The 72089-nt window shown below is 39.6% G+C and overlaps 3 protein-coding genes across 3 annotated transcripts; all 3 read right to left on the bottom strand.

Moving 5' to 3' along the window:
* Positions 1–24521: 24521 nt before the first annotated feature.
* Positions 24522–26588, bottom strand: LOC134858137 (E3 SUMO-protein ligase KIAA1586-like). Its single transcript, XM_063874041.1, has one exon. The coding sequence runs from the start codon at positions 26586–26588 to the stop codon at positions 24522–24524; it is 2067 nt and encodes a 688-aa protein (XP_063730111.1).
* A 4066-nt stretch (positions 26589–30654) lies between these two features.
* On the bottom strand, positions 30655–55973 carry adgrg2a (adhesion G protein-coupled receptor G2a). Its single transcript, XM_063912963.1, has 37 exons — positions 55728–55973; positions 53268–53362; positions 51427–51752; positions 50236–50494; positions 49807–49857; positions 49435–49476; positions 49252–49332; positions 48393–48512; positions 48211–48258; positions 48058–48131; positions 47492–47587; positions 47355–47392; positions 47125–47264; positions 46465–46576; positions 46326–46384; positions 46185–46232; positions 42060–42127; positions 41936–41973; positions 41795–41834; positions 41651–41685; positions 41412–41539; positions 41214–41331; positions 37695–41068; positions 37312–37400; positions 37079–37215; positions 36838–36994; positions 36106–36261; positions 35760–35882; positions 35506–35551; positions 35316–35416; positions 35027–35151; positions 34661–34929; positions 34388–34487; positions 33277–33563; positions 33055–33156; positions 32470–32589; positions 30655–32372 (listed from the first exon to the last, which is right to left on the bottom strand). The coding sequence occupies exons 1-37, from the start codon at positions 55838–55840 to the stop codon at positions 32284–32286; spliced, it is 7404 nt and encodes a 2467-aa protein (XP_063769033.1). The 5' UTR covers positions 55841–55973; the 3' UTR covers positions 30655–32283.
* Positions 55974–60873: 4900 nt separating this feature from the next.
* On the bottom strand, positions 60874–71502 carry ptchd1 (patched domain containing 1). The gene is made up of 4 exons (XM_063873820.1): positions 71089–71502; positions 67520–68234; positions 63200–63963; positions 60874–62468 (listed from the first exon to the last, which is right to left on the bottom strand). Exons 1-4 carry the CDS (start codon positions 71500–71502, stop codon positions 61368–61370), a joined length of 2994 nt encoding a protein of 997 aa, XP_063729890.1. The 3' UTR covers positions 60874–61367.
* Positions 71503–72089: the final 587 nt, after the last annotated feature.

The following is a 72089-nucleotide window of genomic DNA, read 5'->3' as shown; positions in this document are numbered from 1 at the left end:
AAAAGAAATAAGATGTCACAGCAACCTGATCTTACAGAGCAAAGATAATTATATATTTGAGAAAATTGCCATGTTATATTACTCCATACTCTTTGCAGCTTAATCTCATTCTGCCGGTAACAAAAACTAATTAACACAACATACTCCATTCACAAATGAATTTATCAGTGACAGCATAGTTATTGCTCCTTCGTCATTTTAGGAAAATATCAAAATGATATAATAAAAACATGAATTGTGTTTTCTCTTACCCCTTATTTTTTATCATAGCACTTAACATGCACAGTGACTCAGTGACTCTTTACTGTCACTCGGAGCTTCTCCTTTCCATCAGTTCTGTGTGCATATGGTATCAATCACTGTGAAAACATCCTCTGTCACACTCAATCTGATAGGATTAACGTAAAGCTGTGTGCAGGAATGTGGAAAAGTCTATTTTACATAATGAGTTTCTGTGCATGATGTTTCTGAATCGACATGTGGTAGCTTAAAAGAACGGTTTACACAAATGCCTCATACAGCTCTTCATGGACATGTGATCAAAGATGATACCTAGTTCCTGTGGGGGTTTTCGGGGTGCAAACTGCAGTGAGAATGAGCCAGAATTGATAACTACTGGTAACTACTTTCACAGCTGCCAGCTTTGGAACAAAATGATAAAACAGTGTCCTACTTTCACTTATTTTTGGGAAAACTACTTATGAAAAGCACTGTGTGATATTAATATGGTCTATCTCAGCCTTCTTATCCTCCTCTCCATTGCCATGCAGCAACGTTTCCCACAAAATAAAATTATATTCTTTTGTGTCCTTATAATATATTCACAGCACAGGAAAACAGGCAGAGGATCAAGATCAAGCTGCACAGAGAATATCAAACCAAACATATTCCTGGGCTGTCCCAGCTTGTGGCAGGCAAAGAAAACAATCAGCCATATTTAATCAAGGATATACATTTACAGTGATTGGAGCCATTGCTGGTATGTTCTAAAACAAATAACCAGAATACATCACCATGTTGTCGCTTGTGGGGTTTATTGAGGCAGATTTCTATGATAAATCTGGTTTTATATTCATGCAAAGTATTGCAAAAATAAAATATTATTACTTGTTTTGCAATCATTCATTTATGTCCTGTGTGTCAAGATCAGAATGGTCATGATTATGTAATAGTTAATTAACCATTTGCATGTGCATATGTATGTTAAAATGTATGTATATTATAAGATTTGCATTTGATTATAGAGTATTAATTGAACATGCATTACAAGAACAAGACAGCAGCCTGCTTTAAGCGGTCTAATGAAGGTTAGCACAGTGAGCAACAGCCGTGCGCCCTGCACTCCACAGGCTGCCGCCCTACAGCTGGAAGGATTTCATGTAGTGATAAGGGAAAGAGCTCATCATACCAAATATCAGCTGTATGCTGCAGATAAAGTAAGAATCACACACTTTTAATCATTAGTTTAAACTTATTAATTTACTACACTGCTGATTCTGGTTAACATTAGCTTCAAAACGAGCCACAACAAGCATGCGTGCGTCATAGGTTTACACCAGTACTTATACAGATAGCACTACACCCTGGTCAAGACAGAATTAAAAATAACACAAGAATAGACAGACAAACTAGAACTAAAGACAAAAGAAAACAGACAATACCGAGTTCTTTGAATAATAAGATTTTGGTAAACATGGGGGGGAAAAAAACACCAGACCATGACATTTCACGTATTTCATTCCTCACCATGCGGTTGCTAAACTGAAAAAAGATTTATGCTGGGCACTTTACCTCCTTAATTTGGACCCAATCCACATCATTTTCACACATCTGAACTCCTTGCTTTGATTTCTGTTTAATTTAGCTCCAGGAGACCTTTTATTTTTCTTCAAACGTTCTGTTGAAAAAGTTGACACACAAAGTGGCCTAAATATAGACTTGCGGTGTGTTGGAACTTTATATCAACATTTTTTGGGTTCAGTAGGAGGCTCTGTAAATATATTTAATGAAAAATATCACGACTGCACCAATGACAGTCAATGTTGCTGTGGTTTGATAATTGCTAACTAACATAATGTATATTTAGATATAAGTTGCCATCATATGGGTTTCTAACATACTGTACATTATAATGGAGATTATATTTTTCAGGATTATCTGTGGCGGAAGGGGAGAGCTTTGTGTCCATCAGTTTTTTAAATATAAATCTATTGAATAAATGTTAGCATCCCGTTGGGTATAGATAATAAAATAGTGTATAATTATTGAGTTTGAAATTGCAACAAAACTTTCTGTTGCATTTATTTTAAAACTTTTAAGTGGCATTGTACTTAAGCAACTGTAAAATATTTCAGGGCCAAACTTTGAGGCATAAACCCAAATGCCTGACTCAAACACAAGAGGTTTCAAAATAAAGTGTTTACTGGAATTCGCAAAGTAAACAAAGTTTCGGACAAAAATCTAACTAAACTATTTATAAAACACCCGAGGGCGGGGAGCACAGAGAGGGAGTTACTGTTCAACATAAAACAGGAAGGCATGATACAACAAAGAAAGAACAAAAACTAATTAAATACTGAAACTTAAATTAACCATGACAAAATTAGAGTCAGAGTGGCCACTGCTATCTGATTCCATGATATGCTCCTGTTCCTACAATATCATGATAATGTTACTACTTGTGCATAATCAATTTCTGAAGAAAGCTAATTACATTTTCATGAGATTATAGCTCCCTTCCCAAGTGTGTATTGTTTCTTGATACTCTGTTCTCTGTGCTTGCAAATGTGCCTTGTGCCATCACTCATTTCTTATTAATGCCAATTAAGATGGCAATCATATGCCTTTATATGTGTTGTAAAAAACTGTTCTAGGCTCTACTGTAAATAGCGTAGTCTGATGGTTAATACATAGAACAGATTAGAACCAATATTGGAACAATCAAAACAGTTTGACAGAATGATAAGGGGTTTAAAAAGTTTGGGAATCAATTTACTTCCTAAGAAAAAAAGACAAGGTCTTCTTACATGGTGGCTACAGCGGTTCGTCTGTAATTCATGAGGAAATGTCTGGTCAATTCATAGCTGGAGGCTAAGCAGGTGGAGGACAAAATGTAGAACTTTTATATTGTCAGTGGTACAAATAATGAGCTTATTACTGAACTTTTCTGCACTGCCTGCAATAGAACTTTCTGAATTCCTGAAGGTAAATGTGAAGTGTGTTTAAATTAGTTCACCTGCAGAAACTTTCCTCAATTCTGATGGTGATCATTTTAGGAAGATAAGGGAGGGATATCCTTCACACATTGTTAAAGGTCTCCTATTATGCTATATTTGAACAATATATTGTTTGGCCATATCTATACAAAACACATCAGTGAAGTGTTTTGCTCAAATTACCAAACAGATCACTTATTGCAGCATGCCTCATCCCCCTCTATTTCAGAATCTGAACAACAATGGCACAAGCCGTGAAGAATGTTTTTTTAAATTAGGTTAAAGTTTTTTTATATGTCTCTGTTTTGATTTAAAGTGACTCCATCCACAGAAAATGTTTTTTCTGTTAGGGTGTGAAGCCAGGACCCATCAACTCCATGGTCTTCACCAAAGTTTCCTGTGTTACAAAAACATATTGCTTTTTCTTCATTTGCTGTATTCCTTACCTTATTATGCTTTATTAATGTGCTGTGTTGCCTTAACAATTCTTTATAGGAGTGGATTCTACAGAGGCATGGTGGGTCCATTACCAGATCCCTGCATGTTCAGAATAAAGGAGGCGTATGCAAAATTTAGTGTTGAGGACAGGCCACTTGTGACCACGATGAACTTGGGACCTGACAAACCCCTTGTGGAAAGTGCCTTCGGGTTAGTGCAGAAGGGCAGTGTTCTGTCATATCAGCAGCTTTGACATCCCAGCACATCACACACCACCAACACCGCACTTGCCTCTGGAGGGGTACGATGTCTTGCCATCTGATTGCATGTGTGTGTGCTCAGAAGAGGAACTACTACATCTCAGCAGCATGGCTTTAACTATAGAAATGGCTCACAAAATTGAGGAGGCTACACGTGAGCAAAGCTCTTGCTCTGAATGGCATCTGCTCCGCAGACCCAGGGTGACCGCCTCTAGGTTTCGAGAGGTGTGTCATGTCAGGGGCCAGAGCTCTGCAGAGTCACTTGCAGAGCGCATCATGAAGGGAACAAGGCTGATGGCCGACATGAGGAGAGGTGCTGAGATGGAGCCTGTAGTAGCAGCTGAGTACAGTAGGCTACTAAATGTTAATTACTCACCCTGTGGTCTTGTCATTCATCCCACTACACCCTGGCTTGCTGCCTCCCCCGATGGCATTGTTTTTGACCCCAATTTGGCCTTGTCGAATTCAAATGTCCCAATGCGCAAAACTTTGTTGACTACAAATATCTGCAGATGGAATGTGGTTGCCCTAAACTAAAGAAGATAATATATAATTTAACTGATCTTTACTTTGGTCAATGTCAAACAGTTAGCTGAATAGCACAACTAGGTCTAACGTTACCTGGTATAGAATCGGATGTCCGCGTCAGAGCCAGCAAACCGCTGTAAGCCAAACTCTCGCTGGACATGTAACTCCTGTATGGAGGAGTTCCTGAGGGTAAAGGGGGGGCATGTCCATGAATGCACTGGTGGGTGAGGAGGGAGACCTTCTACTCAATTCTGAGTAGGAGAGGGAGCCACTGAAGAGATTTCAGGATGGGGGTGATGTGATCATGTTTGCGCACCCTCATCAGGATCCTGGTAGCGCTGTCTTGGATGTACTGTAATGCTGGATGCTCTTGCCAGAGATCCCGATGAGGAGTGCATTACAGTAGTCCAGCCTGGAGGAGACAAAGGCGTGGATGAGCTTCTCTGCATCTGCCAGGGTGAGTGTTGGACGGAGTTTGGCGATGTTCCTGAGGTGGTAGAATGATGTCTTACAGAAGTGTTTGATGTGGGTGTCAAAGGTGAGTTGAGGGTCCATTTTATCACCCAGGTTGGTGACCGATGTGGACAAGGAGATGTTTCGGCCAGAGCAAGTGATACTGGTGGTGGTGGAAGATTGGAGCTGATTTGGTGTGCTGACTAGGATAGCCTCCGATTTGGAACTGTTCAACTGAAGGAAATTGAGATTCATCCACGCCTCTATCTCCTCAAGGCAGGTGGTCAGTGTGGATGTTGGCAGGAGAGCATAAGAAGTGGGGATTGTCCTGAGGTATAGCTGTGTGTCATCAGCATAACAGTGCAATGATATCCCACGCCTGCTAATGACATTGCCCAGGGGGAGCAGGTAGATGGAGAGGGGACCCAGCACCAAGTCCTGAGGGACACCGCAGGTGACGTTGTGGGTGTGATAAACACACTTCTGCTGATATTTGTTTTACTGCTGGTGATAAATGACGTGATGGATTTTCCTCTGTGTTAGTGATGGAAGTTCTCATAATAGCAGACATGAAGCTGCAGAGATATGATGGATATATTCTTACCCGTACTTTGAGATTAGATGATTTAATTTACTCAGGTTTGAACCAGTATTTACTACTTGAGGTATAACAGTGGAATAATAGGATATCTCTAGGTCATTAAACAGTCTTAAAGGTGCCATACAATTGAAAACTGTATTTACCTTGGCATGACAGCGGTAAAACAGGCGAATTACAACAATCCCTGTGTGTGACGTAATACACGGTAGTCCAGCCCCAACATTTGCATGCACCAGCTGCTGGAAACAGCAACGCTAACACTTACCACTAGGTAACATTGCTCTCCATGCCAATAGCCTCCATGGTTCATCTCTCACAGTTTTGCCGACTTCACTTACTTCTGTGGGCTCTGAGCCAGCCATGGATTGCTCCATGTAAACCAGCCAATCAGAGCAGAGCGCGTCATAATTATTTAAATGAGCCCCAAATAAGGCAATTCAGCTTGTGTCATTCTAGGACCTTATCATAGGGTTGTAAATGGGCCAGTAAAACCACATCTGGACATTTTTTGGATCAATTAAAGTTATATACCTTCTTTGTAGACATCAGAGAACAATTTCAAATACCAGATAGATCTATTCTATGGCCACTTTAAATTCGGTTTCAATTATATTAATAGGTTTAGGGGGAAGAAGGAGAATATGAATAGAATACAATTACTTTATTGACCCCAAATTGGGAGATTTTTACGTCACAGCAGCATAAAAACAAGGCAATATAGTTACAATACAATTAAACAAAAAAATATATATACATTTGTGACATAAAATGTACAGAAAAACAGTTTTAAACCACAGCTAGAAAACTAATATTGTTAAGAATCGATCTATACAAGATTATACTTTGCGCTTTGCAATAACACTTTACAAAAATTCCCCCCTGGCTGGCAGACAACTCACTTCCTCTCTTGTGAACTGGACATAACATGCACGCTTTGACACTTAACATTGTACATTTACATTATACTTATTTATTATTCCATTGTATTGCACTATTTGTACATATTTATAGTTCTCATTTAAATTTAAATGTTGTGTTCTAATTTTTTGTTATGCTTCTTTTGGTATTTCACTGCTGCAATGAAAAAAATTCCCAGTTTGGTAGTATTTATGATTCTGTTTCTGAAGATGCTTTTGTTGATTAGTTAAACAAACATATTTGCATTATTACAGAAAGATTAAGACTTATTTTAAATAGGAAATTATATGATTAAATTACATCAGCTATACATCATTTATTTGTTAACTGACTAATGTAACATTACTGGTGGCCAAAGGAACAGCTTAATCTTTATTCTATTTATTTCATAGCCGGCAGTAATCTCCAATAAATGGTTCAACAAAAAAAGGTTATGACCGAAGCAAATCTGGATCAGCTTGTTTGTACGCCCGATTTTGTTGACAGTAAAATCTGTGAAAACCATTTGGACAAACACACTTAGCTGGGCTGTGTCTGTGGCGTCGGTAGACTCGTCAAATTGAACTCGGAAGGACGTTTCTGTAGCTGCCTTGCTGTTTGCTGTAGGCGCGATGAAAAGCGACTGCTGTGCTTTTAGCCCTCTTTTCAGTTCATCAATTCTTTTTGATCTTAATGCGCTGTTGAGTGGATATGAGTCTTTGAATTTAGCATGGTTGCTAGCATGATGGCGCTCCAGGTTGCCACGTTGTGCCAAGGCTACCGCCTGTTGGCATATGAGGGATATAGTCTTCTCTTTTGCTGATGTGAAAAGAAATTCATGCTCACATTCCGGGTGGAAATAATACGTTTTTGATTTTGTTTTTTGCCGGACCCTCAGCCATATCGATATTAACTGTTAGTTAAGGTTGGCAGAACTTGGCACAGTTTAAAGTTACTACTTTCTTAAGATGTCCATTAGGATATGATTTTTCTTTAACCCCGCCCACAATTGCATGTAGCCTCACCATAGACCTCAGCATATCAAATAACCAATTGGAGTTTGTACAAAGACCTATGCGTGGTTCAAATCAACAAGCCAGAGCTAGGTCTAAAAAGTTTGTTAAAACAACCAACCAACCAGAGCATGAACTAGGGACTAGGGAAATGCTAGGGATCGACAGCGAAGGCTTTGAAGATCGACCAGTCGATTGCGATCGACCTGTTGGTTACCCCTGGCCTACACAGTAGTAGGCTATAACAAGACAACAAAGAAACAGAATCTAGCAGACAATTGTGTGCTATCATGAGCAGGACTAAACAAATGTCTTTTTTTCAGTAATAACTTAATATTTAACATAATACTCAGCAAAATGGCAGTACTAACTTAATATTTAACATCGGGTAAATCGCAACTTTTATCGCAACTTTCACTTCCTCTCGCACTGTAATCGCAACAAAAGCCTAAAAAACACCGCAACTTCATCGCAATTTTTGGGAAAAGCTCACGCAACATCAGGCATTTTAGGCCGCAACAATCTCAAAAAAGGCCCGCGAAATCCTGGAGGGACTGTTTGGCCCATTTTGCATGAGACATAGGAGCTGCCTAATCATTTTGCACCCATGTAGGGTGTTGATCTCCTTAGGCCGCACCCTCCCTCATTACAAATCACCTGATATGCTTAAATCCAACATGCATTCAAGTTTAAACAGTTTGGAGTGGGAAAATATGCATACAAATTATGATATGGTCAAAATACTCACAAAATACGCACAGTGTATAATTGAGTTGTATGATTATGCCAATGAAGCCACCTCAAGTCTCATAAAGAAGTCAGGTCTGCCGTTTTATAGAAACAGCAGTCGTTGCTGAAATGTATCCTGCAGCCAGAGATCCTTTCAGGGAGAAGAAAATGAAACACATCACATTGAACTCATTCCACTCCCCTGCTGAACTCCCATCCTACATTTCTCTTCACACATGATCAGTTTACAATAATGTGAGTAATGTAATTGCAGGTTTCTTGGGTTTCTACTGCAGTGTTTAATACAGTGCAGTAGTGAAACAGAAATCTACATTCGCCTTTCCTGTGGTATGGATTAGGTAAAGAGCATGGCCTGGTGGTAGAAAATCAGAGCATTTCCGATAACTAAGCTGAAATCGTTTAATCAGTGACCACACAATTATCTTTAACTTCTATGGATTACCTATTTTGTTTTAGATAGAGTATGCTGCCTCTGGCTCAGAGTTGCCCATACAGTAACAGCATTAACAGAAGGATAGTTGCATTTACAACGAGTCTGGAGACCTGTTTGACATGTATTGGGTTGCATTTGTAGTACATGTTGACATCTGAAATACGCTCAGCATGTATAGTAGTGCACTTTTGTAACAAGGACAGTTAACAATAATAATAATAATAATAGTTAATTCCATTTATTTAGCGCCTTTCCCGGTGCTCAAAGCGCTTTACAATGATACATTACACATAATGGACATGTAACATATCAATACTGTGGACAATCAAAATCATCTAAGACTGATAGAGCTTAACCTTAACAGTTTGTAAAGGCATTGTGGCTAAACTACTGAAGTTCATTGTGCATTCAGTCCCCTCTGTCTAATATCACTTTTTTCTAGACCAGCATCTCATCAACTATATCTTTGTTTTCATAGAAGCATTATAAGGGGGGTACACTTATCAAAAAAGTACATTTTTTACAAGGAATTCCTTGTCCAAAAAGTTAGTTCTGGGCATAAGAGGGTACCCTTATCAAAAAAGTTATATGACAAAATATGAAAACTAGACATGTAGTTGTAGGCAAACAGTGGTTACAGAAACGTTGCGTGTTATATCTTTAACCTCTCTCTCTACTAAACACACACACAATTCGCTCATAAGAAATTGGGTGTTTTACGGATAATAATAATCCTGACCCCAACGTGACTAATATGATGTATGTTCTATGGGCAAGTAAGCCAATATAATCGTTGTGTTTTTGAATAGCTTCGTTGTGTGTGTTACAGTCTTCAGTGCAACATGCATGCAACCTTTCACAATCTATTAGCAAACCAAACATTGGCAAAGACCAGTGAGATTTGTCTGTTTTAAAGTGGAACGAAACACTAAACAGGGTGGCACCAACCCCTTTCACACATCTGTGTGAGGAGTTACAACATATTGTGCAATATTATGGTAGACAGTATCTGCACAGCCTCAAGCAGATGATGAAACGATCATCTAAGCATGCGAAGTGCAGCGAAAAATCTCTCAAAAACAGGGTGAAATGATGATCCAAAACACACATTCATTGGTAATGACTTTGCTTTTTCTCAACAGAAAAGAGTTGTTTATTGAACAAGTACATTTACACTGATATCTATTTCTGGAATTGAAATCCTGTCCTGTCATGTGTTTTTGGATAAATATAAGCAGGCATTATTGAATTTAACTGAAAACAATTTCTATTAAATTTAATTTAGCCCCCTTCAAGCTGCGCTTAAATCAGCAGAAATGGCTGTTCTAAAGTTCAGTACCTGTTTAATCACTACACACCAAGCTGTGAAAAGCATCCTTGGTTTCCTTGCCGCTGTTTCTCATATAAAGAATGGAACTGAGGCGATTGGATACTGTTGGTAAGCACATGCAATGTAGTTTCTGAAATTTTGTGATTTAGGCTAAATTCACAACAAATACATGCATGTCTGTAACTGTAGGAAAACTCTGATTTCTCAGCCTACATCCTCACTTTTCTCATCGACTCACATATGCAGCACTTCCTCTGGCTTTTTTTACTCATTCAGGCATTGGACATAAATCATGAGATTCAGAATCCACTTTGTATTCAATTCCTTATGAATAATAGGCTAGTTTGACCAGCCAGTAATCAAATCCCTCATCCCAAGCATTATTAAAAAACGTATACAAGAACAGGAAAATCATGGAGTTTGGTGTTCATTGAAACATGAGCAGAGTATAGCCCAACCCATAAGTATTTGATAAATAACGTTTCTACGGGGTCATAGGGAGGGCTCTTTATGCAGGTAAGTTCACTAACCCTCTCCTCTATAGGTTACACTTTTTTTCTTTAGGGTGGTGGCTCCATAGGCCTAATGGTGTTTAGCTGATGGGGTTAGGGAGAGGAGCACTAGCACCAAAACTCTTTTACTTTACATGTGGGTGGAAACAGAAGCTTAGGTAAAAACAACGACAACCTGTGAAAAGGGACACAGTATATTTCCTACTGTACTATTACTGTTTGGGTTTGTACTGACTTCATTGTCTGCTTTTATTATTTGTTTTTTTCCTACTAATTCAAGTTATGGCACCAGACATTCATAGCATGCTCCCCCCGATATGAACAAAGGGCCAATTCCAAAAACTAATTAAAAGCAAAAAGACACTTTAATGTCCAAATACTCGTTTCTCCACGTTTCTATCCCCGTGCATTTATAGCATAAATATGTACGATACATTAAGCAAGGGATAATGTGCAGTGAGGCGGTCATTATGGGGAAAAGATCACCCAGACAGGCTGATCAGGGAGCCCGAAATTTGATTTCCCCAGCATGAAATCAAGTTTTCTGTAACTGTTAAAGTCTGTTCACAGTTTCTGATCCACTAACAAGTCCTTAAACACTGCAGAGCCCGTACCGTCTTCCTGTTAGTGTGTACTTCCTGTCTGTCTGCTTCTGTTAATTTATCTATATTTTAATATCTTCTCCTCTCTCTTTCTTGATCCTTCTTAACAGTCAATAAATCCTTGACAGCGGTCTGCACTATCGGATTAACGTGTCACATGTTCTGAATTGACCAATCAGAATCGAGTATTCAACTAAGCCATGTACTAACTAACATTATCTCTTGTCTGATATTAAACTTAACATTTGCAGTTGCAGCTTCAGTCCTCTTTCATGATCTACAAGGATGAGTTCAGGCACAAAACAACCTCTTGTAAGCTGTCAATTCTTAATCAAACTTCAAATCAACAACATTAAAATAAGGCAAATTACTCTTATCCACCACTGACACATCCCTAACAGTGTCTACAGCTTTCAAAAAAGCGAGTGAAGTCATTCAAAGTTGTTTTGCAAGGATAAAAATACAGGCTAAATTAATTCTCAGTTGCTTTCTTTAACCTGTGGGGTATTTACACTTCAAACATGTCTACCTTCCAACAGCCGTTATTCCTGGCACGGTTGGGTTCTTTGAGCCCCTTGAAGAAAATAAGTCAGAGCTGTTTAGATCATCCATCCTCCCTCTGGATGAATGTAGTGCCAAATATCATCTTCAAAAAAGAAAAAAAAAAAAGGTAAACAATCTGTAAAAGATATTTGGAAAGGATAATTAGCTAACAGGCATATCACTTAATCAAACCTAACCTTGAGTATCAAATGAGAATCTAACCTGTTCTACAGATACAGTATCTTTAATGCAAAAATATTTCTCAACTGGCATATCTAGGCACAGTGCCTAAAATATCAACCCAGTTTACATAGGTATTAAAGAGCAGTTGATAGCACTACTCTGATGCCTTTATGGCTCTCAGAAGAGCCATCGCAGGATATAATCTGAAACGGCAATGGAGCATAAAATTGTCATTACTCACCTTTGAATGCATTAAGTGAGGAACGTCAATTAATCTGGCAGAGTCTCAATGTAATTCAAATAGGTTTCAACGGGAGCTAATTGTAAGTCTATTTGAGACAATGGTAATGCGTTTCACATGCAATCCTTTCTCTGGAACTCATTTTGCCTCCATGTTTCACCTCCGCACGCACTGCTATTTACCATGAGGTGTTTTCACACACTTTCGTTGAGGACACTAGCCTAGGAATATTAAGTAAGTATGAGAGTGCTTGTAATAAGACGTTTGGATGTTTGTATCCGAACATGAAGCACACTGAAAGCTCTCAGAAATACTTTATTTATCCCAAACTGGGAAAGATTTTCCGTTGCAGCAGCAAAATACGAAAAGAAGCTAATCAAATAGCAAATAATAAGAACTAAAAAATAAGAATATACAATAAAAATGAAAATGAATACAAATGAGAAATATACAAATCTACAAAAAGGCAATGATGTTAATCAGCATAATGTAAATGTACAATGTTAAGTGTGAAGGAGTGCATGTTAAGTCCAGTTAACAGAGAGGTTACTGAGTTGTCTGTCAGCCAGAGGGGAATTATTGTACAGTGTTATTGCAGTGGGCAGGAACATTCTCTTGTACCTGTCCTTGTGACAGCGGAGCTGGAGCAGTCTGTTGGAGAAGGAGCTCCGCTGTATGTCCAACTGCAGGTGGAGAGGGTGGGTGGGGTTATCCATGATGGACAACACTTTGTTGAGAGTCCTCCTCTCCACCACAGCTCAAACTTGTCCAGTTTGATGCCGATGACAGAGCCAGTGGGAGTACACTAAATGATAACGTTTAATCATTAATTCAATGGATTTGGGTGTGTGTCACACTTTGAGATTATTGCTTCATCGTAAGATAAGTGTTGGGTGTTGGTGTCAAAAAGCAGCTGGAAAGTAAGGGTTTTATTTACCGGCAGATAGACCTGCATTGCCACACAGAATCAGGTAATGACTCACTAAATAAAAGCATGCGATTGACCTAGTCATGGTCTCTTACGGTAGGCTCGGTCCTGGAGGGGAGAGTAACATGCCCAAAGAAAGTTTTTTGTTATTTATGTTATTGATTGCAAGCTGTGGTGAAACAATAAAGCTTTAATTTAAGCCAACTATCCTCTACTCCCATCCTTTTAAACTGGGTGAACAGGAACACACTCACAGAACCACACTGCATTTGTTGAGTTAAGGGTCTCAATTGCTAGTTTTAAATCTTCTTCTAAACAGCATTACTTTTATTTTGTAAGACATGGTCCCATTTAAAGTAAAATAGATGACAAAGCAGTGTATGTTTTTTTGGTTAGGGTTAGGGTTTAACCCTTTTCACTTCTTGTTTACTCTTCATAAAAAATCATTTAAACTTGAATGGTCTCCTGTACTTTGCTTCCCTCTCTGGCTACAAAAAAAACATGTTTCATATTGCATGACTTGCAGTACTCTGGTGAAAACCCTGCTGCTTACAGCTCTTTTCCAAGTGACAATAACTGCATGAGAAGACATGACATTTTCTACTTACAAATCACCCCTTGGTTCAGTTTGTCTGCTAAGCAAACTTAAAATATATACATGCATAAAATATCCCCTTTCCTTACACATGAAATATATTTGTATGTCCCAAAGACAAGTTTTTTGTTATGCCTGTGATGAACGGTCATGCTTTGTCTCGAGCCCAAGCAATGTGCTTGAAGGTTGAAGACCATTCTGATCGGAATAAAGGGTGGCCTTGTCCGAACTGGTCAACTGTTTTTCTTTTTTCAACATTAACAAAACTGCATCTTTCTATGGAAACGACTAATGGCAGCAATGTCTAATAGAAAATGTTTGCTGCTTTATCCACCATCTCAATGACATCTGATATCTGTCTGTCTATAGCAAAGCAGTCTACAGCAGGTACAGCAATGGCCATATAAACACACACCAAGACAGACTCATGTCCACTGCATGGTTTTGATCTGTACACCCAGTGAGTTTCAAGAGAGGTAAAAGCTCTCAGGGGAAATAAATGAAAGAATCTTGAGAATGTACTCAGCACTGTTCAATAATGCCTAGTCCAAACACAGCAAATTACAGAAAGACCATCTTGCAAGGATTTCAAATCAAAGAATGGTGTATCTTGCCAACTGTATTGTTTTGCATTTATATCTTGGTTTGCATGTCTCTTGTTCATAATTTGGAGATGTAGGAGGTAAATCCTCTTTTAACTGAATATAATTTAAAGCGAGAACCCTTCATAACATGTTTCTCAGAGCAAAAGACTCTTGACATTTTCATATCACTCACATTGAAGTCATCATCATCAGATTGAAATGTCAAATTGTGAAAAGAAACAATCCCTTTAAAAAGTGTAACCTTTTTGCTGTGGATGCTCAGTGTTCTCTCCGAGTCCCCACTAATCCTTTTCCATTTACTCACAGAGTCCCTGTCCTGAACATTTCCCTGACATTTATGAAACATAAGGTGGGATTTTTGCCACCAACCCAAACATACCTCTACATGTAAATACATTATAATCAACACATTTTCTTACCCATTAAAGGTGAGCATTGGAAAGAAACTTTGATGAATGTTGTTTCCAGACCTGTTTTTAGTTTTTGCAGGTAGAGTGACAATTCAGCATTTAGAGCCCTGTTTCTCACATAACTGTAGTATATAGTACACCACTGATTTTTTTCTGAGGTTCACATCTACAATGTTTTCTCGTCTTTGGTTTTGTTGGAACCCTACCATATTACATTACATTTCATTTTACTCTTTCAATAATTTATTTACCAGGGTACAATCGAAACAGATTTTTCTGCTGTCCACAATTTAGGAGCCAGGATAGCAAAGTGTTTTTGAGGGGTAACTGGGTCCCACTCGTAGTGATGGAGTAGCAAGCCAATTGGCGGATGCCAAGCGAATAGCACACGTGGGAGTGTATGATTTTACCAAGGCCTGGATGAAGGAAGGGGCTGATCTGCTCACATCTCTGTGGGCCAGTACCAGTTACTTGAAACAGATTCCTGCAGCCACTGGCAGTGGGTGAAGGGAGCAAAGGAGAGCTGTGGAGGTTAAAGACCATTCGGGCTGCAGCATTATGAATTAGCTGCAGAGGTCGAATGGCATTTGTAGGTAGACCAGCCCTGAGCGGTTTGCGGTAGTTAATGCTTGCGATGACTAGAGCCTGGACCAGGACCTGTGTTGCCTCCTGGGACAGAAGGGGACGTATCCTCTTGATGTTGTAGAGTCAGATCTGCAGGATCGGGTTGCAGCAGGGAAGTTAGCAGTGAAATTCAGCTGGTCCTCCAGGTTCACGCCCAGGTTGCTGGCAGTCTGAGTCGAGGACACAACAGAGATGCCAATGTTGATGGAAAGATAATGGATCGGAAAGACTTTACCTAGGATGAAGAGCCTCCTCAGAATCAACCGACGATCTCTTCAGGGTGCATGTGGGCATCCGTTGTCAGTAGACCAGGGGTTGATATAGGCAGCATGGCACAAACACAGCCATCTCTCCTCCTTTCCTCTTACCACTCTCTTTGGTTCTGTCTGCCCGCAGTAGATGAAATCCGTCCAGTGTTATATCAGTGTCCGGGATTAGCTTTGTTAGCCAGGTCTCTGTAAATGCCATTAGCTTGTCCATCTTATTGGGGATAGATCTTACATTCCCCATGTTGAAAGAAGGAAGGACAGGTCTGAAATGTCTCCTGCCTCGCAGCTTTGCCTCAGCATGGCTTTGTCTCAATTCAACGGGTGAGGACCCAGCCTATGTAGACCTGGTACGCTGGGCCGAGCAGCCTACGAAATTAGATGGTCTAGTCTCAGTTCCTGTTTACGTTACGTGATTCCTCCGGTACAGCTTACTCAGCTGAGAAGGATCCAGAAACTTAACTTTCCTGTCCTGGGGTTTCTCCTCCCAGATCAGGATCAGGGCATCACTGAGCTTCTGGACAGTATGAGGTGCAACCTGGCGGCGTCGGATGGCCCGAAACATGATGTCCCATCGGTGTTCTATTGGATTTAGGTCAGACACGCGTTGGGGTCAGTGAAAAGTATCAATTCTTTCATCCTCAGGGAACTTAAGGGTCAACCCCCAACTTTTCAGATAATGTCCGGAATACATTTTTTTGAAAAAGGCCCCCCCATTATGACTAGAATACATATATTTTTAAATAAGGGTCCCACCTTATGTTCAGAACTGACTTTTTAGGTAAGGTTCCCTCTTTTGTCGGAAACTCTGGAAATTATAAAACACAAATCTGAATTGGTGTAAAATGTATAAAGTCACTTTATCATTTTAATAATATAATATAATAATGTTCCCAGCACTGCATCATTTTCAAAGCAAGAAATGTGCCCTGTTCAGTACTTTAAATCCTTGACTGTTTTTTATATAAACATAATTTCAGATTCAGTAAGAATTGTCATCTAAAAAAGATGCACCCAGAATCAACCCTGTTAACGTGTTAATATGCTAGACGAAAAAGATGCTTCCTCTTGAATTGCAGGTAAATTGCTCCTCCAGAATCTATCAAGAGTAATGTATTATAAAAGAGGACCTGCAAAACACTGGCAAATGCTGCATAGAAAAGTCCTGATATCTATAGTCTGTAGGAAATATTGGATGAAAGTGCAGAGGAAACAATTAATTATTTGGCTGTTTATGCGAGCAAAAATGCCAATAGCAAGGTCTTTATGATGAGTACATTTTGGTTCATTAAACTCTAATTAACCTGAAATGTGCCTTAGGAGATACTTACAGTAACTTTACATGATTACTGTGAAAGTTTGCCCTTCATTTACTCAGATATGACAAAAACTTTAAGCAAGAGCCATTGACATTTAGAAAAGAGGGTGTTGGGTATTTCCTGACAAAGTGAGGCAGGAAAGAAGAAGAACCCTCATGACAAACTCCCTTCATCCTTTGAACAATTAACAGAGCACATTAAACTATCAATCTGAAAAGAGAAGTATGTTGTCAGTTCGATGAAACACATCTATGCATATGGGTTAGAAAAAAATCAGTCAGAAACTGATAGTAAAGCCTCCGAAATAATTGAACATAAAACTACCATTATTTCAAGTCTGACAAACATTTCCATTTGAGTGGTGACATTATATTTTGAAAATTCAATATTTGAAATAGTAACGCCTCTTCCATACTTTATATTACAGTCACTGTTACTTAGTGTTTATACTGTAAGTAAATGTGGTTTAGGACATGGCTAGCTTATGTGTGTGTGCCCTCCAACGAAAGGGCACCTTCGGTGGAGGATTCCCGGAACGAAGTTGGACAGACCTTTGAACATGGTTTTACATTTTTTAGACAGCACTGATCAGATTATGAAGGAGAACCCATCTCTGTCATATACGTGGGTTTCAAGTTGTAACCTCACACCAAATCAAAGTAGCATGAGACAGACTTTGAACCTCACACAGACCCATTCAGATGACCTTGGGACCAAATTATAAATGCTCCATTGAACATGCAACAGAGATAGCACAGCCGATGTGTTTGGAGTCTAATCAATGGGAGGACTTTACCGCTTTCTCCTTACTTGACAAAGCACGTAATGTTCCAGATTAATTAAAAGCTGGAACAGATAGGGATTGGCAAATCTCAAAAGGCATTCGAAGCTACAAATGAAAGAAGATGTGTAATGTGTTGTGAGGAAATAGAAGGTCAATATGTACTTTTCAGAGCTGACAACTGAAGAAACCAGTATGGAATTTAACATGTATTATATCAGCCTCACTGGCAAAGTGTAGTGCATGGATTAGCTGTCTATGGAGGATATTGTGCTCTGCAAACAACAGAAACGTGTAAATGAAGGACATAGAAGTGCCGTGCATAAGTTTCAAAGTAATCTGATCTTTACCTGTATACTCAAAAGTCAGAGGAAGAAAATCTTCTGCAATCAAAAATGATTTGGGGGGTCATTTTTCCTATATATGCAATATTTCCCTACTGTCTTTTACAGTACATCTTTACGTTTATCAAACCCCTCCTTTTAAGGAACCATAACTATGCACAGTAGGTTAATCTTTGGATTTCTACACACATCGAAGTGTATCACACTTACTCTAAGCATTTAAAGAGTTTTGAGTATGGCATTTAAGATGGCAACATACACTAAGAGTGGCAGGGGATCAATTGAGATAAACAAATCAGTAGATATAGCTTGCTATGTTAGTTAATACATCCTCTGTATTAATATGATTCATTTTGACAAATTAAACTAGTTTTTTAGTTGATGGTAATCTCCTTATTTGGGATGAACAGTTTAAGAGACAGCCATCAAGATGAAACATATCAATATGTTTTAATCAAAATCATAATTGTTGGACTTAGTGCTATTATGCTTAAATATTCATAGTGTAGCATACATAGCTGCTTTAAATATGTCAGGACATAATTAAGACATAATACGTTGTTAATAGACCATATGACAACAAAACAACAAATATGGTGTGCCATGCTGTAATCTAGCAGTGATGAGATGATTACTTCATGCTAATGAACAGCTCCTTGACCTAATTCGGTGTCTCGGGGAAACACTAAAACACATCGGAGTGTCTCTACAGAACTGTTTTTATACAAGATTGGGAGTTCTGATATGTTAACTATTGTGTAAGTCATGAGCCCCTTATCACAAAGCACATGTGTTCCTATCTTACAATCTCTTATCTACAGCATATCTGGACTTGGGAAATAGAATCTGAGAACAAGCATGACTGCCCAAAAGTAAAAACTTTACAGAGTAAAGACTAAAGGCAGGGAAACTTTGAACTCGGCAATCGTCTGACCTTGGTTTTCCAGTAAAGACCAGCCAAAACACGAACGGACATGGATAGTCTCAACTCTGTCTCTTTCACTCTCACTTACTCTCCTTTTCCCAGCCGTGGCTAGTAAAGACATTTCCATGTCTAACCCAGTGGAAAGCCAAAGCTCTTAGCTTTAATGAGATTAAAGTCAGGGGCCTGAGGGACCTTTTGATCACTAGACCCCTGTGTATATTAATTACACTTAAGTTACTTTAGTTACATTAAATGCAATAGGAAGGCTATTTTTACCATTGTCGTGAATATTAAAGTCACCCACAATAATTACTTCATCTGTTTTGAGCACCAAACTTGATAAAAACTCTGAAAATTCTGACAGGATAATAAGGGCCTGGGGCGCGATACACTGTAACACATACAATTGGCTTCAGTGTTTTCCAGATTGGATGCGTAACACTAAGGACAAGGCTATCAAAGGAAGAGAAGAGAGGGGACTGGAAATAAAAACGGACTTTCTGCAGTCACTTAATAATTTAAGATATCACGTTATGGATAACTGACCTCAGTCATGGTTAAAAGGAATCAATTCTGAATGTCTGTCTTATAGGAACATGAATAGTTGAGAAATAGAAAACAAACAACGGTTTGTGTCCAATGCTTCCTAACCCTTAATCAATACAGCTTCAGTTGATTATAAATTCATTACTGTATTTGGCATTGATCAAAAGTGGTAAGGTGAGATTTTTTTTTCCCAATTGGCTATAATTTTGCGTTTTGGGGTTTTCTAAAATTACCATTACTTTAATTATGAATCAGACTGTTAACAAAATGTTTTTTTTTTCTTAATTAGAAACGTTACAAAAGACCCAGCTCCCATTCTATCCATTTTTTGGGCACAGATATGGCTGATTGAACAGAATAAATCAATGCGTCTCCGTGTGATATCCATGAAGGCGCTTGTGGTTGTCAGTGACAACCAAGTAGATTACAATATGGCACAAGAGGCAGTGGAGGGGGAATGAAACACTTGCATCATCCGTAAAAAATATTTCTCCTTTCACATTTTGCTGTTGTCTTTGGAAAATAAAGAACAAATGGATTTGATAAATCTTGTATCTCAAAACTGCAATATCTAAATAACCAATTTACACTTTCACAATATCTCTCTGCTCTCCTCTTATGTATGTTGCTCTGCTCTCTGCATTAAAAGGTAAGACTGCTGCTGCTTACTGATGGTAAGCATGTCAAATTGAAAGGCTATTTTTAAACCAAAAGCTCAGTGCAAGGGAGGGGACCATTTATGAAAGCTTGGCCTGAAGGTAAGGCTTTCAAGGGACAGACAGTGCTATGGTTTCCTAAAGGAGAGATTTAAGCAGCTTCAGAATGTATTTATTTATTTAGCTTTCTTCTGTCAACTTGACCTCAATGTTGGCTTCTAAATCAACACAGAACTGCAAAGCTTTTGTTTATTGCCAAGTCACTTCAGCTGGTCTTCCAAGACACTGGCTAACCCATACATGCTTTCAGCCTTTTTTTTTTTTTTCTTGTTTCTGAATATTTTTTGACACAGATATACTATTTAAAATCTGCAAAAATCAACTATATCCATTTAAAAAAAATTACATTATATGAATTTGTCCTAAAATTTGATGAGATATGCTTATGGTTCAGTTTTTTCTCTTTAGTTTTGTGATAATAATCAATATATCAAATGTTACTATGTGCTTAATTATGTACTGTATTTGCCTAGCCCAAACTATGTTATGAAATATGTTATAAAAGATATTTGGTTACGCCTCTCTTTGAGGACGACTGAAGATCTGATTAAATCAACAATGGCTAAGAGGCATGGACACACCTCTGTGCCACCAACCAATAAGAGAAGACTACACCTCCAGAGGCAGGGACACACCTATGTGCCACCAACAAATAGGAGAAGACTACACCTCCAGAGGCAGGGACACACCTATGCGCCACCAACCAATAAGAGAAGACTACACCCCCAAGCGGGAGGGTAGAAAAGATGTTCGAAAACAGAGAATGGGACTTCTCGCTATAAACTGTAGACAGATAACCACTCGAAAGTGGACTGTGGACCATTTAGTGGGAGAAGATCTCGGCCAAGTATCTTTTGTGGACTTATCACATCATTTTATTAATACATGTTGTTAAACTTGACGAGAAGCCCCTTGGATTCTTTTTCTCACTTCCTCCTTCAAGTTTAGAACCTAACAGTTTCAAACATTTTCTAAACACACAAAAATGATTGTAGAATTATAGTGAAATACCAGTTTATTTTGTTATCAATCAAGCTTTTAAGCAATGGACTAGGAATGGTTTATTCTCCCCATATCCCCAGGTAAATTAGGTTAACTCACTTCTATGATATATGAAAATACATTACCCAAACTCATCCAGAGTGACTGCTGCCTTGAAACCTGAGCACATTATGCATTAAAACAAAGGTTTGGAGACACCCTGCGAAACGGGCTTAGCAGGGAACCTGTCTTTCTTTCTTCATCGCCTTAACATAGGATCTAAAACATATCAATAATTATTAAAGGGATCAAATATTGAAAGTAGCCAACTTACTACCTATTTGCACTCATTGCCTGTACCTGTCAGTGATGGTAAGGATAAGTAAGGATGACAATGTAAGAGATGCTTATGATGACACGGGTAGTCTGTAACATTACCCCATGAAAAAATAAATTAGGAAGCACAGGCTGGAGATGAGTGAGTTGTCAACTTTGTCACGAGTGACAATACTGTCTGCTGCACACATAGCACACAGGAGCTCGCCCAGCCGTTGCCTCTCCCTTTTTTTCACAGCTTTCTTCTTCACCCCTTCTTCCTCAGCCAGGGAGAAGGGATTCAGTGAGAGTCAGTACTTTGTGTTCTGGTCAAATTTGGTCAAATGTTAGGGTGATGTAATGATTAAGCCAGTGCTCCTTGTTAGCTGCTTGGTCAGCCATGGTGCCTGACATAGGCCAGACCACATGGTAGATGAGTTGCGAAGCATCAACCTCTGATGAAAACAAGACGCTGGAAGATAGCAGACTTCTCCCTTTGTGTTTACTAAGTTCTGGCAGATAACCACCGGAGATATTACATGAAAACAAACCAAAAAATATTCTGATATTCTTTATATGGAACAGAATATTAAAAACACCCTATAACTACAACAAAGAGCTTCTATTAACATTTAAAAGTGTGTTAGACCGACTACTTCAAAGTTAACAACCAAAGCCTCAGAGGGAGATCTGCACTGTTATATGACATGTCTTTATTTAGCAAATAAACCATTTGGTACCTTTCATGATTGTTGAAAAAAGAAAATCAGAGCTTCTGAGGCTTGAGTCTCAGAGAGAAGCTGTAATCACACACTTTGAAGCCCCATAGAGAAAGTGAAACTCTAACAGTTTTCTTCAAAAAGTGTGACAAAAAAACTACCAGTAACACAAAACAAGCCACCACAAACAATACTTCCAGTAACAGAGAGGGAAATGGCACTCTTCACTTGTGAGAACACAACCCTTGGAATCGTTGTATGACATTTAAATCAAGCAAAACACACTGAGCAGAGAATATGATGAATGAACTTAGCAGGGACTTTGGCACTTACGCACATCGTACAAGAAATACAACTGGGCACTCATTTGGGTAAACTTTCTGAGTTGCCTTTATCGAGACTAACCTGTACTTTAAATGAGCTGAATCAACCCTCTGCAAATTAAAATAAATGTTTGCAATTTCAATGCAATTCTGCCCGTCTTTATCCAGAGGAACTGTCGTTTGTGTTCATCAAATACACAACAACAATGTTTATTACTTGAAACTGTAACATGTATAGGGTTCCTGATACATCCCAGCCATTCAGAATGCCAATTGAGTCTATGACATGTTCAGAATGTGAAATAAGCATGCAGTTTAACAAACTTGTATGAGAGCATTTTAGTCTTTAAAATTGACTGTTGTGTGAATGTTCAGATTTGTTTCACCTGCTGTACATTCTGTCAGACATACTGCATATGAATACTATAAACTGATATACATTTGGAATCATCATATGGCAGAAAAACATTCTACAAAAATATTGTAATTTCTTTTTATAGAACCAATTAATGGAATGCATGGATGGATCAAAGATTTGTTCTGCATTCATTAAGAACAGAAATTATAGATTTTTCCTAGTTTTAAACACATTGTGTCATAGCTACACCTGCTCTGTCCCTTTGCCTGTTCATCCCCAGCTCAGACTGGAGTTGAAAAGGGTCAAATATACCCATATGACCTCACTGTCCTTGCACTTACTACAGCCAAGCAACACAATAATGTAAACATTGCATAGATTTGAATGGGGAGTTAGTCCCAAACCACTCTCTCAAACTTAAAAATGACTCTCTAAAAACCTCAACAAGTGAAATCAAGAGGAGATTTATGCTCACCTTTAGAAAATACTTTTTAGTTCTGTTAAAAATACTGTACTTTAGCTATGTTGGGATACTTCCTGCATGCTTGGAATGCAGACACTACAATCCTCATCCTACAAAATCAGCTTTTTGTTCCAACCCCCAGAAATGCTGTTCAGCGAAATTTTATGGATTTACAACTTCCTGCAAAACAGAAAAAATCAAGATAAGCAGACCATTTCCTCTTGCAGAACCACTGACCCAAACCAAATCAACCCTCCAAAAGCTCTGAGCAGGTAACAAATAGACTAGCCTCAACTTTAATCCAATCTGATCTTTACTAAAATATAGTTTAGATGAACAACACATATATGACTATGATCAATGTTTCTGTTTCTAAATATAGATGTTTGTTTTAATAAAACTTCCATTAGACTGCTTTAAGCTCGAAAATGTACCAATACATAATTCCACCATATTTAGAACACTAATGTCATGTTTGATACTTGTTGTTGTGCAAGGGGTACATTTGAATATCAGATGAAAGGGAAGTACACAGTGAGGCCTTCAGGAGAGGAATGTGAAAACATATTTGAGTGGATACTTGAAACCTTTAAGAAATGAACAGACTGGTTGGTTTTAGTAATCAACATCTGGTTAATTTAACCCCCACCTTAGTAACTTGTAAGTTTAATGGACCTCGCTTTCCGTCGACACTCTTAAACAGTGTGCGAACTATACCACGGTGTCCGGGGGAGCCGGATTTTTTTTTTTTTTTTTTTTTTGAGGGGGGGGGGAATTCTGATCTGTGACATAGGCCTATTAAATAGAAAATCTGTTGCACACGGGGTGCCAAAGGTCTACATTTACATGAAACAGAAACAGATTTACCGAGCATGTATGGGCTACGCAAACTTCAATCAACTTGATAATAAATAATCCACGGACCACCAATGTAACGTTTGACTGTTTAATTAGCCTAAGTCAATTTAAAATAACTAAAAATACATAGGCTACATTTCACATGTCATGGGCTTTAGCCTATAGCCGAACACACGCGATAGGTGCGGCAGCGCAGCACCAACCATGAAGATATATTAATATTAACAATACAACAATACGCAACGATGCACATAGAGGGAGAGAGCAGACAGATGACAAGACGCTGCATGGTGGAAGAGATGCTGATGGTCCATGGAGCCACTTGAGAGAGAGAGAGAGAGAGAGAGAGAGAGAGAGAGAGAGAGAGAGAGAGAGAGATATTAGACGCTGCATGGTATTTTTGGCATTTTTTTCAACACAGCAAAATTCAGTTAAGCGGGTCTTACCTAACACAAAAGCGACCACAGCGGTCTGGGCTCAGTTGCTTTTGCTCTAGGTCCACTAGCCCATGATGTGGACAGACGATGACCTGACTTCAGCCAAGATGTAATGAAGGGCGTTGGATCGAATCTCTCCAGTGGAGGTCCATTAAGGTCCACGAAAAGTAGTGAGGAGGTGCTGGCTTCACGCAGTCTATTGCGAGTCTTACTGTCCGTGTCATTCATAGCTGAAAAGCCCCTCTCGCACTCCGATGAAGTGGGCAGGTAAGTTCTGCTTGCAATGGACAGTTTCTCCAGCGTTTTGCCTGGTGCAGGTGCAGCATCTTGTAACTTCCAGTCGCGAAGCTCCTGTACTGCTTCACTAGCAGATTCACCGAGTTCTTTCGCAAGGGCCCGTATTTCTTTTTCCCCATACATTATAAGTGCGTTGCGGTCCTGTGGCCAAAAGCGCTTGTTGAGGGGTTTGAGCATATTGACAAGATCTGACTCTGGCATTCGCTTCTTAAGATTGTCGATCACAGACTGATAGAACTGACCCCTTTTAATTTTGCCGCTGCACTCCACTAGCTCCACACCTTTGAACAGTCTTTGTGTTATGCGGTCCTCGGCCTTCTGTGCTGGTTTACCTCCACACTCTTTCAAAGCAGAAAGTACATCGATGCACTGCTGAATCTGACAATTCGCGCTCACTATGTCTCTTTGCTGCAACCTTAGTGACAGGGCCTGAAGCTCACGAAGCATGTCTTTCATGCAAGCCAGATCGGCTACAAATCCAGCGTTTGAGAGTTGTTTATGGAGCCCTAGGAATTTCTTCCTTTCCGTGTCATTACGAGATGGATCCTCACTTGCGATTTTGAAGTGTCTTGCTAAAGCAGGGTAGTTGTTCCAGACGGCCTTAACCGTTCTAAAACTGCTTGACACCCACCTGATGGTAAAAATCTGCCCGATTTTTAAAAGCTGCATATTCAACTCCGCTGCTGCCTCCTCCAGGAGTCTCGCATTCTTTGCGGACTGATTGTACAAACTGTACAACTTTGAAACAAAAATTTCGAAGTGGTTACATCCAGCAACAAGTTTAAGAGAGTCATGGACTGCCAATTCTAGCCGGTGACAAAGACAATGTATAGACTGGATTTTGGGGAAGTCCTGTTTTAGGCGAGCAATGACCCCACTGTTTTTGCCAGTGAGGACAGACGCGCCGTCAGTGGCTATGCTGATGAGATTGTTAGACAAAAACTCGTCATCAAAACCTGCAACACGTAGAGCCTCTCTCAGGCTGTTGTAGATGGACTCGGCGTCTGTGCCCTCGACTAACTCTTTGAGGCCTAAAAACACATTATCCACATCTCCCTTTCCTGTCACGTCACATCTCACATATACAATCATATATGCACGTCCGTGCACAGAGCTCTCATCAATAGTGATGCTTATTTTTGACTGGGCCTTTTTAACATTACATACAAACTTTTTCTGCATTTCGAGTGCAATGTGGCCAATAATCTCAGCACAGGATTTGTCGGATCTGTGTACAGCGCCTACCTTTGCCCCATTGATCTCTTGAAGCTGCATGACAGGTGGGAGTTTTTTAAATGCCATCCTTTCCTTTGCTATCATATACGCAGATCGGAAAGCATTGGACGTTTCCTCCAGCAACTTTCCGTTGATTGCGAGAATCTGGTTCGGCAGTATTGCTTGTTTTCTTGTTTCTGCCAGTTCAACTGCCCTGTTGTGCGCCACACTATCCCGATGCTTGTAGATTTTCTTACGCAAGTTGTTCTTAGTTTTACTGGATACGTCCCTGTTCATCCATTCTTCTGATAAGTGCACTCCACCTTTATCAGTACTGAGGAGAAGGCTTTTAGCATCCCTGCAGAGAGTACAGCCTATGGATCCATCCTTGGAGAATAGCCATGGGAGGCGTGTGATCCACTCACTCCACTGTTGGCTGGTCCAGCCATCCGGCAGCCGCCGGACCACCGCAGCAACTTCACCCCCCCGATCTCGAGCAGCAGGCAGGGAGGAAGAGGAAGCACAAGTGGGGTGGTCATCAGCAACATCATCATCTTCTTCCATATCTCCTTCGACCTCTACTATGGTAATTGTAGTCATCACGTTAGAAGCCTCTTCTCTTGGCTCATCTTCTTGTGTCTCTTCAGCACACAAGTTATCTTTAACTGTCAAGTTAGCACTAGCAACACTGACATTAGCTCCCTCCTCTCTCGGTACTGTTGTAACAGCAGTCACAAAGGATGTGCTTCCACCAGCTACATTCGTTTGGTCTTCTTTATCAAGTTGTTTGGCAGTCTTTTTAAAGAAATTGCCCAGTGTAAGTTGTTGTTTTTTTCTTTTCAACATACTGTCAGCAGTAGCAACAATACCTTGTAAACATGTAGTGCTACAGTAAATAAACGATCACGTGAGTGAATTGGTAGTGGGCGGAGCTGCAAACAGCGGCAAGCAGGCGACACTTTTTTCATGAATCATAAACTCTAAATTGATAGTTTTCACGTGACGTCAGAATGCACGTTGGAGTGCAAGAAAAGCTTTCCACAGCTGTCAGCCACTGGAATTAACGAACCGATTACCTTTCATTCAAAATCACTTAATATCTCTTTGCTTAACATTGTCTGAATAAGGTAGTACAATGCAAGACAGTTGTTGCTCGGTTGATTGTTCAAATCGGCTAAGAGACAAGTCCGGACGATGTTTTTATCGCATAGGCTACCAGCAGATAAAGAAAACTCAGACGATGCTCCTACCCCAGAAAAGCTTCCAAAGTCAAAACAACCCTCAAAGTATGTGTCTTTGCAGTGATCGTTTTATCAAATGGTAAGTTCACCTTATGTAATTAAAATACTTAAACCACCGTCACCGTGTTATGAATCGTGTAGTTTCATAGACTGGCTGAATATCGCAAATTGCGGGTGAGAGTTATCTAGCTCAGAGGATGCTATGCTTTCCCAGGATAACAGTAGGCTAACCTAGTTCAGCCTACACTTTACCAGTTAGCTGCTGAAGCTTGTTTTGAGACAGAGGGCTGATTTGTAAGAAAATAATTATTTGCAAATTCAACTATTCACGTGTATACTTTGAGGGCTGCCAAACTTTGATGGCATCTCCGAAGGCAGGGGTCACGTCTTATTGACTGTAACCACAACCTGGTTTTTTTTCTGCTGCTGATATGCCTAGTCCTGGCTTGTCTCCTCGCCGATTTGAACAACCAACCGAACAACAACTGTCTTGCATTGTATTACTCAGTCAGAACACATTAAGGTAGAGATATTCATTGATTTTGAATGAAAGGTAATCGGTGATCCTAGGTAAATTCCGGTGGTAGAACTAGACAGCTATCGAATGCCTTTCTTGCCCGCCAACTGGGCATTTTGACGTCATACAGCCTGACAACTATGAATAGAATTTTATTTCACTTATTTTACACCTTTGAAAAAAACATTACCCAAAATGGCATTTATTTGGTCATCATATCAATATTTTAGAGAGCTCCCCTAAAATTTCGCAAACCATGTTCCCAGGGGAGCTCATGTCACCACTAGGGGAGCTATAGCTCCCCCTGCTCCCCTCCAGTTCGCACCCTGCTCTTAAACCTGTGATTTGCTAAAGCTAACTGCTAACACAAATTAGTCCTTGAACCGCTAATGCTAAACACAAACAGCAATTGCTAAAGCTTCCAGCACATATACATATTTCAGCTGTAAATCTAACTCAAATGTGTCCCAGAACATGTTTAGCATGTTCTCAAGAGATACTACTGTATTTGGGACCCATAACAGTAAATCAGTCTCAGTTTTGAAGAGGGATCTTCCAATATGCATGAACGTTCAAATTTGGAATAAAAGAATTAAAAGTGCTTTGTAAAATTTCAAAGTTGAGGATTTTTTAATAACCCAAACCCGACAAATACTTCCTGACAGCTGTTTGGAGAGCTCCTTAGTCTTCATGGAGCTTATTTTTTATTTTACCAATGTAGTTGTGGGTGGGTCAATTTCATAAAATTCGGAAAACAACTGATATAATGTAGGTGTTTAAATGAAATAAAATAGGAAAAAAGCCAAGGGGGTTAATACTTCTCTAAGGCAGTGTATCTGAACCAAGCCAAGCCTGTAAAGAATAGCCCCCATCTGTTCCAGCCTAGTTCAAAGGCTGCAAAAAAAGATGGGGAGACAAGACAGGTTTTAAAAGGAAGAAATGGTCAGAGCACACGCTGCTAACAAGCTTCCATTCAGCACCTGTCACAGAAAGGAGAAGCACCCCTAGAATAGAGGAAGGATCACCACAAAACAGTCTATGACCCCTTGTAGACCACACGATATACAAATTCCCGAACTCTAATACAAGCTGTTGTTTTTCTTATAACTTGGCTGTGCAACTAAACAAACCTTTAATACAACCCAACCAATTGAACAAACATTATCTATACAAACTTGAAAGCTTTGTAATAGCTGGAGGACAACAAGCTCACATAAGAATGACCGCAAATTCTCAATTTGCCGAACAATAAAAATCTTGCTGATTCAGTGACTCCTTTCAATCAAATTCTGATGAAATGTTTGCCTCATTGATCTGATGTTTCCCAGAGGACACTTTTATTTCTGCTGAGCCAAGGAGTGCTCACGATAAGCAATTATTTTTAGTTTCAGATAAAATGCTGCTATTCATGTAGGCAGGACTACAGTTTACAGCTTCAAAAAGTGATCGGGATGGCACTGCACTGATTAATTCACCGATAGAACAGTGCAGTCGTTTATATTTTTAGAAAATTGATATCTATAAAAAAGTATTTATGGGTACAGACAAACCTGACAGCGGAGCAGGAATAAAAGCAGCTTTGCCTGAGTTAAGATTCCTTGTGTTTTACTTCTCTGTGGGCCCAAGGTTTGCAAAGGCACTAATGAGAAACACTTTTTAGAAATCTTTATCTTACACCCTGAGAGGGCCACTTTTCATTATCCACTACCACCACTTACTAGACTGCATTTGGTGAGTTTTCAATTACAAAGAAGTGTATTGATATATCCTATATTCAGTAAGTTAGCGGTCAATTTTTTTTACCACGGAGCCCTCCGTCAAATTGTTTTTCAAGAGCAAAGAAAACCAATAATCTCTTAGATTATTTGGGGTAATAAATAGATCCAATATCTGCATTTCTCAGTGTGTCTATAGCTATATGATGTAAAGTGAGATATTTTACAATCTCCGGCCCACAGGTGGTAATATTTCAGAATTAGTATTGTGAGTTCACTAAAAGTACAGTGCCGAAACAGAACTGACAGCACACTTTAAAAAATCCCCTGTTACGATCCACCCTCATCATTTTATGCAAGGATGCCTTCCTCAGATTGCGATGTTGCGTGTAGTGTATTCACCTTAAAAGCTTTGTGAGGTTCAAATCTTCAGACCAGCTGGGAAATCAGAGTGGGGGGTTACGATAAGAGAAGATATATGATAAGAAGTCACAGCTCAACATCAAACAGCTGCTGAGGTGCTAAAGATGTCAGCGAGAAGCTTATCTGTGTGATCTTAAATCCCCAAATATATATGTTTATTTCTTCAGCCCTCCACACACATTTGTCATTATAGTGAGGTTGTAAAATCCTAGGCCACACTTGCAGGGATGCAATTAAAGGTAACCCTTCAAATTTAATTATAATCTTATTAAAATGGTGTGCGAATAGGTTGTAAAATCTGCAAGAAAGTTAGTTAAGTGAGCCAGTATGCACATTTCATCTGCATCTGAAAAACTGTGGATCTGACAGGTTCAAGGTATTCAAAAACTGTTGATTGTTTTCAGGTAGCAGTGACCGATTGATATGTAGAAGTATGATCATAAACTAGAAGTTTCTCTTAAAAAGTGTCATAGTCACATCTGCTCTGTCCCTTTCTTTTAGAGTTGTTATGATGGGATTAACAAAAGCAATGGTTAATACTGACACCTGGTGGAAGATGTTTTTAAGTTATTAATAGGATCATACAAGACAAGATGTAGGTGCCTGCGATACTGACAGGGGACTGAGCATGCAGGGCCTGATGATGCTTCAAGTTTTGATAGATGTTGATCAGGGCTGTTCACTAATGCATTAACAGCTGGAGGTGAAACTCAAAATGAATAGAAAACAAAAGATGAAGCTCGGAAAATGTATTAAATATCTGGCTGTTAAACTCCTGATGTCTCTGTGAAAATTATGATCGGCAACCAATGGGCAATCGGTCCAGCCGTAACGCCAAAGTGGAGCAAAGTGGGGGGCAGGACTGATTAATTCCTGCTGTTTCTTTACAGAGATTCAATTAAAAAGAATTGGAATAATAAATAGATGGCTATATGTCATATCAGTGATTAAAATCCAACAACAAAATGCTTGATAACACATATATTACATAACATTTCATTTGGCTGACGCTTTTATCCAAAACGACTTACAATAGGTGCAAAATACATAGAGAATCAAATCTGAACGGCAGATTTACTCACTTTAAGCATGTCCTACCCTTGTAAGTGCTGGTGACTTTGTTACAGGGCCTAAGTCATTACAATATTTTCTCTTTTTATGTTGCAATTTAATTGCCATGGTTCAATCGAAACACATGCGTTTTCAGTCTGCGACGGAATAAATGCAAAGTTTCTGATGTCCTGATGTCAGCTCATTCCACCATTTAGGAGCCAGAACAGCAAACCAGTGTGTTTTTGAGGGGTTACTGGGTTCATCTTGCAGAGATGGGTTAGCAAGCCGATTGGAAGTGCACGTGCTGGATTGTATGGTTTAACCAAGGCCTAGATGTAGGAAGGGGCTGATCCCTTCAGAGCTCAGTTGGCCAGTACCAGTGTCTTGAAGTGGATTCTGTTTGTGTCCTTCCCTTCACACATGCACACTCACAGGGCCCAATTCTGCTGGTGTTTTCGCTCACTGGTTTGCTCTTTCTCATGATTTTAGTTTTGTGTGTATAGTTTCCTGTTTTATTTTGCATTTCTCCTTGTGTCTTAACATGTCTTCCTTCTATGTTTCCCCTCATGTGTCTGATTGTCTCATTGTGTTTCCCCCTGTATTTCAACCCCACCCCACACCACCGCTCCCTTTTGTGTTTATTAAGGAACAGCTTGGATTTGAACAAAGCTGGCTTTTTGTTATACTCCCATACCTGCCTCCCCTGTTCCTACTGCTTTTGGGTCCGCATTCTTTACTTGCCAAACCCTGGCACCTTTAGAGTTTCGAATAAAACTATCTTTATGAAAAGATAACAGTCTCTGGTAGATATAATTGACATTTGTGGGAGATTACAGTCCTTTCTTTTATAATGGCAGAAAACTAAAAACATACCTTTTGAATTTCCTATTCCATTTCCACTTATGATTCCTGTGTGTTTAAGTGTAAATATTACAAAGATGGTCAAATGTATTGATATCATTTGATTCATGCAAACAGTAATAAGAGCTTAGAACAAGCTATACAACTAAGCCAACTAAGTTGGATGTAACAGTGAAATAATGATTGTATTCAGTCAGAAGCACACCTACTGTACACTTCATATATTCTACTCTTCATGTAGAAAAGGCACCAAGTGAAGAAATAATCATACTCCTCGTGAAAGGTACTTCAGTCTCACTTCTTCTGTCCTTCATTACACCTGGAAAGCGTGCATATTGAGTAATACTGAGGATTTCTGTGAGCGTCCACTCCTGTGATTAGCTTTTTTTTCTGTTTGCTCATGCTGCAGGAGACTTATCACCGTCCGCATCCATTTGTCAGGACTCTCCTTACGATGAGAGATTACGTCTGTGAATCTCGTTGAGGATCGCGTCGCTGTTGGAGTTGTCAGATATTCTGCTGTCCGCAAACACAGAGCCTGGGGGAAAGCAACACATAGGATATTTAATAACATGCTTGCATACAGTAAAACATGTTATAACAGTTAGGTCAGACATTGCGACCGGTGAACATACCATTGCTATTGGTGCTATCACTGATGACGGAGGAGCTTCGAGAGGTTAAGTGGGGAGCTGAAGTGGTTGCAGTGGTAACCGAAAGATTCCTCCTGTTCTGGGTGGCTGTCCGACTCCAGTCTGAAAAAAATAAATAAAACTAAGCTTATCTCAGTTTTTACAATGTTTTATTCTTTTCAATTGGCCGGATTCAGAATCAAATAATGTCCATTTATATCAACATAGAAACATTTCTATTACTCGTATGACTAATTATTGTATTATAGCTTACTTGTATTCGCTAAATAAAAGAGAAGGATAAGAAAAGGAGTGCCTTTCTCCTGGTTTATAATTTAATTTAATTATAGTTTTACAAAGAACAGATGATATAATGATTTCCTGAAAGTCTGAATCTAAAAGGATGTGTATGACGTCTGTGTGTTGAGAATTGAGAGTATGATTTCTGGCGTAAATCTGGGCAATCACTAGGCGGCTGGGGCTTTCACCTCATATCTCATGTCAGTCCCTCTTCATACTTTCATAACACCTTTTCTAATCTGTTCAGTCGAGTTGAACTATGGTGTAAAAACACATGTAGGTGCTCACCTGAATTCTCAGCCAAACGCAGTTTCCCACAGCAAAGATATGTTCTCCACTGCCTACGGACATTCTCCTTCACAGCACAGTGGAAAATGAAGACAAAAAATCCTGTACACAACAAATGATATAGAAAATAATGGGTTACATTTGCAAATGACCTTTTTTGCGAAAATAAAATCTTAAACTTATATTCATTTATCATAAATAGCACTTATATCCAAGTCTCACCTTGAAGAGAGTTGAATATGGAGAAAAGGTAAACAAAAGGTAAGTAGAGGGGTCCCCAAGCAAACAGAGCAAACCCCCAGGTGAGGCCGAGCAGGACTACAAGGCCAGCAATGCTGCGCAGATCTGTCATCACTCCCCTGTTGGGAGGCTGGTTCTGAGGGTTCTGCTTCTTGATCCGGTTCAGCTGGACCATAACAATAATGAAGACCAGCAGACACAGAGCAAAGATCACGAGGAAGTAGGCCACCACTCCCACATAGAAGGCGATGTCATTCCGCAGCCAACAGCTACAGGGTAAAAAAGACAGGGAGAAGTTTAGTAAAAAAGTTCTATTATTCAAAAACAAATGTCATCATGTGCCATTGAGGGTTCTATGTTATATACCTGTTATGGTGTTACAAGAATGCAACGAAGAATGGATGGATTTTTGGATGAATAAACAAGGTGTTAGCATTAATGGATGCTATGGTGTTTATCCTATGCTATATTGCTGGGGGGGTCGCTTAAAATAAGACTAAACTCTGGATCCCTCACCGGGGAAATGTAATTATTGCAGATGCTCAAGGACTCAAGAACATTTCACTATTTACACTTGGTACATGCACATATATATGTAGAACTGTCTGTGCATAAATATACCTACACATGATACAGTGATTGCGCAAGATAGATTATCTTGTTTTATGCTTGGGTTGAAAATTCTGACTTCTGAATTCAGAGAAAGGAACCTGTTCGGAGAAGGAGCCTAATGGAGCTTTTTCATAGTAGCTATTTTAACCTAAAGACATTTTGTTTGAATGTTTTAGCCCAATGATAGAATTAGCGTACAGAAAACACATCACAACAAAGCGAAAATTGATCTTTTTTTTCTCCATTTCAATAATCTAGCAAAACAGGTTCAGTATTCACGTAGGGAAGATGGTCTTGACTTAAAAAAATCTATTTCTTCTTAAAGAAAATTAAAGTTAATAGGTCAGTTTCAAACCAGCGCTTTAACATTTAGCTAGAACACAGAAACAGTCTGGACTTCTTGCTCAATTAAGGGCGAATTGAAAATCAAATCTATTAGAAAGTGTGTTTGAAAAAGCGTAGAGATTCAGGCATAACTTACAAGTCGTCTGAAGTGCCATCTGTGTATTTTCCATAAGTGACCACACCGTAGTTATCTTTGTCCACTGATATTATAATAATCACCACAAGAAGAGGGACGCCTGAAAAACCAGATTGTAAATCATCAGAAGAGTTTCGGTCCCAGAAAACAATGGAAAACAAAATGATAGATTATAGAAGTGTTATGATACAGATTTTGGGAAAACCTTAAAATAAATTAACTGTATTGCATATTTGTAAACAGGATGACATTTTAGAGGTTCATTTTACCCACCCCAGCCTATCAGTGAGAACTTGAGCATGTATCGGCTCAGGTAGGGAGTGAACACCCGGACGATGCTCAGGTACATGTGCAGGGCCTCTAGCCCCGCCCAGGTGAAGGATGTGAGCAGGAAGTAGTGCAGGAAGAAAGCAGTGCTAATGCACAGCCCAACCGCTGGGTAAAGGGCCAGCCAGCCGTCCAGCAAGAAGACAAGGTTGAGGAAGAGGAGGGAGATGCAGAGTTGAACCAGGATCTTGGCAGGAATATCCCGCAGCAGTTTACTGCATAGAAAAGTCTTTTTAGGATACTTCTAGGCAAAGACATTGGCTTTTGATTTTATATTAGCTTTATAACCAAATAATTAAATCATAGTCTTACTCAAATAAAAGATAAGTGAGTAGAGTGAGTGCGAGGAAAATGGCAGAGATTCCACAGCCGATGTAGGTGATGAACGTAAGAATCTCTGCATGCTGACGGTCAACCATTCCTTCTCTGGACAAATCCTGTATTTAGTGCAGGGTACACAAAATAAATCTACAGCGAATACACTTAGCCCAACAGCAGGCTGTCACCATGATCATTTCTCTCTTCAACCATGTGAAACAAGACACAGTTAGATTATACCTACCAAACAAATAGAAACCAGCATATTAAAAAAAATACAAACCAGCAGAATTGCAAAACTTGTGAGATGGTTACAGCTGCAGGTTGTTTCTTCTGGTGTAGTGCTGACAACAAAGCAGCCAGCAGAGCTCCAGCCTCCCCTGCCTGAACACGAGAAACAACAGACCGGGATTTCAATACCTTTGGAAATTTAGAGAATTTAACAAACTCAATTTTGAATGCAATGCACTCACCACTCCGACTTAAGTCCCAAAACGCACAGGAGGCTGAATAGTTTTCCTGCCAATCAAATTAAAAGAACAAACACATCAAGAAACATTTGAAAAACATTGAGTCAACATTGTTTGTTTAATCACTTTATTTGTAGATAATGTCATCATTTTGTTTTAGTTTATCTGAACATAAAAAATGCAATTATTTGTCGAGTTGGAGTTATGCTGGGTTATTTTTGGATGAAATAACCACCTTTATCTGTGTGCACACTCACATTTACGGGGTTGACATTTCGGATGGTAAACTGAATGTTCTTAGCCAAATTTCTGATTGACAGATTAGCCACACTGGCAGCCAGGACTGGACTGACAAGGGTTTGGTTGTTCAATGCATCATCCTGCAAAAAACATAGAAAGCCAAAATAATTTTACAGGAAGTTGATATGATATATGACGGTAACAACTCTGATGTAAATTGTATTAAATTCCTTAAACATGCTTGGTGTAATGTAGAAAATGCATATTTGTCTTCATTGAAAAATCTGCTTGTAGATCATTAAATGGACATTACAAAATGTTTCAATATTTTTGAGAAAAACTCTGTAAAAGATGAATATGTACCTGGAATAGGGCAGGTTTGGTGTAAAAGGTAAATTGGACCCTGTTTGCCAGCTGCTGCTCTTCAGGACTGAGACCCGCGGTGAGGGAGGAGGGCAAAGAAACAGACCCAAGAGCAGAACCTGACCTCTTGGTCCTGGATCCGCTGATTGCACGGATCTTGATGCAGAAATAGTTAATTCATTGTTAACATTAAAGTTTGGCACTTCCAGTTTTAAATAAAAACAATCTGTTTTAAATCACTTTTGTGTTTGCATCTGCAGACATTTGCCCTTTAAAACTATCGGTTTGTACAAGTAGCAAAAAAAGAAAAGGCTTAGTTTTTGCCTACAATTGTGTGAGCTTAATTCATAAAAATGTCAATATAAATTGAAAGAATGATCATATGATACATTTTAATTTTATGTAAATGTTGTCTTGTTTTGCTTTGTCAAACAATTGAATTACAAATTAATTGAAATTATAAGATAATGATTATTTCATCAAAGGAATGTTTGCTGCGCTGTGGAGTTATAATTCATATAACATGTACTCATACAATATACTGATACTCAATTTTCAATTCATATTTAAATTACGAGACAATTTATGTATGACACAAATTGTCTTAAATCACTTTTTTACAATTGGAGTAAACCTGTACAAGAAAGAGAGAAGTTCATAGACAATTCTGCATAGGATTCTTTGCACCTTAGGAAATATGATGAATACAGATGACATTTCAATTTGGGCTACCTGGACATTATCAGTGTTGAAAATGTTAAAAGATGTTAATGGAAAGTTGGTCCCGTCGACACTCCTCACTGCTAGAACCACCGAACCCGAGGAAAGGATCTGTCTGTCACCAGGGACAATCAACTTAAGACCTACATCCTCTACCACTTGAACCAGCCTGTACAAACACAAACAAAGTTTAGAAGAAAATCCTATCTATATGAATATGTGTCTATGGGGCTGATGGTTGTGAAATAAGCACCTGTTCGCAGATGCAGAGAGGGCCACTGAGTTGCCCTTCATCAGGTTGCTGACAATGTTGATGACCTTTTGTCCCACTGCTTTAGAGACAAAGGGGCCATCCAGAATCTTCTCCAAGATCCCAACCACCTTTGCAACCTGCATCCCCAATCAAATAATAAAGTTAACTCTTTACGATTCCACATTTTCCTGCAAAAGTTTCTTCTTGCACCCTGTAATGAACAGTAGCCTTACCTGAGAAGAGTTCAGCTGAGAAGCATTTTGTGTTTGATTCAGCAGCTCGTTTGCTAGTTTTTCCTGTGCCTCTTGGCTTGTAGTTGTCTCTGCAATGGTTGTGGACATAACACACGCAGTACAGCAAGTTATAAAGTTGATAGAATATATCAGTTTACTATACTTTTGGGGTTTGATCGAGGATTCCTCCCTATCTGCTACACAGAAAATCATTCTATCCAGGTAGATTAGGGAACTACACCAGCAATATATGTATTTGAATTGAATGTATTACTAAAACAATTGACCTCATAGATTACTTCCTTAACAATTCAAAAAGCTTTTAAAAGCTTTTAAAACAGCTAGCTTTTCCAGCTCAATTCTGTGGTCTAACCTATACATACCAGGTAACGTTGTGGTTTCTTTGGGGTGGGTGGTGATCTGGAGAGTTGTTGTAGAAGTAGTCAAGGAAACCTTTGCAGTAGTAGAGTTTATCTGGGATGGAAGTGTGCCATGCGTAGTTGGTGTGGTTGGATTTGAAGTTTCAAAGGAAGCTTTGGCTGTTGTAGTTTTCAAATGAACTTCTTTAGTGGTCAGGTTGAACTCATTGGTTGGACTGCGTACTGTGGTACTCTTGGCCACTGTGGTGAAGTTGTCCGTTTTGTTGGTTGATGTGGTGTGGTGTGTAACTCTAGATGTGGTGGGATATTCAGTCTGATTGTTAAGTGGATCTTCTGTAGGTTTAGTTATGTTGTCATCAACAGATGTCAGATTATCCACAGTTGAGTATTGTGTGGAAGTTATTTCACCACTGAGAGTTACGTTAGGTTGTTTGGAAGTGGGAGCAGTTGTGGTCTGTTGTGTTTCAATGATAGATGAAGTGGTTACATTATCTGTTGCTGTTTTGTTTTGAGATGCAGTCGTAGTAGTTGTATTTTTCACAGTTGTGTAATTGTGGGATGCTGTAAATGTGTTTATTGTTGCATTACTTGTTGTAAATGAACTATTGTGTGAGTCCCAATTGCCATCGGCTGTAGTTCGGTTATACTGATTTGAATAACTGTGTGGGACTGTTGTGTGATTGTTGGAAGCTGCAGTTACATTAATTACTACAGTGTGGTTGGGAGAGGCTGTAAATGGGCTAACTGTTGTGTTCTTTGTTGTAAATGTACTGTTGTCTTGTTTTTTGTCGCTGCTACTTATAGATACATTGTATTCTGTTGTGTGATTGTTAAAAGGTGTAACTCTAGTAACATTATTGTCAGTGGTAGGATTGGTAGAAATTGTAACTGTAGTTGCATTGTACTCTGTTGTGTGGTTGATAGGGGTAACTGTAGTAGCATTGTACTCTGTTGTGATGTTGGTTGAAGGAGTAACTCTAGTTACATTGTACTCTTTTATGTGATTGGTGGAAGGTATAACTGTAGTAGCATTGTTGTCAGTGGTAGGATTTGTAAAAATTGTAACTGTAGTTGCATTGTACTCTGTTGTGTGGTTGATAGGGGTAACTGTAGTAGCATTGTACTCTGTTGTGATGTTGGTTGAAGGAGTAACTCTAGTTACATTGTACTCTTTTGTGTGGTTGGTATAAGGAGTAACTGTAGTCACATTGTTCTCTGTTGTCTGATTGTAAGAAGGTGTTACTGTAGTTACATTGTACTCTGTTGTCTGATTGTTAGAAGGAGTAACTGTAGTCACATTGTACTCTGTAGTGTAGTTTGTAGAAGGCATAACCACAGTACCATTGTATTCTGTTGTGTGATTGTTAAAAGGTGTAACTCTAGTAACATTGTTGACAGTGGTAGGATTGGTAGAAATTGTAGCTGTAGTTGCATTGTACTCTGTTGTGTGGTTGGCAAAAGGGGTAACTGTAGTTACATTGTACAGTATTGTTGTGTTGGTAGAAGGTATAACTGTAGTAGCATTGTACTCTGTTGTGTTGTTGGTAGAAGGTATAACTGTAGTAGCATTCTCCTCTGTTGTTTTGTTGGAAGAAGGAGTAACTGTAGTTACATTGTACTCTTTTGTGTGGTGGGTAGAAGGTAAAACTGTAGTTAAATTGTTTACTGTTTGGTTGGTAAAAGGAGTAACTGTAGTTAAATTGTACGTTTCTGTGTGGTTGGTGGAAGGTATAACTGTAGTAGCATTGTACTCTGTTGTGATGTTGGTAGAAGGAGTAACTGTAGTTGCATTGTTTACTGTTGTTTGGTTGGTAAAAGGAGTAACTGTAGTTAAATTGTACTTTGCTGTGTGGTTGGTGGAAGGTATAACTGTAGTTACATTGTACTCTGTTGTTTTGTTGGAAGAAGGAGTAACTGTAGTTAAATTGTTTACTGTTGTTTGGTTGGTAAAAGGAGTAACTGTAGTTAAATTGTACTTTGCTGTGTGGTTGGTGGAAGGTATAACTGTAGTTACATTGTTTACTGTTGTTTGGTTGGTAAAAGGAGTAACTGTAGTTAAATTGTACTTTGCTGTTTGGTTGGTGGAAGGTATAACTGTAGATGCATTGTACTCTGTTGTGATGCTGGTAGAAGGAGTAACTGTAGTTACATTGTACTCTGTTGTGATGCTGGTAGAAGGAGTAACTGTAGTTAAATTGTTTAATGTTGTTTGGTTGGTAAAAGGAGTAACTGTAGTTAAATTGTACTTTGCTGTGTGGTTGGTGGAAGGTATAACTGTAGTAGTATTGTACTCTGTTGTGATGTTGGTAAAAGGAGTAACTGTAGTTAAATTGTACTTTGCTGTGTGGTTGGTAAAAGGAGTAACTGTAGTTAAATTGTACTTTGCTGTGTGGTTGGTGGAAGGTATAACTGTAGTTACATTGTTTACTGTTGTTTGGTTGGTAAAAGGAGTAACTGTAGTTAAATTGTACTTTGCTGTGTGGTTGGTGGAAGGTATAACTGTAGTAACATTGTATTCTGTTGTCTGATTGTTAGAAGGCATAACCATAGTACCATTGTATTCTGTTGTGTGATTGTCAAAAGGTGTAACTCTAGTAACATTGTTGTCAATGGTAGGATTGGTAGAAATTGTAACTGTAGTTGCATTGTTCTCTGTAGTGTGGTTGGCAAAAGGAGTAACTGCAGTTACATTGTACTTTATTGTTTGGTTGGTAGAAGGTATAACTGTAGTAGCATTGTACTCTGTTGTGTGATTTTTAGTGGTTGTAGATGTAGTTGCATTAGACTTGGTAAAAGGTTTAAATGTGCTAGTTGTAGTCACATTGTACAATGTTGTGTTTTTAGCAGTGTCTGTAACTGTATCAACTGTTGTGTCTATCGTGTGATTTGGAGACACTCCAGCTGTGTAAAGTGATACAATAGGGGCTGCTGTGGTGATTTGTAATGTTGAGTTACCAGAAGATAATGGTATAAATTCTGTTGTGCCTTGGTGAACTGTGGTTGTGTTATGCAGTTTTGTTTTGTCAGTAGGTGTTGTGTTAGTAGGCAAAGTTGTGTTTTGTGTTGCTGTACTGAAAGTCATGTTTTGTAAGGTCGTTGTTAGGACAGGCTGTTTTGTTGAGGAGTGTGTGCTGTTATTTGTTGTGAGGGAAATAATGATGTTAGGATGAGCTGTTCCTTGTGAGGCATTTGTCCATGGAGATGTTACAGTAGTGTTAGTTTGTTTAGTTGGGTTGGTCACAGATGATGTTAAAGTTTCAGAAGCTGTAAAGAGATTGTTGTTCGGTGTGGAAGGCAAAGTTGTGCTTTGCGTGGTTTTGGTTGTCTCCCAAGGGCAGCTGTCAGTCAGAAGTACAGCAAGGCTCTCCTTCGCCTCACTAAAAAATAAAACATTGCACAACATTTTATGAATATGTTGAATGAATGTTCTTCTATAGGCTAGTGCCTTGTTCAATGAATTCAATATTATTCAAATATTTAAAGTAAAAATGTATTTATATGAAATATATTTGATAGATTTACCATTTAAGCCGAGTGGGGTCAGGTTGGCAGACGTGTGACATCAGCAGGTCACTTTCAACCCAGGTCAGGTTGGACACCAACAGAGTAGGGATTGCCAAACCAGGAGGACCACAAACCACTGGGGACACAAAGAGCATGGTCAATAACATATATTAGATGTTTATGTAATAGGAAAAAGAGATAAACTTGTAGACTAACCCATGCGTGTAAGTGGCCTTTCGTTTGTTATGTCATCGTTGCTGTCAATCATTTTCTGCAGAAGTTTTTGCAGGAAGCAACCGTTGACAGGTCCAGACATCTGCAATATCACCATGCAGCTGTACAACCTGATACCAGCAGAAAGGAGGTTAAACATTCCCACCATCAGACACCGGAATTGATGCATCATATTGTATTGAAATGTTATGATTTTCTTTATTTGGCAGAACCATCTCTACCTCTGTTCTGTCCCATGGCATCCCAAATGAGCTTGCTGGATAAAGAAAATCATTCATAAAGCATGATTACAGCTACCTCAATGTGAATACATCAGTGTGATTTTATAAGGTTTTGAGCTAGTATCAAGCTGCAAAAAGAATTACCTGGTAGCGCCCTAAAGTATTTTGGCACTCCTGGACTGACCTGGAAACAAATAATCGTCAAAGTAAACTGTTTAATTTCCTTCCATGGTCTACATGTAATATACACAAAATGTAAGTGATTGAAAATGAATAGAAACTCACGCTGACATTGTCTGACAAATGCGGGCAAGTCCAGACAACTGTTAAATAAGGGAATAAAGTCAGTACACAGCATGGAAATGCAATACGAAGAAATGTAAATGATACTTTGCTTTACATGGCCTACCATTCTTTTTATGAGGGCAATATTTACAGAGGCACTGTTAATATTGATTCTAATGGCAAAAAACTGTCCTAGAGAGGAAAATAAAACAAAGAGAAATTGTCAGGGGCAATTTATGGATATATTTCTTCCACCCACGCTTTCAGTTAAAGGAGTATTTCATTAATATGGGAAAGAAAAATGATACACAGCTGTAGCTACAGAAGCCACAGCTCTGATGGTTAGCCTAGCACAAAGACGGGAAGCAGATGGAAACAGCTTCATGGATCTTTACAGACACACACACTTATTTTGTTTAAATGGTAAAATGTATAACAAAACGGTCAATTGAAAACCTGCCGGTCATTATGTCCGGTAATAATGCTCATACAACACTTAGATAACGTAGGCTATCCCTAAGCATTTGTGTTTTGACAGCTACATTGCTGGTGATGCGTCATGACATCACCGTTTACTTCGCTGATTTTCTCCCCAACGCCGCTCACAACAACAACAGTAGGGGACTGCGTCGGGTCGATGATCGTGTTGCTTTTGTCATATGAAGCCAGATTGAATTAAAGAACTACTTCTCAAACCTTATCATTTTCTCCAGAGTGCCGTGGTTCATCGTTTATGTGGTTCAGCGGCATTTACCGCCCGCTGCAGTGCTGCTCATCCACCGGCGTTTAGTCTGCCGTTAGTTCACGGCAGTGGCCGCTGGAAAGTATTCACTGTCTGACTGGCACATGAGCAGCTGATGCATACCAGTCTGAATTGACGCATTCACAACGCTGTTATGAAAGTGTGTCTGGTATAAGACGGGTGATGTTAGCAAAGCAGCCGAAGCTAATCTGACTACCTTGACTACTTGTTGCTATCTTATTGTGGCATTAACCAGCACCAACAACAACGGCAGCATAGTTTACCAGTGTTCCAGTTTAACTGGTGGCGTTTGTTTACCTTTTCCGCCAGATGTTGTGTTTGCCAGGTTATCCTTTTTCACGTAACTTGTGTGTCCAGACAACATAGAAAAACTCGGCGAAAATACGTTAACATCACCAGTTCATGTAAAATGCACATGTCGAGATCACCTTCAGGCAACAACACAAAATATGCTGGCCAAAAAATAAAAATGAAAATAAACAATATGCATACTCCAGCGACAGGAATCCCAGTCACCAAGTGTTCAAAACCTACCAGGGCCCTACACTAATGCCCAGGAGAACACAGAAAATGTAAGGGCGAAAGTGAAGCGGAAGAGGGAGTAGCAGGGCCATGATGACTACTTCAAAGTTGGCGATAAAGTGTTGCGGCAAAATACAAGGCAGGAACAACGAAAGGGCGGGAAGATGGAGTCGTTAATACTCGGGCCATTTATAATCGTCTGCATGAATGGAAAAAGTGCTGACATAATGTCAAAGAAGGGCAAGACATTGCATAAAGTAAATATAGACCAACTCGGCCGATACATAGAGCCAACACCACGTGTGCCGCACAAATGGCAAATTGGTTCCCCATCCACAATTACTGACCCAACCCCACATCAGTCCCCATTCCCACCTCGGTCCCCATCCCCACCTCAGTCCCCATCCCCACCTAGGTCCCAATCCCCACCTCAGTCCCCATTCCCACCTAAGTCCCCATTCTCACCTGTCCCCATCCCCACCTCAGTCCAGCCCTACATTTCCACAAGTGCAAGAATTACAAGCAGACACTCTGGAAACTGGTAATTATGGACTTATTTTGTCGATTGTTGATGTTGTCTATTACTGCAAGTCATTTGCCAACATTTCTCCCCACAGTGGTTCATAAAATTTGGGCTGTGGAAAAGGAGGACATTTTGTGGAGCAAGATAGGCCCATATAAATTGTTCTCCCAAACCTGCGGGAGCACCTTGGTCCTGGGACCATTGTGGAAAGTGAGGTGAGCAAAAGTTTGGTGTTTGGAAATTGGCATTTCCCATATCGAACATTTAATATTACATTTCATTACAGATCATAAATGCGTACCTCACCACAACAGTGAGGGATTTGAACAGATCAGATCAGGCAAACGGGCATATTTAATAGACTCATTCAAAATGAGTGCCATTTGGCAAAGAAAATACAAAGGCCTGAGGACGGTAAGTGATAATAAATGCAATCACACTGTGGACAATAAGGAGGTAGTCAGTGTCATTTCACTATATTGCATAATTGCTGGTGGACCCCATGGATTATGATGTCATGGTGGGAGTGGTTTGTGATGAGAACCACTGGACACTCACAGTAAGGGGCCTTGGCTATATTTAGATTAGATTACACATAACTCATGTTGATGTAATTGTTCCTTATATATCTGTTGCTATTGTCTAGGCCATCTATCCACAAGAGAAACGCTCCCTGTATGTTGATCCATTTGGGGCTCAGTCTCAGGCACTGAAGAGATGCACAGAAGTCAGCAGGTACGTGAGGGACACGGTGTGGGGAGGGTCCATTTATTTTGGGTGAGGGGTTAGTCACTTTGGGTGTTTAGTCATTCATGAGCCCTCTACTAAACAGGGCTTTCATGAAGCAGCGTGGCCTTAACGTCTCCCGCTGGTCATGTGAAAGCATCACGCACCCACTCCAGCAAGATGCTACAGCATGTAGCGTTATTGTGTGTAAAGTAAGTGAATGTGCCTTTCATCTTCCATCAATTCAGAGAAACGCATTACTGGATTTGTTAAGCTTCCATGTACCCTCAACTTATTTCTTGTTAAAGTTGGCAGACATGATTTTAAAACAGAAACTGGTGGCTGGTCCCTTTGATGAGCAGGGGATCAGCCATCTGTGAATGGACATAGCCCAACAGCTCATCAAGGAAACAGGTAGGTTTCTAATTTGTTTTTCAGTTGTTATTGTCATGGAATTGCTATTTATTTCAGCCAATAACATGGCTTTTTGTAATCAGCAGATGATTTGTCTGAGCTATGTCGGGTGTGTGGCGAACATGACACCCATGACGAATGGGTAGGCAAGTTTGGAGCACTTGAAGTTGATTACTGTAATGTTTTTATTATAGAACTGTCCTAAAGCATATCTTTTTTTGCCCTTTTCTTCCAGACGGAGTACATGCTTTGTAAAAGCTGGTATCACAGCCTTTGTGTGGGGGAACCACCTGTGGACAAAGATTACTGTCCTGCATGTATTTGACAGCCAAAAAATAAATAAAGTCCATTGCCAAACCATGCCTCTATTTGAATGTATCCCAGTGGTGAATTTGTAGCCAATTATGACAGTAACACACAAGTAACGTGAAAATGACGAACCTGGCAACCACATATGATTTTGCTCCTATAGCATCATATGACCCTCTAGGAGTGGACAACGTAAACAAACGCCACCAGTTAAACCGGCCACCAGTTAAACTGGAACGCAGGCGAAGAACTAGAGCTTAATCAGGCTCTAGCCTTTGGGGGGCGGGGAAAAAGCGTGTTAACATTATAGTGGCTTCTGCAACATCTGTTATTGAAACAAAGTTTTGAATTTGTCCGGTAAAATAAATTATTTCCAGAAACTTGACCGGCAAGAAATAAAAGTAGCGGTAACCCTCCAACACAGGTAAATGTCATTAATTCACTTGCTTTATCTTTTGTGTTAATTACATTTCAAAACTTAACAATTTATCCAAGCTAGCTCTTTCCACCTGATTTTAGTTTTTGTGCTAACAAATACTTTAAAAAAATTAATATTCAAAGTACACACTACTTACTCAGCCAGGTACACTGAAACGTTGACTTTAATTGTATTAGGTCAGCACATTTCACACAATTGTATTAGGTTAGTTGAAAGCAATAATATCAAGTTTAAATAAAAACATATTGGGTTAAACTTAATACTATTGCTTTTAACTAACCTAATGCACTTATGTGGGAATATATATTGACTTAATACATTTAATTAAAACTTTTCAGTCTTTTCAGTGTAGTTGCTGCCTTTGGAGTGAACTTTCTCATGCTAATATGCACATTTCCAAAAAACTGCAACTATAGTTTTTTTTTTTTTTAGAACATCCAATACATTTCATATATATCAGGCAACATATCGGGCTATTTTATAGGGGTTTGGGCACATGTACAGTACAAAACATTGACATTTCAGTACACAATATGCAAACAGTTTTTCTTACTTGAGGAATTGCAGAAAGCAGTGCAGTCACAAAAGCGAGGCGCTTCAGCTGAGGTAGAGACAACATGTTTACAGCAGCAGTGGCAGCAGTGAATTATACTTTATTATTTTGGGTGTCTGTGTTACATATGGAGATACTCACTGCAGCCAAATCCTTTATCAGGTTGTGGAGCTTGGTATAAGTTGGGTTCTAAGAGCGAACTAAGATAATAAACACTAATAAGAAACAGGGTGTACATGTTCAAATACACTAATTCACAAAAAACAAAGGCATTACTCACCATATAAACGTGGGGGTTTTGTTAGCGTGACAAATATCATCCAGGGAAGATGTGGATGTACACCTCACAAACCTGCCACTGGAGGGCTCTACATCCCCACAAATACCCCGACCTGATGTAAACAGAAAGAATATGAGGAAGATAAAGTATTGTGTGTGTGAAATTCATTGGGGTTAGGCATGTTGTTATAAGTTATCATCTTGGGAAAGGGAATTAATGAGGTCAGCATGTATCCTCACACGAACAATACAACACGTTGTTTTTTTTTCTTCTGTTTTTGTTGTCTATTTAGATTTAAATTGAGACAGTATACCGACACAAACGCACACACAAAAATAATGTGTATATCTGTGTTTTGTTTAAAGGGACAATGCAAAATACAAATGTAAAAAAAAGCATTATTTAAAACATAAACAAACACTGCCAGTTGAGATAAACACACATTTAGAAGAAGTATATTTGGATATACCTGTAATTTATAAGCTAAATTACAAAAGGTTGTTTTTGATAGCAGGCTAATGTGTGTGTGTGTGTGTGTGTGTGTGTGTGTGTGTGTGTGTGTGTGTGTGTGTGTGTGTGTGTGTGTGTGTGTGTGTGTGTGTGTGTGTGTGTGTGTGTGTGTGTGTGTGTGTGTGTGTGTGCTAATTGAAAAATACTCACCGACTCTCTCCACCTCTCCTGTGATTCTCACTTCTATTTGTGTGTCAGCAGCTTGCTGCAGTGCAGAGTCTCCAGCATGCTGCAGCTCACACGCTGAAACAGAGTGGCTGAGCTGCAGCAGCACATTGCAGGTTGTTTGTCTGTAAACAACGCACACACACTGTTGTGATCAGATGAAAACTAAATTATATTTGGAAGTAAATACAGAATACATCCTGACATGCTGTTACCTTATGTTACTTTTTGCACTGCAGTTTACCTGTACTGTCTGAAAAGAGAGAGATAAGTTGTAAGCATCGGTCTACCATGTTTAATTGTTTTTATACTGAAAGCATAAGGGTGTTGCTTGGTTTAGGGACTGACTGACCTGAATTAATTTGTCACCTTGACAGAAATCTATAAAGTCTGTTACTCGCTGTGCTGTATCACTCCCATCACTGGTGCAACTGAATGCATTTGACACCTGAGAGAAAGATGGAGAGACAGAGACAGACATGATAATACTGTGCAAAATGATGGGATCTATACACAGTTTAGGTACAAATAGGTGACGAAAGCATCATAACACATTCATATGAGATGAACTTTGTTTGAGGTTCAGAAAGTGCTTAAGTACAGAGGGAAAAACACTAAGGTAGAAACATGGAAAGATAAATAATCCATGGTTTCCATACATGAAAACAAGATAATAAAAGATCAGTGAGTTCAGATTGTAGAAACATTATCCAGGTTTATACTGCACTCAATGTTTGACATTCCAAATCTAAATAAATCTCAGATGCATCACAGGGATGGAATGTGCTACTCAGAAAAAATAATGATCCCGAGCCGGCAAGACTTGTTTGTGACAAGCTGGCATTTAAAGCTTTTAGGGACATGACACAAAGGAGTGTTGTCCAAACAAAGACGATGAAGAGAGATTGTCACTCTTACCAAGGTCTGAACATCTTGTTCAGTCTTACTGCCGCTCCTGGCCGTCACATCTACAGTCATCCAAAAGTAAGCACCTGCAGAAAGATATCAAGTTGTAAGGCCATAAAATGACTAAATAAAACAGTTATTGGATAAAAAGTGGATTGTTCTTACTGTCATTGGAGCAGAGTTGGCTGATGTCACAATTTACTAATGAAGAGCCTAAAATAACAGAGGAAACTCTTTTTAAAAGGGAATGAAAACATAACACCAGCTTATTTATTTTTTAAATCTGTAACATAATAGAGTCTCTTATTATACACCCATACAAATATGCACCAAACATTCAGACTAACCAGATGTTCTTCCAGGGGTTTGGTCTACCGGCAGAGTTGTGAGTGGAGTCTTTTGGGTGCTGGTTGACATCTGATTGGCCGAGCTGGTGTCAGACGCAGGAACAGCAGTGTAGGAAAGGACTGTGGTGTGAGATGAAACTGTATTAGAAGCTGGGGTTGGGTTGACTGGGGTTGTTGTCACTAGTGGGGTCACACTTGTTGTGGGTTTAAATTACACATTTTCTTGGTTGTCTGTTTTGTTTTTTTCTGTGCGGTGATTGGCTGGGGATGTTTGTAAAGGAGGCTGTGTTTGAAAGCTGTTGACTCCCTAAATGTTTTAATTCAAATTGAATAAAAACTGAAACAAATCAATGCCCAAACCTCAAACTGAAAAACCAGATTGACCTGTGTTACTTTTTATTTATTACTGACAATATAATATTTTATGAACCGTCGTAAATGATGGCGAAAAAAATACGGCCCAAACTACTAAACGTGTACTTTCTCACTAATTGACATTATTTGATTTAACCTATACTTTTATTTTGAATTTATTTCATTTATTTATTCATTTATTTAACAGGGAGCCAGAGTTAGCCAAGAGGCTACTTTTCATCTGTAGTCCCTGGACATATATTTTGTTAGTCACCCTAAAGAAACATTTCAAGACAATTATACATGACAAAATAAAACAAAACAAAAAAAGAAACATGTTAAAACCCAGGCAGTGCAGACAGACAGTGGGTTGTAAGGAGCAGAGGATTGTATTAGAGTTGGCAGCACTGATTCCTCACTAACCATGTTTTGTATTGTGATTTAAATAAACTGAATGTAGTTTGGTCTCTAATTATTGCTGGGATTGACTGTCATCATTTCTCACCTGGGATCTCAGAAGTCTGGTCACTCACATGAGAGACAGGTGTTGCTATGACAGGAGTCGAGGTAGATGTAGGGGAAGGCACTTCAGGTAAAAGAAAGAAGGATGTTAATATTACTCAGAAGGAAGCCCTGTGATTGAGATGATTAAAGGTATTATTTCATGGTATATTATTGTCTTGATTACCAGGTGTAGGTGAGAATAACCGTCCAACTCCAGTTGTGGGTGCTGAAGCAATGAATGTAATGTTTGATTGCATATTACATACATACATACATACATACATATATACATACATACATACATACATACATACATACATACATACATACATACATACATACATACATACATACATACATACATACATACATACATACATACATACATACATACATACATACATACATACATACATACATACATACATACATACATACATACATACATACATACATACATACATACATACATACATACATGTAGTATAATACAAATATGGGCTCAGACAAACACACAGAGAATGCATGTAAATGCGTACATGAGATTAATACACACCATTTGACACACTTCTGAGAACACGTGCCCCACGCCTTAACCGTCTGTGGTCTACAAGACACATGAAAACATGCAACATTCAACAAAAGAATGATCTAGAAACATGCACAACTACTGTCAGTACACTAGACGTGTTAGGAATGAAAACACCAATAAACGTATCCTATTAAGATGAATGTCCTGCATGCGCTTTGATTAAAACATTTTCATGCTTAAATAGTTAAGTGTGACCGGTTAAAAAGACCGCTACAGTAGTACTGGATATGAAACATGCTTAAGGACTTTTCTATGACAAATTGCAAACATGCATTGCTATGTTTAATACGTCTACTACATTTATGCATCGTTAACTGCAAAATGACATGATAGAAAAGAAAACGCTTCATCTTGTTGTGAATGCAATTGTCTCGGAAGACATATCTGTCTTACCACACAGAAGTGTGGGGTCTCTCTGTCTGGCTCTGGGACTGGTCACACCCCAATAGTAAGCATTCCAGCCAATCACAGACCCGTCTTCGCAGAGACCATGGTTACCCAGGTCTCCCCACATGCGGAACAGGTACAACTCCACTTCCCCCAGCTTGTCTCCTGGGGACTGGTCTCTGGGACGGCAGCCCAGCCACAGGGAGCCAGCAGGTGGGATAGCCTGAGCGATGACTGTCCTTTCTGCCACCGATTTCCCATCAACCTGAAACATTTACGCAGGTTGTTTTTGCTTTAATCGCATATAAAGCACATTTAAATATTTGAATCTTTTAATCGCTTGGCCCAAGCTGCCCCACACTTTGTTCTTGTTCATTTACAGGATCATTCTGGTTTCAACAACAATCTTATTTTGGTATTTTAAGCCATTATTCCAGAGGGTACCACTTCAACACTTTATTAAGCTGTTTAGACAATTTGACTACACGTTTAGCTTGTTTACAACTTAACTAATTTGTGTTTTATGCCCTCTAAGGCTTTATAAAAATGTTGCCATGTTTCAAGATATCACAACGCTTCCAATGAGTAGCCTATCATTTTAAAGTTACTGATACAAAATGATGTATAACAAAAAAATAAGACCAACGTTGTAAAACAAAAGTTTGAGTCAATGAAATGAGCTTTGGAAGCTTGATTCCCAAAGTGAATAGTTTGCAAACCATCCGGAAAAGCCAGATGTAGCTGTTAAAATTAGCATAATACACTTTTTATTTTCTCTTAAATAGTAAATAACAATTGGTAATCACAATTTATCAGAGCAGTACAGAGTCTACTTTCATTTATGGGAATCTGCTGTGCTTTACATAGGTAAAAACCTCACATACTTTTACTTCCTTGTCTACTAAATTCAAAGTAATGTTGACATTTTCCTCCACAATATTTACACATTGATCCGTCAATAATTGTAATCTGGCAGCAAGATACTAAATACTAAAGCACTCACATCAACAATGAATGCTGAAGATTTTTTTATTTCTGATAATTGAGGTATATTAAGTTCAACTTCAACCTCAGTATCATTTTCCATTAAAGACTGACTTGTGATGGAATATTTTCTATAATATTTTTACTTTTAGCTGAAGTTAAGGATCAGAATACTTTATCCATCACTTAGCACTCTACATGTTGTAGTGTTACCTCCAGGCTAAATGAGTTGCGTTGTACATCTCTCCTTAGACACACTCTATGCCAGTGTTTTGGGGACAGCCGGATGGGAAATCGGTGACGGACCCTTAGCAGCCATCCATACAGTGCATCATCATCCCCCTCCAGACCCAGCTCAGGTCGGGGTGCGTGGACAGAGCTGTAGGAGAAGGCCACCCAGGCTCCGGGGACGACCACACGGATGTCGACACACAAAGTCATCTGAAAGAGAAACGGCATGGCGGCCCTGTCCTGCAGGGTCCAGTGGTCCTGACAGCCATTTAATACTGCCTTTGTGTCTCCCAGGAAATAGCCAAGTGCTGGAATGGGTAAAAGAAATGCAGATGAATCTGAATCTGAATCAGAAACAGGTTTATTGTCAAGTTGGTTAACAAATACAAGGAATTTGCCTTGTATATGGTGCAAACATAAACACAGTCAAAGAAGATTAATAGTAAGAAAAGGGCCAAAAAAGAAGTCAAACAATTATAAAAAACACTATTTTAGAAACCATTATACCATTAAAATATTCAAGATTCAAAGGTTTTAATGTCATATGCACATAAGTTACAGTGTAGGAATGGCAAGGAAAATCTTAAGTCCTGAGCTCCTCCAACAATGCAAAATAGTTATATAAGACATAAAACATTAAACAAATTCAAATAAAAAAAAGAATAAAAAAGAAAATAAAAATAGTGCAAGCAGAATTCTACATACACGTAAATAGAAAATGATATTTACCAGAACAGTGTAAACATAAATAAATAAATACATTTGACAGTAAGATTACGTTTGAAACAGTTTTTTACAGTCATAGCTATTTAAATAAATACATTGTAATTATAGCAGTATTTACACGAAATATAGATGAACTATAGAATCACCCGTAAAAATAAAATAGAATAAAGTAAAATAATGCAGTATTGGTATGACAAGTGGAAAGCCGTGCAGATATAAGAAGCATTAAAGTTCTAATTGCATTTGTAAGCTGAAATTGTCTTAGTGATTGAGTTTAACCTAAATAACTATAATGTAAACATAAACTCCGGTAGTGTAGGTATAACTGCTCATGTCATTTAGCTGACACTTTTATCTCAGTGGACTATTACATTTCAATACCATGGACCACCGTACTGGACCAATATGTTGGCTGTAGTGCTTGGGGACCAAACCACTGACCCTGCATGTATTCCCTAAGCCACATGTATGTTAAGAGTGTTTTCACACCATCTGATCTACTGTTAAGTCCATCCTAGCAGCGACATTAAATCACAAACATTAAACTTCACTAGAAGCTTATTTATTTAGTTCAACAAAGGTAGAAATGCTAACCACTAGCTAACACGTTTTTAGTCACCCATTTTAAGAATTTAAAAAGATTTTTCTTTAAGTTCTGTTTACACTATTGTTCTAACCTCCATTTCTAGTCAAAACTCTTTTATATATGTTAGCATAGCTTGTAGAATGTGATGACATCTTTTTACTCAAAGCAGCAAAGTATTGCTAAGAATTAGCTGTCCACTCGGAATCTCTCATGTTATTACTTTGAATAGTGTTTTTGTGATGTTTTTAAAGACGAAAAGGCTTTATTGTCACTTTCACATACATCATAGTGGTGCAAAGTACTTAAGACAAAAAAGAAACAGATATTGTAACATTGTCATCAGCGTTGGACAAGGCAGCATGCTAACTAAAGATAACACTTCAACAGCTCTAAACAGATGTCCCTGTATCATTTCAAGGTAAAAGCTTCTATCGTGAATACAAACAGTATTTCCATCAATTAAAATCAGTATGAAAAACTCCTCTCTGTTTCCTCTTTATGTGTGAATTACCTTTGGGTGGAGCGGCTGCTAGGACTGAAAGCCAGATGACAAGAAGGACATGTGTCCGTCCCCACCGTCCTTCAAAGCAAAGGCCGTGCATCATCCTGCAAACATTAAGTGACATCAATTCACAGTAAATCATTTACATTTCACTTTTGTTTTTTATGTTGGGCCTATTTGCCCTTGTTTTGTTTGTCTTCCCTCTGATGATTCATTCACGGATGCCCCAAATATTCAAATTTCCTCCTTTGTGAGTTGAAACAACTTTAATTATTTCTGTTATCCACTCTTCGTGCAGTCTGATATCCTATATGTGGATATGAGCAGTGTATCATTGTTTAGGTCATGGGATCACCCCTAAATTATCCTTCGGTAAACTAAAGGTATTATTATCAGTGGCTTTGTCTACATCCACAGATTGACTGCAGGGCAGGGGTGGACAGCAGATTAGTTTACATCTCACCGAACTCACTCCTTCATAAATCACAGGTTTTTGTTTGCATGTGGTGTTGCACTTCTCCCTTTTATGCTTGTAAAATGTAGATAGTGCAGTATCCCACACTACACTGGCCTACTTTGCTAAATAATGGCTCAAATTTCCAAATTCAAAGGAACAAAATACTGACGATCCAATACACAATTATGAATTGGTCATTCTCATTCGTAAAGCACCTTTAATTGGGTTATTATTATTATTATTTAAAAGGTGGATGTGAAGAACGTTAATACAACTTTGCTTATGTACACGTAAAGTTTGTAGGGCGGTGGTGGCAAAGTCCATAGGGTGTTGGCCTGGGAACTGGAGGGTCACCACAAGTGCCACCGTGGTGTCCCTGAGCAAGACACTGGTTGCCTACACTGCTCCCCGGGCGCCGTACATAATGGCAGCCCACTGCTCCTAACACTAGGATGGGTCAAATGCAGAGACCGCATTTTGTTGTCCTAGTACTTGTACTCTGTGCAATGACAATAAAGTTGAATCTTATCTTATCTTATCTTATCTTATAAGCAGCATCATTTGTGTTTCTGAAAACTATGCAAATGTCCAACACACTCTCTCATTTCTACTCTGTTAGGGGTTCTTAGAAAGAAATATCTGGCTTGTTACAGCTCCAACATACTCACCAGCTAGTATTTTACTTTATTTGTTCCGTCTTAAGTGCTGGATATATATCAAAATCCAAGCATTTAGTTTAAAGAAGCCAACAATTTAAAGCTGAGGATAATTAGCAATTGCAGAAATAAATTGTCGATTTATTTCATTACAGATAATCTTTTGATAGAAGTCAAATGTTTTGACTTTGTATCTTATAATTGCTATATAAAAACTACAATTACTAAGTACAACTCATAATTGTATTTGTATTTCAGTTTTCTTTTGCTTCTATTTGCACTTTATAATACTTGTAGTATCTTTTATAGATATTGTGTGCATGTTACTTAAATGCTGTATGCTGTTTTATACAATTTCATAGCACATTTCTCACAATAAACTGTAGTAATTAAATATTGTCCTGCCTTGTAGACAGAAAGTGTTGAATAGTTAATCAAATGTTAGATTTCTCTAAACTTTTTTTGAATTTGTTTAGTGTTTTTCAAATTTTTGTTAGACACATTTGGCAGTCTTCCATTCTCTTATATACTTTTTCTTAATAAGCAAAAGTGGATCAAACTAAGCAGTTAAAACATTGAGCAATCAGATTTCTCCGTACCGGCCCTTTAGATGTAAAAGTATTTGGCACAGTGGTGATTTTGAATGTGAGATGCTTTCTCTATTTATTCAAATGGTCATTTTCCTGGCATTTCTATTTTTACCCCTCACATTAAAACATTTGTGCACACGCACTTTGATAGACGTCAATGTTATTTTTTGATGAAACTGTAGTACAGGGAGTGGCTGCAACAACGCATAACCTCATGTCGACATACAGGGTTTTCCAGCTAAAGTATGTAGCATGGATGTCATTGAGTTTAATGATTTGCCCCGACACAATCCAATGATTTATTTGTGTGTGTTTATCTTGATCCACATCATAATCCACTGCACTAACGTGTTGCATTGTTTGTTCCAAGATTGATCCATATTTATCCAAAATCTTGTAGGCTACAGTGCTGTTTAAGATAACCTGAATATATGTATGATCATATATGTGAATCTGTCCCTATTTTAACGGTTAGGAGGTGATTATCATATGTTCTGTGTGTCTGAAAAAGAAACAGATACCTGTAGCCTCAAGGCAACAGAGAAGCTTTGAAGTTATTGCAATTTCTAACCTCAAATTCCAACTGTCTGACTTTCTATATTTGAACTTAAACAATAAAGCAACACAAAGAGTTGCTTGAAACCTTTCTCTCCTGTTACATCTATTTGGAAACATGAAACCTTTTAGTATCTAAAATCAGCAGCAGGTTAGTTGTATTTGTAAATCGTAGAATATTACAGTAACAATTTGTCTTTAAATTGCTTACCTGGCGCTTTTAAAAAGCCTTTGCAGAGTCTGCGGGTTTACGTGCATGGAAGTATGTGCACTTGGACATGTCTCTCCATGATTCCCGTAAGATCTTTCATCCATAAAAACCATTAAAGACTAGTGTACAACTTCTCTCCGTGTTTGTTCCTCTCTTCCTCCCTTGTGTTGCCTCTTCTTCTCTTCTCTTCTCTGTCCTCAGTTACTCTCCCTCATATCTCCTCTGTCTGTTACACAAGAGCATGGCCTGTAGCATCAGGTGTTTATGTCTGTGTTCTTGTGTATCAGAGGGTGTGGGTGTGTGCAAGGTGCGTTCAGGAAATCAGACATTTTGAAATGAGAAAAAGGAGTACACCAAACAATAATATACCCCTACAGAGGAGAAAAAGTAAGAGGGAAGAGACGAATAGAAATAATAAACACAACTGAACAGTATAATATCTATCTATCTATCTATCTATCTATCTATCTATCTATCTATCTATCTATCTATCTATCTATCTATCTATCTATCTATCTATCTATCTATCTATCTATCTATCTATCTATCTATCTATCTATCTATCTATCTATCTATCTATCTATCTATCTATCTATCTATCTGTATAGATATATCAGTCCACTTTATCTATCTATCTATCTATCTATCTATCTATCTATCTATCTATCTATCTATCTATCTATCTATCTATCTATCTATCTATCTATCTATCTATCTATCTATCTATCTATCTATCTATCTATCTATCTATCTATCTATCTATCTATCTATCTATCTATCTATCTATCTATCTATCTATCTATCTATCTGTGTATTTTCTCTTTCTCAGTATTACGGCAGCAGCTGGTCTTACAGGATGCAGGACCAGACAGTTCCTGGACAGGGTATTAGCTTTCATCTGGTGTGTGTGTGTGTGTGTGTGTGTGTGTGTGTGTGTGTGTGTGTGTGTGTGTGTGTGTGTGTGTGTGTGTGTGTGTGTGTGTGTATGTGTGTGTGTGTGTGTGTGTGTGTGTGTGTGTGTGTGTGTGTGTGTGTGTGTGTGTGTGTGTGTGTGTGTGTGTGTGTGTGTGTGTGTGTGTGTGTGTGTGGGTATGCATGTTGAACAAATTGCAAAAAACATGCATGCAGAAATTGAAAAGTAGGCTCAAATATAATATGTAGGAATCAGGTTGACAAACTGGTTAGACATCTTCTCTCTCACTCACACAAACATTCACAAACACATATTCATACACAAATACACTGACGCTGTGGCTGTGAATGTGAGGAATGGCCTCTGACGTCAGCTTTAAAATGAATCCAAAGAGACTAGACTAACAAAAGACAAAAGCAGCCTCAGGGCAAAACAGATCTTGAAATCTCAGTGTGTCTTTACTTGTCTATAATATCTTTGTGTGTGTGTGTGTGTGTGTGTGTGTGTGTGTGTGTGTGTGTGTGTGTGTGTGTGTGTGTGTGTGTGTGTGTGTGTGTGTGTGTGTGTGTGTGTGTGGTGCAGAAGCATCCGGATAATAACAGTAAGTCGTTAACTATTGGCCACAAGGGGGGGAAAAAGGCAACAGCATTTTTTTTTCACAACAGATCAAGTGTCAGCCTTTGTTAATTTTTCCAAGCGGTAACAAAACATTCTCAGATCAGTTCAGCAGAGGAGAACTGCAGCACGCTACTGTTCTTCTTCAGTGACACAGCATTTTAAAGGTCAGCTAGTTGTGAGTGTTTGTGTGTGTGTGTGTGTGTGTGTGTGTGTGTGTGTGTGTGTGTGTGTGTGTGTGTGTGTGTGTGGTACCCTTACTTCAAGCTCAAGTGAATCAAAACTCAAAGGGCAAACTTTCCTTTAGAGCATCTGGACTGTCTTGTCCAAGTATTTTAAAGAGTTTTGAATATGTATATGTAATGTTTTATTCCCTCTTCCTCCCAGTCCCAAGGAGAAAGGTTACCTTGAGAGGCTGTGGTAAAGTAAATGCAAATAGTACTTGTCAGACTTATAATCAACTTCAAAGTCAGAGCGAAGAATTTCACATGAATATCAACCATTTAAAACAAGGGACTAAATTCAAGTTTTAATCAAAAAATACTCTTCTCACCAGGAACTATAGGCCTTGTTTATGAAGAACAAAAATCAAAAGACATTGTATGCATTCTTAAGGATGAAAGGGAAAAGTATGGACGTACAACATCTGTATATAATTACATTTTAGTAAAAATGATGTCAGAAACTATAACTGATTGATGAACAGAAGTTTAGATACACTGCACTATGCTGCTTTTAACTTAATTTTGATTATGTATGCTAACCAAAATAACTCTTAAACTAAGCCTGCAATTAAACTGGCAAACAAACAAAAGTATGCATGTAAAATAAAAAAAATATTATAGAAAAAACAAATTGTTGGTTATTAAATTGTGAAAATGTTGTACTGAAAGGATTGGACAAGTCAAAAAATCAAAAAGAAAATGTGGGTAATGTTTATCTGACAGAGCCCAATAGTAGTTCCCGACAAACTACCTTTTAACAAAAAAATCCTATTACCCTCAAATGTAATTTCTGTCCACCCTTAAATGGGCAATCACATATAATATATTGGAAAATTAACTGATTGCTAATTTCAACATTACACCCATAAAACACCTATTCATACACCCCTATTACACCATTATTACACCTGATTTACACCCTTATTATACCCATATCCACTGTTATTTCACCCACATAAGACTGTTATTACACCCATATTACACTGTTATTAGACCCATATAACACCCATGTTACACAATTCATACACCGGTATTACACCCTTATCATACCCATATTACACTGTTATTACACTGCTATCAAACCCATGTTTGATAGCAGTGCTACTACACCCGTATTAGGCCCATATTACACCAATATTCAATCAAAGTGTGAACTAATGGGCTTTTGGTTACGCCGTTTCATTTTATATGCATGGCTATTGAACATGTTTTTAGGAATTATTTAGAAAAGTTACTTAAATACACCTTCTAGTGCAGCATGTGCTTTGAAAGAATTATATCCAGAAGAGATTCACATATCATTTGAACAGAACAGGCAAGTGTCAGAAAAGCATGGAATAACAACAGGAAGCACTCCCACACACACAGACCTTCAAGATGATTGCAGAAAGAGTAAAAGGTAACTTTTTTCCCTATGGGGGGAGAAACGCAGGAGGTTAAAAGAGAACAATACATTAATTTCAAACAATATAAACTCTAACTAAACTACTGCTTTTCCTTCTAATGCAGGAGGGGAAAAAAATGTAGTTTATTTGCCAATATCATCTCCTGATGGAAGAAATTGCTCTCAGACTTTTTATTTTTAAGTGAATGAATCAAGCTTTCATCGTGTTGGTTCAAAAGCGTGCAGTTTTGGTTATGTCTTGTCTAATATGGTGCTTTGAGCAAATAAAGGTTAAGTAATACTGGTTACATTGTATTTTTCGTTTTAACATTGACTCAAATCATGATGATGGGACCTATTGTATAGCAACAGATAAGTCAATGTATGTGTTGAACTATGGTACCTGAAAAAAAGAGATTCCTTCACTTACATTTTTCTTATCTTTCTCTTTGAGGGCTGGTATGAATCAACCTGCTCAGGCTATGGGAAAAATGGCAAACCCACATGGTGCTAAAACATGTGGCCCAAGAGGGAGAATATACTAATCAGGTAATCAACCCCATGAAGTATAATCCATTGGCATCGGGAACAAAAACCCATATTGCTGTCTTTATTGTTGTCATATTTATTTGGCCAAAAGAAAGAACTACTTCCCAATCTAATGATAAAACAAGTAATGTTTGTATGTTGGTATGTTATACGCATAATTAAACTGTAATACGATCAATTTTACATCTGGCGGGCAAGTTACACATTCGACACTGCGCGTCCTTGACTTCCTGCAAAATACAGAACAGGTGTGAAGGCCACAATGACTGTTGTCTTTTCTTAATAGGTGGATGGTGTATTGTTGCACTCTTGTGGCCGCAACAACAATTGCAATAAAAACACAAAAACGTTGTTGAAAAAATTGTTTCCCCCCCATGTGAAAAATAAGAAATTAAAGGATCAAGGCATGTCATGAAACACTGGACAGCAAACCATTTTTGTTCAGACTTGTCACGATCTGTATGAGTTTTTCAGTTTTATTTTGTAATGTCAAGATCTTTCTTTTTTTTCCTGTTTTATTTTGAAAAGTGTTCACCCTGTGTAATGTCTGTTGTTACTTCCTGTCTCTGTGTTTCCCTCCTGTTTGATTACCTGATTGCGTTCACCTTGTCTTTTTCTTCCCTCCCAACCTGTGTCTTTTCCTTTCGAATAGTCTTCCGTGTATTTGAGTTCTGGGATTTCTTTCAGTTGTTGTCAGATTCTTGATGTGGGATCTTTATGTTGAGAGAGTTTCTTTGGCCTTGTTTGGCCCAGCTGTTTATTCTAGATCAACATACAATAATACTTATCCTCCAAAGTAACTGCACTTCGATCCTCACTGCTCCACTCTCAAGCCTTGACAGACTTAGAAATTGTTTCACCAAATGTTTGCTTTTTACCTTTCAGGGCCTTCCGTGTTAATAAGTTAAAAAGGGTCCAAAACTCACCGTCAAGAAGAGGATTCATAAGGACTATGTATTATGTAGAATTATAGTTAAAATGCAAACTGTTACCATTGTTTTTCTTTAATTACCAAGAGATGTGGGACGTTGTCTTAGGAAAGACACATTGGGAGCATCAAATGCCATTTGATTCCACAAAATATCAGACACCAGCCGTCTCTGCAGGAAGCATCCACAACAGTCTGGGGTGGTAAGCTGGAAAATATGTGTCTCTGAAATGTAATTGATTGAGTTGATTTGTTACAGCAATAATTGTGACTTATGATGAACTTTTTGACATTTTCATAATGAATGAAATATAATATTTAGTTTGCCCCTTGCACAAAAAAAAAAAACCGTGAGCCATAACCACCAATATCATGTGTTTCAAGTGTCAAAATATTGGTTTGTGGACCAAGGTTTAAAAGCCAAAAGTCGAATATAAAAACAATTGAAAATGTTAAAAATGAACTCAATTAAAACTTTATCATGCATCAAAGTCAAAACCACTTGTTTTCTTGATTTGACTTTATTTGTCCAGCATTAAAGTAGAAATACTCGAGTCATACAGATGATAGCCTCATGTTGTTGCAGCTATGGAACTGATATGGTGAACACAGATAGCAGAAGCCAAACAGTGTGATCAGATCTAAAGCAACTTTTGGACACGTGAAAATTGTGGTTGCTCCTCTGTGATAATGTCACAGCCAGACCTGACCTCACCTGAGCCTCAACATCTGATTGGCTGTTTGGAAAAGAGCTCATTAACATGCCACGCAGCACTAGAAAACAAGCAGGTAACCATGGATACACTGCATTTGACTCTCGTTTTCTTCAGTTGCCACTAGACTCTCCTTTACTGTTCCCTCTAGACTCTCTACCTCAATTTTTTTTCTTAGTGACACCTTCTTTTTCCTCCTTGTTTCACACGTATTGGCATTCTTGTCTTCAGCGTGAATAGCAGCTGCTCCGATTACATGGAACCAATTCCCAGCTGGCAGTCACCAGGGCAACCAAGAGCCCCTCATCTCATGCTCATACAGTGGTGATTTGGTCAACCACACGAGTGCTGTCGTTCATTTCAACGCACTCCACCTCCTGTCTCTGGCCGTCTCCTTCAGGTCGGTTTCCCCGGGTCTTGGAGGGAGGCAGGAAAGTGAGAAGGGTCGGCAGGAATGCAAGCGTGTGAAGGGCCGAGCAGCCGGCCGTCAGGGTGAGGCAGCGAAACAGTGTGTGTGTGAGGTTGGAGCGTACTGCCCCGACAGGCACCAGGGCGGCGCTGTAGCAGATAAGCGTCTGTAGAGAGGGGACCCCGTGTCTCTCCAGGGCCACTCTTACCCAGCGAGTCCTGCTGTCACCTCGACCTGAGGCGAAACCGCAGAGGAGGGGGCCACTGCAGTCTGCAGAATGTCCCAAGGCAGAGATCAGACACAACACAGACATGCAGTCCAGCTCCACACCCCATAAGGTCATGAAGCCCAGCACCCCGAACTGAACCGAGAGCAGGGTGAGGCCAAGCCACACGGATACTAAAGGCTCGACTACAGCCAGAGAGGAAAGACCCAACAGGAAGAGCACCGCCAGCAGTGAGTGTCTGAGGGGGGAGCTGACCGCTGCAGCGTAGCGGTCCAGGTAGACGAAAGAGGGGTTGAAGATTAGGAAGCGGACACGCGAGGTCAGCGACAAGCGCCGCAGCGTGTCCAGCAGTACTGACATCTCTTCCCGCTTGTTCTCCGTTGTCTTGGCCACCAGGAAGATTCGCGACGCCGCCACATCTGGCTCCTCACCTTGACCACGCTCCGCAAATATGATGTCATCAGCAAAGTGGGCAAATTGCGGCTCGCGTAGAAAAGAGTGACGGAGCGTGTGGGTGAAGTTTTCCCGCGGCTGGCTGGTGGACTGGTTGTTATCTGACAGGTAGTTCAGGTATGCTTCGAGCCAGCTGATTCGCTGGAAGCCTTTGGCGTATTCCAGCAGGTCCCGTTGAACTGAGGCATTCCAGTAGGGGGCGCTTTCATAGATGTAAAATCCAATGACAGGGGAGTATGAGCTGAAGTAACGCTGCTGGGCACGGGTGTACAATACTGTTGCTGTATCCATGGCAACCAGTGCACTGGGGTCTGAACCCTGGGACACCTGTCAATAACAAAACAATATATTATTTACAGATTAAACAGTGCATCATCGTTTTAAGCACTGTTGACCAAAACAAACACATAAAAAAACATTGGAAGAAAATATTTCAAATGCAATAAGTAGTTCCTGAGCCACATGTTCAAAAGAAACAGAATATGAAACCGCTAAAATGGCATACAATCTTAATTCATCAATCATCTGTGGGGTTTTTATATTGTGTATTGTTCTTTAACTATATCTCTCTCTTCTTAGGATGATATATTTACAGGGTATTTATTAATCGATGCCTGTCAGTCAAGTCAGTGGGTCGGAATATGCAAAAATAACTACTGAAACTAAACTAGAAGATTAAACTATTTAATTCGTTTAATGTTTTTAAATGTGCAAAATCTTAAACTTTGCACCTATAAAGAACATCAGATGGTAGGGTAAATGTAAATACCAATTAGATAAATATATTAAGCAATGGTAAATATCAATAAATTGTGTCATAAGACTTTTTGAACTCTTGGAGCCACACAACATCATCAGTCAAGTGGTGAGTAAGTGTGTAAGTTACAAACATTTACTTTAGAGAATTGGTGTTCAGGTCACTTTAAATTTATAGACATATATGGCACTGCACCAATGGTGGTAAATAAAATTGAGCAGTGCAATGAGAAACAATGGCTAAATGAGGTGGATGATGTGTTTTGCAATCTTTGAGTATAATATTGTAAGTGTTTCCTCACCTGCAGGAAACCCATCAATCCAAAGGAGATGTAAACCAGATACAGCAGAACCACAAAGGGTTTGACATAGGTGTTAGTGATCCAGTCTCCATAGCAACGCCTCACACATCCCAGCAAAAGGTGAGAGTCCTGAGGATTAGGGTCCATGTGAGCTGTGGAATGTGTGTGCGGATGCGTGTGCGTGGAGTTAGCCACATGACCAAGCCCATGCGCGGCAGGGTTGTTTGCCGTGTGTGGGTGTGGGTGTGGGTGTGGGTGTGGGTGTGGGTGTGGGTGTGGGTGTGGGTGTGCATGAGTGTGAGTTAGGTTAGAGTTTGGCGTGTGAGAGTGATTGTTGCCGACCCCGATGGGTGGTGGGTTGGTTGTCTGGGCCTCATCCTGATAGCGAGTGTACATTAGACACCTGTACCAGGCTGGCTTAGAGTCCAGGCGCTCCGGTTTGGGGACTCGCCGACAGAAGCAGCCATGTCTGTACCCAGTCTCTAGGTACCCAGTGAACACCAGGCAGGAACTGTAGAAGGACAGCATGTAAATGTAGCTGATGGTGACAGCCAATGTGGCGGTGCGGCAGAATAGCCGGACAGCCTCCATGTTGGTGAGCGGCGAGGCGGCCAGACCCAGGGTCATCAGATGGAGCATGGTGGAGCCGGAGAAACGCAGCATGACGTCCTCAAAGACACTCGCCACGCGCTCCTTTACGTGCTGGTCCTCCCGAGTTCGCCTCCATGACGACAGCATCTCGAAAGAGCCGAAGAGGCCATGACCTGAGGGGAACCAAACAGTTGGAAGGTTTAACATTGTGTTATTTTGGTTTTGCAGCTCATGCTGGATATGTAAAGCTAATTTCAATAAACTTTGATTGGCCCCCATTTCCTTTAAATTCATTCATTTTTAAAACATCTCGTATTATACTCTTTCTTAGGCATATTATATAGTCTCAGATATATAAAAAAAGATGTCTCTGAAGTGTTTTGCTCAAAATACCAAGCAGAGCATGCTTTCAGCTGCTGATTCCGCTTTCTGTAGCTTTAAATGGAAATGAGCTGATATTAATAATATTTTGAGTTATTTTGGCTAATAAGGTCGAATGAAATGTTTACATTTTGTAACGTTGAAACGTAGAGTTGCAGCCAGAAACAGCACAGCGTTCGACTGCCTTAGACATCTTGTTTGCAAGAGCCGGCAAAAAACACAGACGCTACTGGGGCGATTCAGCTAGCCGACTGTATATGGGGGATGATAGGTTAGGACGTGTCATGTGGGCGGGACGTTGCCAGGAGTTCAATGTAAAGCCAGCCCATATTTCCGATATGATGTCATAACCAAAGCAAATCTGGATCAGCTCGTTTGTACCCCCGTTTTTAGAGATGTGGGTAAGGAGGAAAAGAGAGAGGGTTGTATTTTCTGACACTTTGTGAGTCTCCTTACACACCGGGGACACATATTTATGTATAAAAGACATTAGAAAGTGCATTGTGCATAATAGGGGACCTTTAAGGAAGCATGTTTCAAGTTGCACAAAGGAAGTGAAATAGCTGGCCCGCTTTTAAACGGTCCCCTCTGCATAATGTAAATATGAGTATAGGAACACGTACGTTTAATGATTCAAATGCACCAACTCCATGTGCTTGTTCAGTCTCATTGGCATGCACATGCATGTTTCTACACATGCAACAGATGTTTTTTTTTAATGGTTTGCTCTACTGTGGTCGCCATGGCATCCACCATTGACAGCCCCCCACCCACCCCCCTCCCCTTCTCTCTTCAGTGACCTTACCATGGCGAAACACTTAGCAGAGGCGTAACGTACCGACATTTCAGGCGTGGGTGCGTCTGAGAGAAGTATGCTGATCTGTGAATGTGTGTGTGTTTTGAGTGTGTGTTTGGAGGAGAGGGAATCAGACAGTGAATGACAGTGGAAGAGGTGGGGAGGTTAATGCTGCAGAGAGAACAGGAGCGCGAAAAACGAGAGTCTGGGGACGCCACTAGCCCTAGGATTTTGACATTTAACAGAGCTTGAGACAGGCCAGTGATGGACAACAGACACACATTATGGTACTAACACATGAGGAAAGACAATCCGGGTGTGTCTTTTTGCCAGAACCCTTTCAGACCCTCGATATTACTGTTGAGTCATAAAATGGATTAAGCATTTCACACATGCAGTCTTGCAGAGACAACAATAGCCTGGGTAGGGTTTGTACTTAGATTTTTCAGTACCTCACTTGATATCTATAATTATTTGAAACGTGTTGAAAATGAACCATGGTAAAATACATTTTTATATCATTATATATTAGATTAAAATTGTCCTTTGAAGACCTTACATAATCAATGTACCCCCCTTTGAACAGAAACACATGAATCAAATCCACACATTAGTTTGCTTTTGTGCAAGCTTTGCAGACAAATTAGCTTCTGTGTGAAAACATTACTTCTGCTCAGAAAAAGAGAAAGGCTAAATGTTGTATACAGTATTTCTCCCTCCTCCTTTTTTTTACTGTGAAATCACATCCTTCTTTCTCTCCTCACACTTCCTCCCACCTTTTTCTGTCTACTGCCTACTTGATTTGGAATAATCCTCCCCGACTTCCTTCTAACCACAGTTTAACTTCATTTTCAGCTAAAAGAATCCTTATCTGAAGCTCCAGTTGGAGTGATATCTCATGGAGCCTCCTCTCTTTGTCTATTCCCCTGTCTCTTCTGTGCTCGCTTTGGTTATTTTAAGCCTAACAGCAGCCTTTCCTCCTCCGCATTACAGAGTAATTATGGTATGGACTACATGTGGTTGTGTGGTAGTGGTTACGTACAGCACATCCTACAGTATTTAGAATGCATGCACTCAAGATGAAGTGTAAGTACGCCTTCACCAGATGGTATGCAGTGTGTTCACAGGGGGGTCCTGCTCCTAGTTTGTTGAATTCTTTATTCGGGCGCCCTGGAAGCTTACCCTTAATTGCAAGTCATCTCCTCTCTCTTTCATCATTTCCTTTTTTTTTATCTGGGACTGCAATATCTTATAGGGCAAAAAAAATGTATTGAAAATAGAAAAAATTATACTTGCTGCACTTACATTATATATCCCATCAAAATACATGTAGTAAATCAGTAACTTTATTTGTTACCATCTGGACAGCTGGTGTTGTTCGTCTGTTTCTGTCAAATAGTTGTCCTTGAGAAACACATTGAAGCGTCACTATCACACAGAAGATTTTGAGAAATGAAGGCACATTTTAAAATGGGCGTGGTCTGAGCAAGGGCAGATGGGGGGTATAGGGACTCTGGCCCACTTTAGCATGGGTGATCTCTTGACAAGATGATCTCTAGTTAAATATATTGAATACATTTCCCAGTCTCTCTCTAGGTCATATATACATTTGTGATGAACGACCTCAATATCAATATTGCGACAATATTGGTGCTTTCACAATGTCAAGTCTGCAATATTTTCATGATTTATGATTCATTATCAGTACAAAGTCTGCCTGCCGCATTCACTGTATTGACCTTGTGATGAGTTGTTGGATCCAAATTAAATATTGTTTTCTTTTTATTGATTTATAAAATTCAGTGTTTTTGCTATAATTTCTGTTTAATGAGTCACACTTGGCTGCTGTTTTTAGTGCCATGGATATCCCTGGCGTCATGATACCTTGCATAAAAAAGGAATAGAAAAAAAAGAGGGGACTGTTATCTGAATTTGTATACAAAAAGTTAGATTTATGCATCCCTAGTTTGGTCAAGCATTCTGCGACATGTCTCAAGATGTGACATCCAAAACTGGGAATTGGCATTTTGCTGCAGATTGCTGGTTTAGGGGTTTTCAGACACTCTTTAAACATACCGGCCTATTAAAAATGTATTTTTCTTCAAATCTATAACTCTTTTGGAAATTATTTATGAAAAAGAATGTAATGGTTCCAGCCCTGTACTTGATACAGACTTCCAAAACCCTTACATACTTTTTCAGTCCCTTTTGATTTTGTTTTCTAACCCCAGTCTGAAAATGCATTGTTACTGCCAAGTCTAGCTCATGCCCGGCCACTTGTCAATCATTTTGATGATCTGTCTATTTTAAAATGGCATTTAGCCTGAGGCTGGCATCTGCACATCCCCTAAGAGGAGCTGGGACGCAGACACAAGGCAGTGTTCATCATGGTTCACACCTTCCCTCCATTGATTAATTTGTGTTGAAAAAGTGTATATCTGGAAACGATCTGAACAAAAACGCTATTTATGGACAAATGGAGGATGGAAACATGGAGAAACAGAATTATAAGAACTTCAAAAGTCACCAAAAGTGTTAAGTTTTAAACCTACCAAGCATGACGAAAGGGATGCCCAGGTAAGTAGAGTTGTAGGTGGTCCCAGTCAGGTTGAGTATCCCAGCAGCAGTGAGGCCCGACAGAGTGATCGACAGCAGAGCGAGCAGTCCCAACCAGGGTTTGGACCTCACACAGTCCCTCATGGTGCAGCAGAGCATGGCGAGCACACCACACGCCCCCAAGCTAGCCAACAGGGGGCGGTGTGCCAGCACCGAGGAGAACTGGAAGTCTGTCCTCAGAGAAGAGGAAGTAGAAGGGTGCAACCCCAGTTTAGGGTGCAATGCTGCAAAATGCTGTAACTCAGCACAGAAGGCATTTTCCCATTGGCTGGCCACCCGGTCCATTAGGCCGCCGCGGGCTTGGAGGTAGTAGGTGAGCTGCAACGCCCTTGCAGAACGTACACCTTCTCCCTTGGCTCCACTCCCCTGACCACGCACCCCCCCACTGGGACCCCAGCCCTGCACCCCACCCAGCTGGTGGCCAATGTATGCCTGCCTCCCGTCTGCCAGCTGCGTGATCGGGTAGCGCAATATTGGGATGGTGCTGTTGGAGACGCGAGCTGATTGGATCTCCTCCATGGCACGGATGATGTCATCGATGATGCACACGTTCTTGTCGTCTGGGAGACAGAGGTAGGAGAAGGAGTAGTTGAAGCTGTTGACACCTGTGGCCGGGACCGTCACCTGCATCTGGTAGATTCGTTTGTGGAGCTTCAGAAAATAAAACACATGCATACACGGGTTAGCTCCCAGTGGCACAAGGATACAACTGTGGCAAAAGGAAAAAAAAGTTCCATCAAAGTTTTTCAGTGTGCAGCACAGCAAAACTCAGTGTGTGGCTCATTTACTTTGTGTGCTTTCACTGCTGCTGTTTATTCGTGTGAAAAAGAGAAAGATATGTGTGGGGGAGTGTGTGTGTGTGTGTGTGTCTCTCACTTGACAGAGTAACAATAGTAGTCTTAGAATCTTCCACCATTTCTAAGGCAAAAGGACAACAGTGCCAGCATCCACAGAACTGGTTACTAAGCAACAGGCCTGATGCCAGTCTCTGCCACAGAGAACATGGGCAGAGCTGTTTCCTACCTCAGAGAACTGCGTTTCCTTCAGAGAGGGAGGGTGTGTGTGTGCGTATGTGTCTTGATAGATGCTTTATGTTAAAAGTTCCTTCAATAAGCTGTACTGCTGTAAAATTGACCAATTATTCATTTAATTTTTGTCGCCTTTTACAGCCAAATGATGCCAATCTTTCAGTTTTATTGTTAGCAATTTCCTGGAACGACGTTAAAATTCCCGATCCAAGTGCCTTTTTCACTAAATTAACTTTAAAAGCCCAATCATTAATCTTTTGAGCATGTACAGTTTCCAGGGCTACACACATCATTATTAAATGTATATGTTTAACAAATGATATACAAATATTTGTGTTTATTAGATGATCATTATTGAAAATAAAGCTATGTTTACTTTTTTTTAAAAACTATTTATTAAACTGTCTAGTGTTAATTCCTGTTTATAAGACCAGCATCTGGTCTAATGGTCATTGATGAGTGACACAAGTAACAGCAGGAAGAGAAGAACAAAAAGTGAGTGTGCAAAATATTAGATAATATATATTATGGAGGTTAAATGAAGATTAACAATGTTCACATATGGCAACTGTTCATATTTGGTGGATTTATATTTTATAAAGATTGAATTCTGAGTTATCGCTGTTGTTTGGAGAAAAAAAAAGAACAGAGATATAGATGTTTAGTCTATACTGCATAATCGAAAAGAGTGTGTTGTTGATACAAATAGTCAAATGTACCAAGAAAGCAAGCCGCTAATGGGTAGAATTCCAAAACCAAGGATCCAAATTGTATTCTACGAATTCAAGGTGACTGTATGTCTGTCTATAATGGGTTTGACTGACAAGGTTGTTCATCCTTTAATTCAACAGCATAAAATCCATCATAGAAGATGAAGAGTTTCCAATTCTCTCACTGAAGCTAGACCAGAATTCAGTGCATTGTGACCCACAACTATACTCTTGCTGCTCCAGTGATGAACCTGTCTAGTACTGGCTATCACTGATATTGCTGTCTCGTGGAACAAGTTCTGAGCTGTTCCAACTGTCACAGGTTGTTTGATGGCATTTTGGGAAACATAGGAACTCAAACTGATGCACCAGTCGGCTATTTGTTACACCTGCTTTTATGCATCAACCTGTTCCACTCTCACAGAAGAGCTAGCCTGTCTCCAGTCCTCTATGCACCAACTTTATACTCAAGCTATATGTAAAATGGCTCCCAATAATAATGACAAACACACACACACACATTCATGGACAGATGGTATGTACAAACACCCACATAATAGAGCTGAATGTCTCTGGGCTATTAGTCTGTAAGCTCTAAACACAACTGGATAAATAATTTGTCTACTTACTCCAGGGCTGTCAAACTAATACTCAGAAATCCATTAAACAATAGCGATGAAGAGATAGAGTCCTCCGAGCTCCATGTAACTCCACTTTAAATTAATATGCCCTGCTTCGTAACTATAAAGGTTTGCGGGGGTTATTTGAAATTGGACTGTTGTTCTGTGTAATGACTATCAATCAGTGAGAATGAGGAGAAAGACAGCTTGCATTTGTGTTTCGTACTGCAGATACTAACCTCAAAGGTTTCTTGTACAGTATTTCCGAATAGATCGAAGCATTAAAAATAAAAGTTGGAATCTGTAGAGGCATGGCAGCCAGATTTGATGCATATTGTGATTTAAATGGCACAGAAGAGACATTATGAAATAGTCTACCTTTGCAGATGGCAGCTGTGTCTTAAATTGGCATTAGCACTCGCTATTAGCAGAATCTTCCAAACCTTTGAGTCCTAAAATGACTGATTGTTAGTGGGCCTCTGTTTAATTTTTTGTCTGTTCTTCGACAAAAAAAATAGTTTGTGCAGTAACTGGATCAGCTCCTTCATCTGTTATATGGTTAAACCATACACTCGAGCACATGCACTTTGCTCTGCATCGGCCAATAGGCTCTTTAGGCCAAGTAAACCTCTACAAAGACACACCTGTTACCTTTCCTGGCAAAATGGTGAAACAAACTTCTGATTTATGTCAGGACAGCAGAATGTCTACACCTCTTGCGTCGCAGACTGAAAACCAACATGTTCACCATGGCCATTCAATTAAACAGGCACACACAGAAAACTGTAATACTTTACATTTTTACCTAATTTGTTACTGATGCACCACCACTAACATGGTTTGGATTATATGAAGTCAATGTATCTGAATGTTTCTTGCTGTTCTGAGTTGGTATCCTCATGATTTATTGCACTTGATGCAAGTGGCCTTGGAAAAAAAGGATAATGTTAATGTAATACCTCTCAAATATTAAAAGAGAGCAATTGATGTTGAAATTATCAATCCATTCGGTTAAGCACTTGTTGTTGAGGCTCATTTTTCATTCTGTGTATACTATAAATTATTTAATGCTCTGTGTTTTATTCATGGTGTTACTTTGAATATCCTTTGATTCATCATTTCAAACCTGATTGTTGTTTGTGCATACCTTTAGTATAGTGTCCAGATGAACCGGGTCCAGCACGCTCCCCTTTCGTGTGGTGACTATCACGCGCCCGTAGCGGCCGGGTGTTTGCAGGTCTGAGTAGAGCGCGTGCTTGGAGCGGTTCACGGGGAAGAGGCTGTCAACCAGGTTCCCTTCTATCTTAGCCAAACTGTGCTTGGGAGCAAGCAGACTCTCCACATCCTCCTCCACCCGGTACCGGCTGAAGCTGGCACCCAGCAGGATGGAGATCAGCACGGGCGCCGAGGCGAAGAACACCGGGTGGCTCGCAACGAACCGGCCGAGCGCGTGGAAGGAAGTCCTCAGGCCCGCGTGCAACACCTGGCGCAGCATCCTAGCGCGCGGCCGCGGCTCCAGCCTCTCCCACCGACCGGAAAGCCCCGGAGCACTGCCTAGCATCAGGGGCTGCCGGAGGCATCGGTGTGCTCCCTCGCTCTCAGTCTGCTGGAGGAGCGGTGACGCCAGGTGGTGGCAGGATTTGTCCCCCAGAGCAGGAGGTCACCAGCTCGGGAGAATCCAAGCCTCCTCCGGTCACAGGGGTAACGCTTTTCCCCAAGGTTCGCTCATCCGCTGGAGTAGCGCAAAAGAACAGAAAGCTACAAAATGAGCCAGCATTTCTCTGCTCTGCGGTTAGAAAGCATACTGATAGCCTACTTTACATTTAATAGCTACTGCCCTGCTGCGTTCAATGCCTTCTGCAAGCTGCATGGCTCTGTGCGCAACAGAAAAAAACATCGCCGAGGCAAAGTGGTCTCATAATTACACCTGTTAAGCTCCCTCCTAAAACAGACTTAACATTTGAGTAGTTCTGTTTGTCCACTCGGACAGGTTGCAGAGAAGATACACAGTAGTTGAACTAAAGTCAGACAGTACATACCTAAATAGGGGAACGGTTGAACTGACACGGTGATGACGGTGATCATCTAAAACGCATTCAGAAAAAGATGTTATCCCACCGGCTCTCCGTGTGTCCAGCTCCACCCTAC

Source organism: Eleginops maclovinus, chromosome 21 (assembly GCF_036324505.1).
Source record: "Eleginops maclovinus isolate JMC-PN-2008 ecotype Puerto Natales chromosome 21, JC_Emac_rtc_rv5, whole genome shotgun sequence".
Taxonomy (NCBI): domain Eukaryota; kingdom Metazoa; phylum Chordata; class Actinopteri; order Perciformes; family Eleginopidae; genus Eleginops; species Eleginops maclovinus.
This window is presented reverse-complemented; position numbering and strand designations above follow the sequence as displayed.

Excerpts from the sequence above, each read along its gene's own strand:
- LOC134858137 (XM_063874041.1), bottom strand. The coding sequence starts at position 26,588 with ATGGAAGAAGATGATGATGTTGCTGATGACCACCCCACTTGTGCTTCC.
- ptchd1 (XM_063873820.1), bottom strand. The coding sequence starts at position 71,502 with ATGCTAGGCAGTGCTCCGGGGCTTTCCGGTCGGTGGGAGAGGCTGGAG. Across the intron at positions 63,964-67,519 it reads CATCCCTTTCGTCATGCTTG|GTCATGGCCTCTTCGGCTCT; the intron begins GTAGGTTTAAAA and ends GGTTCCCCTCAG. Across the intron at positions 62,469-63,199 it reads GATTGATGGGTTTCCTGCAG|GTGTCCCAGGGTTCAGACCC; the intron begins GTGAGGAAACAC and ends TGTTATTGACAG.
- adgrg2a (XM_063912963.1), bottom strand. The coding sequence starts at position 55,840 with ATGGTTTTTATGGATGAAAGATCTTACGGGAATCATGGAGAGACATGT. Across the intron at positions 49,333-49,434 it reads GTTATTCTCACCTACACCTG|TGCCTTCCCCTACATCTACC; the intron begins GTAATCAAGACA and ends TTTTACCTGAAG. Across the intron at positions 32,373-32,469 it reads TGATAGCACCAATAGCAATG|GCTCTGTGTTTGCGGACAGC; the intron begins GTATGTTCACCG and ends GCTTTCCCCCAG.